A 72,089-nucleotide genomic window follows, 5' to 3' on the forward strand; every position below is an offset into this window, starting at 1 on the left:
CCCTACCGCAGATCCCCTAATCCCAACATGAAAGGGGTTTAGCTACTCATGTCGCTAATTAAACTAACAGCAGATAAAATTCCAGCAGTAAACATAATGAAATAACAATTAAAAAGCATAAAAGAGAAATTAGGGCAAGGAATTAAATGTAACGAAACAAAGAATTAAAGCAAACGAGAGATTAATTATTAATAAGAAAAGAGAAGAGGATTACAATCTTGCGAATCCGGCGTAAAGAACAATCGAATCCGAGCAAAATAACCCAAGAAATAAAGTCACGGTGAAGAGAAGAGTAACGCAGCAAGTTTTACAGTAGTAAACTTTGATAATGAAAGATCCTAATGACTTAGTAAAGCGTGCTTAAATAGCAAAGTAATTAAGTTTAGCGAAATAAACACTAACACGGGCTATTCTAAAGCCCATAATAGAAAAACCACTCGATCGAGTAGATTAAAACCACTCGATCGAGCAAACCTTCAGCATAATCTACTCTATCGAGTAGAAAGTTACTCGATCGAGTAACTCGTCTTTCTGCAACTTAAGGATCGAGTAGATTTCTACTCGATCGACCAACCAAGGACGTAAAAACCACTTGATCGAGTGGTAAAACTGCTCGATCGAGTTCTTTGACTTCAAATCAGCTCAAGTCCGCCAACGACTGCCTCGTAATCCGTGCCATGACGCTTCCAAACACAGTATCTCACTCTGGAAAATCCCGTCTCCTCTAAATGCATGCAAAAAGGACGAAAAAGAGTACGATTCCACTACTTTCGCGTTCATTTCTACAAAATGGGCAAAACGAACCAAAGTAACCAATTCGGGGCAAAATACCATAAAAACAGTATAAAAATGCATAGAAATACGTGCTGAAATAGGCTAAAAAGACTATATATTATGCACGTATCAGTTACCAATTCATTCTTATTGTCTAGAGGGAGGTGAGGATTCATGAGGGGATTAACTCTGCCTTGACTAACAGGCGGTTGTGGGAGCAGCTGGAGGCCACTAGTCTGTATGAGGGGTGTTAGTACACTGACAATGCGCCCACTTACTACTCTACTCCCGGGGATGAGAGTCAGGGGTTTTTTATCTTTATGGTCTTTCTCCAGTAGAGTTTGGCCAGTTTAGCCGTGACTATGGTGCTCTTGGTCGTCCTTTCTACACTCATATTCGGTCTGATATGCATGTTGTTGGCTTTGGGAATCATTTTGGGGCGTCTACTTCTAAGGGAGGCTAGTTTGGTGCTGGGACCTCGGGGTATGGTGGTCAGTTTGGTGCTTCTACTTTTGGGACAACTGGTGGATTTTGAGGTGGCCGCATTAAAGGTCGTGGTTGACATGGTGGTCGACATGGAGGTCGTGCTGGCCGTGTTGATGATCCAGGAGTTGAGGCTTTGCTGGGAGAGGTTGATGAGTATTTTGAGACTATCCATGGTGATGGAAATGATGATGATGATGGAGATGAGCAGTAGTGACAGCTGGTCACTACATCCCCCACTTTGCAGCTGGTTTAGGGAGCTTCTACTTTATCACCGGTACTATCTTTCTTTGTATTTTCTTTTGTTGTATTATCTTTAGGTTATTAGCTATCTCCTTATTCCCTTTGTTAGTGGTGTCCTTTAGGTTGATACTGTTGTTGGTATATTGTGATTGTTGTGTTGTTAGGGTCACAATGAGGACACTGTGACATTTAGGTTTGGGGGAGTATTTATTTATGTTGTGTGATTTATTTCTGTTGTGTGCCTTTACTTATTTTTGTGTTCATTTAAAAAGAAAAAATCCAAAAAAAAAATTGAAAATTTCAAAATCCAAAAACATGTTTTTCTTTATTTTAAGCCGAGTCTTGGTGAATTGAGTGGCAATGATGATAATTTGTATTGTTTTTGCATTTTGATCCCAATACAGTTATCCATGTACATTGTTTTAACCTGTTACTTATGAATAAAAAGCTCAAACTCAAGTCTTGATCGTAATAATATGCCTTATGCTAAGTAGATTTGACAAAATAATGTTGGTAAACCACTTAAATTTTTGAGGTCTATAGAACTTTATATGCCAGAAACATCAATAAACTGGTTTCATTGTCAATTAGGCTTGAGTGTGGTTCTCCTTGTGGAATATGTAATATCAAACTGCATAAGTGTGACATTAGTTTCTTAATTTTTATGCATTCATATGAGTAAGTACATGAGGAAAGGCGGTTCTCACCGTTCAAATAACCCTTACATTACCTTTTGTTTAGCCCGTTTGAACCCTTGTAGCCATTTTATATTCCATATAATAGCTACAATCCAAGAATTTGCCTACCTTATCAGGACAGTCGCAGTTGCTTGTGTTTCATGTCTATTTTTGCTACTTTGTTTGGGAATTGGACTTTTTGTAACACCCCCATACTCCAAGTGCCTTACCAGGACCACTTAAGGCATGGAAGTGCTACCATCTCGGTCTCCCGAGGCAATGATAATCATAAGACAATAACGAAACATACTTAAAAGTAAATAATGTTTAAAGTGATTACAAACCAACTACAAAACTGATAAAAGAAATACAAGATTCTCGACGGTCTCTCGCTAAAACTATCAAAGCTATAAAACATCGTCTGACTCAGAGGAAGACTTCTAACTGCCACGTGATGACTCATCCCAGCTATCCCATACGCGTCATATCATACCTGCTCAATAACTGCTCACCACCCCAAATGGATCACCACAGTTTTTAAAACATTTAAACGGGGTCAGTACTAATCACACAATTTATATAATCCAACAACACAACAAACAACACAGCTCAAACGGTCACATACACACAATCACACCACTCCCATCAATCTCCGTCACCGATCGTCCACCGGACCAGCCACATCGTGGGGGACCGCATCGTTCCCACCTAAGCCCCGCTCATCATACCGAGCTATAACCCTGTCCCATTAATGTGCACATCCCCTCCCGTGGCGGGTTCCACGGAGGGCGAAACTAGGGCGTGAAGCCACTCCCGCAAGTGACTCCACTCAGCCGAGAACGCATCTCGAGAACCAGAGACAAACAATCAGCAATCACAATACAACATCAACAACCGTCTGAATTAATCAACAATATACAATCACAACCGTCTGAATCAATCAACAATCACTAACTACAACACAATCACCACATATTATGTAATTAATACTGAGTAGGGAAACCCTACCTGGAATGCAACACAAACATCAGACGATCTAGCAGCTGTCTCAAAACCTTTCCTCTACGAATCCTTCTCCTATACACATAATCATACAATTATCACCTAATCAACATAACCCTCCCAAAACCCCCAAATCTACCCAATTAGGGTTTTAAACAAACTCAAAGAAACAGTATAAAATTGGTATGTAGATCTTACCCTTGACGCAAGGAACACTATGATGCAAAGAACAAGATGATCCGACACTCCTAGCCTTGGGGATTTGCCAACAACGCGACGAGAGAGAACTACGTAACTCCTTTTTCTTTTGAAGGGTTTAGAAAGGTTAAAAGTGATTAAAGAAACTGACGGAAACCTTTTATATTAAACTCGCGTTATTAGCAAAACCGGATAAAACAACTCCGTAAAACACACTTACTCGATCGAGTAGCTTAGGTACTCGATCGAGTGCCCCCTTAATCGATCGAGTATCTACGTTACTCGATCGAGTACCCAACAGGTCAGAAACTATTTTAAAACGCAACACACCCTTACTCGACAGAGTAAGGCCTACTCGATAGAGTACCCAGAGACTCATAAAACCGTAGTATTACACTTTTATTGTCATTGTGGGTGTAGTAGCTTAAATTTTGTAGCAATTGTGTTATATCTCATATGATGAAAAAGAAAAAAAAAATTGAAGCAAAGAAAAAAAAAATGTGTATCCGTGAAAAGGAAGAAAAAAGAGAAGTGAAAAGAAAAACAATTGAAAAAACGTTTGCTTCATATGGTTTTGTTAAGAGATTATAAGGAGGTTTGCTAAAGTCTAATGCATTTTTGGAGAGTGATTCATAGTCTCTCATGCGTTGTCATAGTTGAGATAATTTATCTAGCTAGTTGGGTTAGTTTATGCTTATTATCATAGATTTGGTTTTGGTTTTAGCGTTGCGACTACCGTCTTAGCGTCACATATCCATACGTGCTTTGACACAAACCACTTCTATAACATTTACCCATCTGCCATCTTATTGTCCTTGATACATGTACTTTTGTCTTTATTGTGGATGCGTAATAGTTGGAGAAATTTTTATCACATTAAAATGCATGCATGTTTCATAAGTTGAGTAAGTGTCTTAATTCTTTCTATCTTACATATACCTCACCCTTTATGAGCGCATGAGTGAATCCGCGAGAATCCGACTAATCTGTCTTGCAAGATTCGGAGGTATTTGGCTGAATTGTGGTATTATGTTACATCTTGAGATGAATTGCGTTTTCTATTACCCCTACCTTTGAATTTGTTTTATTGGCACAATTGGGTCGCTACTTTGTTATAGATATGGATAGCTTTTGATTTGTATGTGCATCAACATTAGCTCTGAGTTATTCATTTATCATTTGTATGATTGCCTTTTTGCATTGTGTGGTTGCTTTGCTTAGGGACAAGCAAAGAGTTGTTTTGGGGGAGTTTGATGAATCATATTTATATATACTTTTATGACTCCCTTTAAGTTGTTTTTAATGCGATTTTCGTGCTAATTACGTTATTTATATGCCTTTTACATTAGAATGTCGATACTGTTGCTACTTGGTGTTTAAATGCAGGAATGACGCATTTATGAAGTAAATGGGTAAAGTGAAGTACCGCGGAATTAGCATGACGGAATACACGAAACATGACACGGAAATCTAAAAGAGTGAAAGATAAGAAGTGAAGATTGCACGAAAGAAAGCTGAGAAGTGTGCATACTCGATCGAGTTGACCTGTACTCGATCGAGTATACTCTACTCGGCCGAGTAACCGAATTCGTTGAAGGCTTTTCCGATATTTCCTAAAAGTCGTCTAATTTAATATATATATATATATATATATATATATATATATATATATATATATATAGAAGGGTTCTTATAAGGCCTTCATACCTTATAAGGCCCTAAGTCTTTATAAGAGCCCTTGGATGAAGGGATTGAAGGGATGAGATGAGGAGAGAGGGCGTGTTTTTCAGACCAAAAAAAAAAGGAAAATGCTGATTGTGTGAGAGAGGGACCACTTTCACTGTTAATGTACTGCCTCCATATCAAATCCCGCGGACAATAGCAATAAACAAAGCGTCCTATATCATTTTGCATGCTTCCCTCCTCTTTTCACCATTCAAAACCTCTCAACAAGCAAAAAACCATAAAAATCCCCAAAAAAACGATCCTAAATCCTGTAAAATACAATATAAATCATCAAAAAAATAAGAGAAATCTCAGCGCTAATGGAAAACTACTTCAGTGATCATCAGATAAAAAAATTGTTATGAGATAAAGTACGTTATTGTTCATCCGTTAAAAAAATTGTCATTCTTCATCAGAGAAACAAGCAGGAAATGACAGTCAGTGTTTGTGAAGTGGATCATATGCAGATTGAAGTTGCCGTCGAAGGTGAGTTGTTTACTTTCTTATTTGTGTCTAGGTTATTATTCTTAATACTGTTGTACTATCATGGTGTTCATCAGATTTGTTCTTTCATTTTGGTAGCTTGTTGTTGATGGCAAAAAATGATGGAAATTTAAAAGCTTGATCAAGTAGGAATTATAACTCCAGTGGGTTTTTGTAAAACTCTGACCCAAATACAGTGTACACATGCAGTTCTTATTTTCATCGTGTTATAACTCCAGAGGTTTTTTGTAAAACTCTTTGACAATTTCCTGCAGCTTCAGGTAATAGGGTAATTCAAATCCTAAATTGTGCGTAAAAATCTTACTAAAGAACCAATTTTGATATAGTTATTCATGTTATAGCTGAAGTTATACATTCATTAAGTGAAGTTATAGGATGTGGAGGGTTGTACATGATATGCCTGGAGTTATACATGCTGTGTCTAGAGTTATACATTGTATGATTAGAGTTATTCAGACTGTGTATAGAGTTATACATTATATGCTAAGAGTTATACATTGTGTAGCTAGAGTTATACATCGTATGACTAGAGTTATACAGACTGTGCCTAGAGTTATACATTAAATGCATAGAGTTATACATGCTGTGTCTAGAGTTATACATTGTATGATTAGAGTTATTCAGACTGTGTATAGAGTTATACATTATATGCTAAGAGTTATACATTGTGTAGCTAGAGTTATACATCGTATGACTAGAGTTATACAGACTGTGCCTAGAGTTATACATTAAATGCATAGAGTTATACATGTTGTCTCTAGAGTTGTACATTGTATGATTAGAGTTATTCAGACTGTGTATAGAGTTATACATTATATGCTAAGAGTTATACATTGTGTAGCTAGAGTTATACATTGTATGACTAGAGTTATACGGACTGTAGCTAGAGTTGTACATCGTATGACTAGAGTTATACAGACTGTGCCTAGAGTTATACATTAAATGAATAGAGTTATACATGTTGTGTCTAGAGTTATACATTGTATGATTAGAGTTATACGGACTGTGTATAGAGTTATACATTGTATGATTACAGTTATACACATTTTGTAGAGGAGTTATACAACATATCACTGCAGTTATGAAACAAGGCAAATTTTATTAGACAGCTATGAGTTATACAAAAAATATCAAGAGTTATACAAATTGTGTACGACAGTTACACAACACATGACTGCCTAGAGTTATACATTAAATGCATAGAGTTATACATGATGTGTCTAGAGTTATACATTGTATGATTAGAGTTATACGGACTGTGTTTGGAGTTATACATTATATGCCTAGAGTTATACATTATATGCCTAGAGTTATACATTATATGCTAAAAGTTATACAGACTGTGTCTAGGCTTATACATTAAATGTCTGCAGTTATACATTCTGTGCCCAGAGTTATACATGGTATTTGCATGTGTTCTTCTCCGTCATTGTTTTTTCTGTAATTATTATGCGCTTAGTTTTTCTGCGTTTGTTAGTAAAACAGATTAAATAAAATAAAACAAAGAAGAAGATGGAGAGGATAGTAAAACAAATCCACATTTAACATACATGAACTTAATTAATAGATATAGATACATAAACTTAATGCATTGCTAAAAAACAATTCTTAGATGTTCATATAGGGATGCATTCTCTTCTATGATATTCATCCTCTCCTCCTTTGCTATTTGGAGGTTTCGTTCCGCAGATGCAATATCTTCTAATAGCTGCATTATCTGCGACTCTAATAAGCCATTTTTTTGGCGTCCTTGAGTGCGATCCGAGCATCGTCAAGGAAGAGCATGTACTTCCTCTCGATTTCCTGCAAGCGGCATATGAAACTTTTGTTGTACTCGGTCATAATGCATGTTAAACGAATGGTATCATTCATTATTGAAGGAAGTTTGGAGTTTATTAGGTTTTAAAGATTTAGGGTTTGGAGTTTAGGGTGGAGATAGGAATATAATGGACTGGTTATTGAGATAGTGGAATGAATTTATAATTAGTAATGTGTCCTTTGAGTTGTTTTTTAATTAATATGTTTGGGGTTTGATGCTTAAATTAATACGAATTTTGTTTAGGAAGTTGTGCCATATCCCTGCTTCAAATCTTATAACCCTTTGCATTCCATATATTGTGCCGTTTCATTAAATGTATAACTCTTAGAATATAAAGTATGACTAGAGTTATACATTATATGCTAAGAGTTATACATCGTGTAGAATGAGTTATACATCTTACAGTCTCTGCCTAGAGTTATACATTGTGTACCTAGAGTTATACATCGTATAACTAGAGTTATACAGACTGTGCCTATAGTTATACATGATATGGTTAGAGTTATACAGTGTCTACCTAGAGTTATACAGAGTGTGACTATAGGAATGCATTAAATAACTAGAGTTATTTAGATGACTAGAGTTATAAAGTGCGACTAGAGTTATACATCAAATGCCTAGATTTATACATTTTATGCCTACAGTTATACATTCTTTGCCCAGAGTTATACAGTGTGACTAGAGTTATACATTAAATGACTAGAGTTATACATTGAATGAGTAGAGTTATACAGAGTTTGACTAGAGTTATACATTAAATGACTAGAGTTATACATTAAATGACTAGAGTTATACAGAGTTTGACTAGAGTTATACATTGTATGACTAGAGTTATAAAAACAGTGACTAGACTTATACATTAAATGACTAGAGTTATACATTGATTGACTAGAGTTATACAGAGTTTAACTAGAGTTATACATTGATTGACTAGAGTTATACAGAGTTTAACTAGAGTTATACATTGTATGACTAGAGTTATACAAACTGTGACTAGAGTTATACAGAGTGTGAATATAGTTATACAGTGTCTACCTAGAGTTATACAGAGTGTGACTATAGTTATACATGATATGGTTAGAGTTATACATTATATACCCAAAGTTATACAGTCTGTGCATAGAGTTATACAGTATATGCGTAGAGTTATGTATTTCTTAATCATTTCATGGATGTTTGATTCTCTCGATGGTCGTAAGGCAAATGGAAACGAGTATTGTAAGCATTTGGCAAATGTGAGTTTACACCTTGTGTAGGGCAACAATTTTTTGAAATCGACGAGGCAGTGACATTCTATAAAGTTTATGCATTGGCGTCCGGGTTTGATGTTCGGAAGTACTCGACGAAAAAATGGCGCGACGGTGAAATCAAGACAAAGTTGCTGGTTTGCAACAGAGAGGGATTCACATATGTCCCAAAAGGAGAGGCAGTTATTAAAAAAAATGAGACCGGGGTTAGGGAAGAAGAAATGCAATGGGGAAAAAGAACTGCGAACCAGAGGAAATATACAGTCAAGAGGGTAGGGTGTAAAGCACATGTCAGGCTATTTATGAAGAATGGAGTACTAGTAATTGACCGATTCCACATGGGACATAATTACGAGCTTGTATCGAGTGAGGATCATCAGTTTCAAAAGATGTCGCGGAACATAGAAGATTTTCACAAGTACTTGATAATGTACAACTCAAGGGTTAGTTTACTATTAAACAAACATCCACTAATTGAATGGCAAACTTCTAAAGTTATTCACCGAGATGATAGAGTTATGTAAACCTAAGAGTTAAAAATAATAAGTAGTTGCACAATCAATCAATGGAGTTATGCATATGTTTCAAGAAGTTATAAGAATAGCTGAAAGACTTATAGTTGAGGAATTCTTGGTTATTAATCAGCACTGATAAGGATTTGTTGTCCACTGCAGTTGAGGATAGGAGCAACTAGGACGTACAACATGTGTATTGAGTTCGTAAACGGGTTCGAGAACATTGGTGCATCCTTAACTGATTTTAAGAACTTCCACAGAGATGTGAAGTGCTTCATTCATAAATGGGACGGTCAATTGTTCATTGACCGGTTCAAGAATATGGCACAAAATAGGCAGGGGTTTTATTTTGATTATGAAGTTGACAAGGATAACAGCCTTCGATGCGCAATATGGGCTGACAGAACCGCTAGAAAGAACTACTCCGTATTTGGAGATGCAGTGTCGTACGACCCAACATACTCAACAAACAAGTACGATATGATTTTCACGCCATTCACTGGCATAGATCACCATAAGCGATCAGTGACATTCTGTGGGGCGTTGATTGCCCATGAAGACCATGAATCCTTCCAGTGGGTTTTCAACAGGTTTTTGAATGCTATGGGAGGAAAGGAACCCAAGTACATTATCACAGATCAGGATGCGGGCATTATTAAGGCCGTACCCCATGCCTTCAAGACTGCACGCCACCGATTTTGCATGTGGCATATAATGAACAAGGTGCCATCAAAGGTCGGGGTGACAAGGGAGGATTATAAGGAGTTCGTTCAGAAATTGAACAACATTATATGGGACGAAAACATAGAAGCAGACGACTTTGACGCTAGGTGGGCAGAAATAATGGACGCGCATGGTCTTGTGAACGAAGAGTGGTTTACAGAGGCGTACGATAAAAGGAGCCAATGGGTGATGGCACATTGCAGGGACTTGAACATGGGTGGTGTAATGAGAACAACCCAGAGATCAGAGAGCAGTAATAGTTTTTTTAAGAAATTCGAGCAGAAGTCAGGTACGTTAGTGGAGTTTTGGATGCGTTTTGAAAGCGCTATGGTGTTGGGAAATGTGTCCTCAACAAATAGTGCGATCACATGATTTAAATATCATTATTAAATCTCATTTTAAAGAATACAATTGGGAAGTAATATTGTTACTGTCAACTGGTCAACATATATCGGTAATGATTGGCTGACTAGAGTTTGACATTACTGTCGTGTGACGGTGGTGATCAGTTGACCCCCTAGGTCATACCTATAGGGCGATGCTCTTAATTGATCATTTAATTAATCGTATAATGTTATGAGTTAATTAAATTACTTGAAAAATTGACGGACGATTTTGGAAGAAAAATTTACGTATCAAATTGAAATGTGATTAAATGAGATATGGTCTGAGTGATCGAATTGTATCATTACTCGGATGAAATTATTGTTTAAAGAAACAATTGGATTTGAATGAATTATTATAAATGCGATTTATAAACGGTAAAATTTTTGGTACAAGTAATTATGAATTACTAAGTCGATTTTTGTATGTGACGTATTTTTGATGATACGTTGATTTTTAATATGTTAAAAATTACATGACAAATTTATGTGACATGTGACATGTGACATATTGACAATTGACAAAAATAATATGGAATCCATATTACTCTATGTGCCGAAAAATGGAGGAGCATTAGACTTAATATTGTGTTTATAATTAGTGGTAAACATAATGATTAAAAAGGAAGAGTAGCCATGCAACCCTATAAACCTTGTGAAGGCAAACTATTGCATGCATTGGCTCTATTTTTTCTTCCCTCCTCTTCCTTGGCCGGTTTTACACAAAAGGAAAAACAAAAAGTTTTTCCTTATATTCTTCTAATACACTACATTGATTTGGTGTATGATTATTATTCATTCATCTAAAATAAGAGTTTTAGTAAGAGAAAATCCTCCATAATCTCCCTTCTCCTACCCGGTTTTAGGAGTGAAAACCAAACAATTTTTGGTTCAATTTTTCTACAAAATTAATATTATACTAGATCTTGTAATATTGATTTAATTAAGAGAAGCCTTGGGTATAAAGCTTAGGGAGAGATCTTATACTTAGATCTTGTTCATCCATAAGGAAAAGCTCAGGAACAAAAGAGAAAGGTGATCTCTTTTGTGCCCTTAAATCCGAAATCTACAATGTAAGGACTTGATTTCTCCTCTATTTATATTATTGTTTGCATGCATAAGATCCGTTTTAATTTTATGACAAATTAATTTAGACATATAAGAGTATGTTAGAATGTATATAGATCTACATTTCCTTCAATCGGTATCAAGAGCCACGGTTGTTTGCATGCAAATTGGTTAAAAGTTTTTCCGAGTTATAAGAATAACAAATAAAACTTGTAAAATTTGTGTTATTATGATATATCACGAAATAAATACATGCATGTTAATATTTCTGGTCCTAAAGTGTTTTAGGATATTTTGGTTAATTTTTCGGATTTTTATTGTTCATATTTTACAATAATGGCATTTAAATGTGATTTTATGAGTAAAAATGTCATTTTTGGTCGAAAATTAGCTATACTTCGAATTTTAAGTTGATTTTTGGATATGTTATCACATATATTATTTTGAGATAACCTGTAAATTTTCATAATTTTTGCACTTGTTATGCTCGAAAAATGAATTTTTCATTATTAAATTCGGATTTAAGAGAAAAATAGGTTAATATGAGTTAAATTTCGAATCTGCTCATAGAAAATTTATATGTTGTCACATGCAATTTTACAAGATGTGTGTAAAATAATTGGCTATAAAGAAGTCTTTTAGCATGATTTATGAATTTTTGAAGAAAAATGGCATAAATAGTGACATTATTAGTGAAAATTAATAAAATATAATCTATGACTTAGGAAAAACGTCTAATGTTGCATTTTATTATATTTTTCAGATCTAAAGTTGAAAAGTTAATGAAAATAATTTTTCCATGTTCTTATGATTATTTTATTAAATATCGATAAACCGCAACATTGTTTTTCCGGAAAAAATTTCGAAATTTTTTTTTAACCTAAGATTTTGAACATTATGAGTGTCATGGATTTTTCCAGAATGTTCATGAATTTAAATTTCAAATTTTGAATTTATTTGAAATTTTTGGATTTATTTGAAGTTTAAATAGCTTATTTTTGTAATTTTTGGTCCATTTATGAACAATTTTGTAAATAAAAGTTAATTATGGTCAAATTATTAGTGAAGACTATATTTTGAGTCCTAAGAGGTTAGGGTAATTAACTTATGCATAAATATGAGTTTATGTATTTTTGTGATTATAAAATGTTGAAATCACGCAAATCCGTAAAAACCGAGTAATATATGATATTGGCTATTTAAAGGCGATTTAGCATAAAAATTGAGCATGTTCTTACATATTATAATGCTACATTTTTCTTTATGATTGTCATAATTTTAATTTATGTAATTTTGAATTATGTAATTTTACTTAGTATGGCCTTAGATTTTAATTGGTATTTCCCGAAATGTATGGGAATATCGATTCGGTTGTAATTTATATTGTGATCTCGTATCACCGTTTTGTAATTTAATAGATTTATTTTATTTTAGTTACAAATGTATAATAGGAAATTATGTAATTTATTATGTAATTTTATTCATTCCGGAGTTCCCAAAGACGGATTTCTTCAAGAATGACGATACATAAAGACGGTGTTACCTCGAGATGCGTGCCACAACCGAAGTTCTAGGGACCAATGGAGTTGGTTTCCGAATTTGTAATAGTTAAAGAGTTTTTCTATTTTAGGATAGGCCATACTAGGATTTATTTATTTATTTTATGCTTGCATTTTATTTTTATGTCACATGCATCGCTAAATCGCCATAACTAAACATGCATTGTCTTATTTTATCGAGTTTATCGACCGTGTCAATTAAAATTATCGTAGTTCACCGCTTTAGTTCACTTAAAACGTGATAGATAATAAATTGACATGACCTCTCGCTAAAACAAACAATTGAGACTTAGCCTTACCAAAAATTAGAAACCCATGAAGTACCAGTTTCGCAAGGGAGTTGAGCCGGCTTTACCGTAAGACAAACCTTGTTACGTTGGTGAAGTGGGGTGATAAATGTCTATCCACCGAATTTATGTTAATGAAGGGTATTTCGGCACACCGTGCCCTAAGTTGATATGAGTTTGGATCATGGACACATTTATTCGAAATTTGGGTTGAACTCAACGAAAGTATTCACGACGTATTTCCGGATGTGTTTCGGGCTAAAGATAAATATTAATGTAATTTTATCGACCAAGAGTTCTAAAAGTAGAATCGATTAAAGAGTTAATCCACCGAGTTATATTCATGAGGGTATTTGACTGCACACCGTGCCCCAAGTTAATATGAATTTGGATCTTGGAATCATTTATCATAGTTGGGTAGAGGTCACTATGTAAATGCTATACTTGTTTACAAGTATTAATAAAACGATAAATGTTAAGTTTTCCATTATTCCGTTATCACATTGTTCTATTTCTTTACCACAATTCATATACGATATCATTTCGATTTTTGACTCAAATCTCCATTAATCCATCGTAACTAAAGACAAATATGAATTTGCTTCTAAAACCTCAAATGAACCATTGCTAAGGATCTCTTGTAAAGAGTATAGATTAAAGTTATTCATTATCAAACAGGTTTTTGATTCTTGACTAACACATCTACTTACAATGGATTGTTATTCATATACTTAATTGAATTAAGTACCTTGAAGCGATAAATTGTTTTGGTAATTAGTTTTGTCAGAATTCGTAATTGACCAAAATACCGCAACCACTTCAATGAAAGTTTTAAGACTAAAACGATTGAATTAAAGAGTAATCTTTATAAGATTCACCTTTGCTTCTCTAAGTAAAGACTCATTGAAATGAGTGGGAGCATTCTCTTAAACCGTTAAGATGAGGACGAGGTTAAAGAAGTAAAATTAGAATGGAATTGATACAAGGTAATGTTAAAGGTAAAGTTGTTGAGAATGACGATGCTAAACCTATCAATCCCAACCGATAAAGTTTCCATTGTCTTAAATGTTGGACACGAGAAAGGAAACTACCCCAAATTATTGAAGAATCAACAAGTTAGTTGTGGGACATCTAATGGGACCTTCTTCTTTAATTGTTTATTTGATTAAACATAAAATTTTGCTAATACTACTTCGTCAATATTAGAAACCGGTGGTGGTTTTCATCATTATGTTTGATACATAGGATGATTAGAATATGACGACTAGCAACAATGAAATCAAGAGATAGAGTCATTGTGTACTAAATCTAGTTTTCGGGCTTGGAGTCGTACTTAATTGTGACTATTAAGTACATAAACTCTAAATAAGAATACAATTTGTTAAAGATACAAAAGAGGTTTCACTTTTGTGACCCTATACACCATGATTTGATGAATGGCTAGCCCATCATCAAGGTGATTATATTCTAAACCAAACTAGAATGATATATCATGAAGATGATGCAAGACTCAAATTGGTAACCCAAGATTAAACCTTAAATTTTGGAATAATGAACGCAAAGAGTTATCGAGTACTCTTGAAACCATTAGATTGTTAATGGTATATGCGTATCTTGTATTCAAAGCAAGATGTCTCGTGCCTTTTGGTTGAAAAGGAGATCGAGGTTGTATATCATCGATCCAAAATAGGTTAATCATTTTCTTTTACCAACGATTTAAGATGACGCTAATATGTTCACTTAATAAGGTAAAAGGAGAAATCTTTGAAGAACTTCAAAGAGCTCAAGGAATCACGATTTAAGTCGTGATGGGATTATCAAAGTGAAGACTTTGATATAAGCCAAAGGAAATGTGATATAGTATCACAAGTTAATCTCTCTTAGCATGCATTATGGAATAATGTGTGATTAGATAAGAAATCAAACGCTATTCGATATGGTTTGGATTTCAATCAAGTTACTTTGAGTTACTTGATCCTTTTGGGGATTTTATCATTTTTGTCTAAATTATTTTTCCACTAAATAGAATCATATGAGATATGAAATGGTAAGGGTACCATGTTTGTAAGTTTTCACAAGAAACAAATGCTCATTTTTCTTATTATAATCATGAGTACACCGGGTTTGTGGCTCGTGAAGCTGTCTTTCTGAAATACAAGTTTATTTCTAGAAGACAGAGTGGGAGAAAATTATACAAGAGCCACAAAGAATGTTATGTCGCAAGAAACTGGTCTTTCTTGGCTACATGAGACATTTTGATTTGTCACTTGTTAAAGATGATGAATTCATGCTACTTTTAAGAAAGTAAAGAGCTTATAACTTACAAAAGAAATTGTTTGATTCAAGTTGATTACTTCTGGAAAGTAATCGACAAAGGACTTACATAAGAGTGTTTAAGTCACAACTCAATACAAGGCTTAGAGCCATGAAAATCCGAAATAAAAGGCTTGATTAGTGACAAAGGGTTTTGCACTAATAAAGAGATATTTCATAGCAAGATTAGTTGCAAAGGGTTTTGCACTAATTGAAATGCTTAAGTCTACTTGGATCTTCTTAGGGATTGTGTTTCATTATAAGGTTATGAAATACACAGCAAGTGAATCTAAAACTCACTTCTTCAATAGAAGCAATGTATTCAATACATGTCAAAAGTTTTATAGATTCTTGCAATCCTAAGATAATGTGAAACTTAAGAGAGGATCTTAAGTAGGACATCAATGAGTTGGAATCAACGTTTTGATCATGTTATAAAACTTTTCTCGATAAGTCGAGAAGTTGTGTTTATACATGAAGTTTAGTGGGAGTTACGGAAATTTTAATTAGTCCGATATGTGGATAACATATTGATCATTGAGAATGATTTAAGACTTTTGGAGTATTATAATACATCATGAATATCCGGATTTATGAAAATAAATCCACATGATAGCAAATCGAAGAAGAAGTCTTATGTTGATAAGATTCATGACTAGTTCAATTAAATTGAACATATTTGATTGATTCCATTTGCTTCCGCTGCCGGATCAATTAAATGAATAATGATGTGTAACACTTCATATACTTTGAGTATGATGAATTGTTTTCAAAATCTAATTTAAGTAATCTTTGCCAAGTACGCCATAAAGATTGTCCTTAAGTGCTTGCAGAAGCATTAAGGCTATAATGCAAAGTGTTTATGATGCAATTTTGTGTAAGGGTGTTAGACAAGTGACAATTGACAATTGAGGTTGCGCATGGTTTCCGACAAAACCATAATCAAAACACATTAGGATGGTTAAGATACCATTGTGGTTATGATGGTTAAGATACCATTGTGGTTATGATAATTAAGAAGTAGATTTTCTAGAATCGTTCTAGGCAATAAAGAACAATGAGAGATATTTATAACGGAAATTGAGTACACTTGCAATCATGGGATGTGCAAGAAGGAAGAGTCCCGCACACTTTGTGAAAACAAAGTGGGAGCTATTCTTAGGCTAGAGGGCCTATGTCTTGATTGGATCTCGACACGTACTCCGAAAGTTTTGTGATGCAAATGTATACATTACAAAGGAAAACGAGTATGTAGTAAGGTTGAGTAAGGTACAAGAAATTGATAAAACCTACTAACCAAAGCCTTCTCAAAGGCTAAACATGATGAGTCATGTCATTTCAATTGAATTGAAATGAACAACTACGTACAACATCAAATTAGATTATAGAACATGAAATAGTAATCAGGCATTGACTATTCATGTGTGATAATCGCATTTGTCGTTCGAGTTTTATTTTAAAACTCTTTCATTATACTTTGTTACATCCAAACGGGTTGTGGAGACAATTGAACCCCGTTAAAGTAAACACGGATTAACATTGTATTTGCCCATAGTTACTTGTATGAGGTGACGTCTCGAAGTAACTAGAGTGTGATGCGATTGATGGCAAGTTCAAGTGCCATAAAGTCATGTGAGATGACTAGTCGATCATATAGGCAGACTGTTAGGAACATTTTGTCGGGCCTTATGACCGCTTATAGAGTTCTGGCAAATTTATATAGCCTGGTCGTGGCGAGAGCTGCTATAGTATTCAAATGAGTCGATTCTTTTGACTAAAAGACTATTCACCTAAGATGGCACAGATTTTGATTAACTTTGATTTTTGTTACTACGACCTTCGTAAATGGGGTCAAATGGGCATATTTTGGGTTATGATGGCTGTGGCTAGTCGAAGGGAATGAGTGCGATAGGAATTGTCCATCCCCTTGTCAGGGTTAAAACAATATCTCAGGGCCACTCGAGGAGCAATGAACTGGAAATGCGTGGCCACGCTCGGAAAGTATCTATGATAGATAAGTCCGGTCAATCAGTTATTCTCCAGATCGAGGAAACCACTCTCGATATGATCACTTGCAAGTACGACCTGAAAGACACCTTGCATTGAGTGGGAGATAGTAATAGGACAAGAGAATTGGTGACGCACACTTGTCGAGGACAAGTGGGAGATTGTTGGGAAATGTGTCCTCAACAAATAGTGCGATCACATGATTTAAATATCATTATTAAATCTCATTTTAAAGAATACAATTGGGAAGTAATATTGTTATCACAACCGGTCAACATATATCGGTAATGATTGGCTGACTAGAGTTTGACATTACTGTCGTGTGACGGTGGTGATCAGTTGACCCCCTAGGTCATACCTATAGGGCGATGCTCTTAATTGATCATTTAATTAATCGTATAATGTTATGAGTTAATTAAATTACTTGAAAAATTGACGGACGATTTTGGAAGAAAAATTTACGTATCAAATTGAAATGTGATTAAATGAGATACGGTCTGAGTGATCGAATTGTATCATTACTCGGATGAAATTATTGTTTAAAGAAACAATTGGATTTGAATGAATTATTATAAATGCGATTTATAAACGGTAAAATTTTTGGTACAAGTAATTATGAATTACTAAGTCGATTTTTGTATGTGACGTATTTTTGATGATACGTTGATTTTTAATATGTTAAAAATTACATGACAAATTTATGTGACATGTGACATGTGACATATTGACAATTGACAAAAATAATATGGAATCCATATTACTCTATGTGCCGAAAAATGGAGGAGCATTAGACTTAATATTGTGTTTATAATTAGTGGTAAACATAATGATTAAAAAGGAAGAGTAGCCATGCAACCCTATAAACCTTGTGAAGGCAAACTATTGCATGCATTGGCTCTATTTTTTCTTCCCTCCTCTTCCTTGGCCGGTTTTACACAAAAGGAAAAACAAAAAGTTTTTCCTTATATTCTTCTAATACACTACATTGATTTGGTGTATGATTATTATTCATTCATCTAAAATAAGAGTTTTAGTAAGAGAAAATCCTCCATAATCTCCCTTCTCCTACCCGGTTTTAGGAGTGAAAACCAAACAATTTTTGGTTCAATTTTTCTACAAAATTAATATTATACTAGATCTTGTAATATTGATTTAATTAAGAGAAGCCTTGGGTATAAAGCTTAGGGAGAGATCTTATACTTAGATCTTGTTCATCCATAAGGAAAAGCTCAAGAACAAAAGAGAAAGGTGATCTCTTTTGTGCCCTTAAATCCGAAATCTACAATGTAAGGACTTGATTTCTCCTCTATTTATATTATTGTTTGCATGCATAAGATCCGTTTTAATTTTATGACAAATTAATTTAGACATATAAGAGTATGTTAGAATGTATATAGATCTACATTTCCTTCATATGGACCATCAGCGGCATACGCAGAAGAGACTTGACCATGAAAACCGACACTCAACACCGGCAACGGGGACGCATTTACCCATAGAGGAATATGCGTCAAATGTTTATACCCGTGAGATTTTCAAGGAATTCCAACTAGAGGTCATTTGCTCAATCGATACATGTAAGACCGGGGGCTATGCTGAAGTAGATGGGGTTGAAGTGACTGCCGTAAAGGATTCAATCAGACAGAAAAGTTTAAACGTAGAGTACAACCCAGGTAACAACATTTTGGCATCAACTTTATGTGGTAGTTGACTGAAGTTGGTAGATATAGTGACAAAGTTACATTGTCTGAACATAGAAGTTATACAATTGTTCAGTGAACTGCAGTTATCTGCTGTATAAATCTGACAACATTTTGAATAACTAAAGTTTTCTGAATGTATAACTTTTCTTATTATATGCATAACTCTACTTGCAGAATGTATAACTCTTGTTGCCATATGTATAACTCTACTTCCAGAATAACATTAGAAATTCAATTTTTAACTGAACTGCAGCTATTTGTAGTATAACTCTGATTAGAGTTTGAATAACTGTAGCTTTCAGAATGTATAACTCTTGTTGCCATATGTATAACTCTACGTGATAATGTTTAACTGTTATTATATGTATAAGACTACTAACGGCATAATTTAATTGGATTACAGGGACACAGACTACACAGTGCAGCTGTATGATGTTTGAAAGAATGGGATTTCTGTGCCGACATATAGTATGGATTTTGTCGGCTAACGGCATGAAGACAATTCCGGTTGATTACATTTATACAAGATGGAGAAAGGATGCATTGCAATTCAGATTATCAGAATGTGATGGTGAACAAATGGAAACAAATAGTAGCGCTGATGCAAAAGAAGTTGCGATGGTGAAGTTGTGGTCAGAAGTTCATGCAACCATTGGTTTACTTCGTGGCACGAGTGGGACTGAAGTTGTGAACTTAAGCTCGTTAATTAGAGAGTTCAAGGAGAAACTTTTACCGTACAAGAAGGATTTAACAAAGCAGCAGGAATTTGAGCGAATCCTTGGTTGCCCCGCCAGTGACGAGGTAACAATACTTCCACCAAAACAATCGAAAAACAAAGGCAGCGGTAAAAGAATGGTGTCAGCTAAGGCTAAAGCCATTGCCTTGGCTTCTAAGCCAAAGCGCATGTGTAATAATCGTAAACAAATGGCACACCACGATAAACCGAATCGCCCTAACCCATCCTCTGAGCATCCACCGTCTTCACCAAAGATCCGAAGGAGTAGAAGAAGAAGAAGAAGAAGAAGAAGAAGAAGAAGAAGAAGAAGAAGAAGAAGAAGAAGAAGAAGAAGAAGAAGAAGAAGAAGAAGAAGAAGAAGAAGAAGAAGAAGAAGACGAAGACGACGAAGAAGAAGAATAGAGAAACTTAACATCTTTGTAGTAGTAGGCGGTAGAAAAATACCCCGTCTCAACAAATTATTTACAATCTTTTTTTCTTTAAAAGGTAAAAAATCTGGTGAGACAGAAGGGGTATTTAATAGCTAGCTTTTGTCTATTTTGAAGGGGGATTGCACCTTCCAGTTGTATAACTTGATGTATGGTCCAGTGAAATTTCAAGCTAATGTTGTATAACTCTTTTACATTATTTTGATGACTTCTATTCATGGCAACATATCCAATATTGAAAAGTGGCTTTAAGAATGAATTATAATTTCAGTGGCTTTAAGTAAAACTCTTACCCATATATGGATAAATGTACTTCACAGAGTGTATAACTCTTGTTCACAGTTTGTATAACTCTTGTTATTTTTTGTAAAACTCATAACTGTCTAATAACAATTGCCTTTTACATAACTGCAGTCATATGTTGTATAACTCTTGTACACAGTTTGTATAACTCTTGATGTTTTTTCTATAACTCTTAGCTGTCTAATAAAGTTTGCCTTTTTTTTCATATCTGCAGTCATGTGTTGTATAACTCCTGTACATAATTTGTATAACTTTACTTCACAGAGTGTATAACTCTAATACTTATCTGTAAAACTTGGATTTTAATTATGACTTACCAAGATGATATAGTAACAATCTATTCCAAAAAGTTGTCTAAGTTGTCAAGGAGTTTCATGACAACATACTAGAGTTGCAAAAAAAGAGGATACAGAATCAAAAGGAAATACATTCTATTTTTTAGCAGGTTTTTTATCTCCTCTCCGCGCTGCTTTCCGTCTGGCTTCTACTTGCTTGAGGATCTGTAATTTATCGCCAATGAAACCATTGACCTTGTCCAGAACTCCTTCCCTGATGATGTTCATGTCAGCTAGGAGAAGCGTCGCTGCCAACTGGATAACCAAATATCGACGGTTCACCTTCCTCTCGAGATCAACGTGACCAAAACTATCTCCCTCGTACATTAACATGTGCATCATGGCGAACAAGCCAGACTCGGTGTCGTTTATAGTTTGCTGATGCCAGGCAAACTGGATCTGACGGAACTGGAACGCCGGTATGTCTTTCCCTCTGTTCTTCTCGTTGTCCCTCGACTCCACGTAGTCGCTCATGAGGCTCGCCTGGCAGAGACAAGAACGTCAAAAAGTGAGATTGTAAAAGCGGTGACAACACTTTTTAGTTGTTGAACATAATTACAATTTAATTCCACTTACAATAACGTGACCAGCTTTGCATATCTCCGATTGTCGCGGACTTGAATAGTACTTATTGTCCAGAAGATCAATCGTCCTAGAATTAAAGTTGATACACACACATGCATAATGGGCTTCAATCTTAATGGGTACGAAGATTAAATCACCTTCAAGTGAAATCATCCCCACATCGGTTCGGAAGACGTCCCACATATTGTACAACCCGTTGTCGGTGTCCTGGTGTTTGTTGGACAGGGTTTCGTACAAGGTTCAAGATTATTTCTTGTTCAAGTAGCAGTATATGTGTGAGGATACCAGTGGAGTTATAGGGGTTGTGCATTGGAGTTGCACAGTAACTCTTATAGCATAATGAAGAATGCCTAAGTTCATACTGGTTGTTAATAACTCCTCAAAACAAAATGTTTAACTCCAGGGCAGGAATGTATAACTTTAGACTTAATTTCCACTGTGAAAGTTTTAAAGAGGGTATGTGCAACTCTTATAACATATTAAAGGATTGATTAGGACCATACCATATGACGGATACCGAAGAAAGACGAACGAAAAATCCCGCAATCCTCTGCCTCCAATCGATTAAGCAACAAGGACCAACACTCAATCACTTTTTCATCCATTGGCGTCTCAGGGAGCATAGACAACATTTGCAACCTATTAATTTTTACGTGCCGTCCATAACTCACCAGTGGTTCACTGTAGTTCGGGGACAAGAGTTAATCGAGCTATAACGTATACTAAATGGGAAGGTAATCGCTATTAAAATGACCGCATAACTTCACCGGGTGAAACGTATAACTCAGGTTTAGGAATGTGTAACTCCATTAACGATATATATAACTTCAGTGATGAAACATATAACTCCATGTATTACTCTAGGTATAACTCCAGGCCTCTAATGTATAACTCCAAAGCATATATTGTACAACTCTGAGCATATACTGTAAAACTCTACGCAAAATACGGTAGAATTCCAGTATGGAAATGTGTCTATATTGATAAAACTTAATATGATAAAAAAAATTAGGATTTTAGACAGCTTACTCATTTGGAAATTTGTAGTCATCGAGGAAAACGTAGTCAGCCACTTGTTTGCGATACACCGGGATATCCCTAGTTAATGCCTTGTTCATCTTCATCATCTTGGCGACCACGGTAAGGTCGGCGTCTGGTTCCCCGACATATTTGGTGCAACCAAGGCCATCGCCCTTACCCCGGGAGCGGCTATTAACAGCTGAGAGGGCCCGACTAGACGGCGTCCGGCCCAGGGCTACTTTGGAAGGTGGAGTCTCATAGGTTGGACTGACTTTGGAGCAAGGTCGTTTAGCAGAACTGTTCTCTCCGGCGATTCCAACACCTCTCTTCCTTCCACTTGTGTTGTCGGCTATCCTCTGTTTATCACGCACCTCCTCTATTTCACGGTCTTTAAGCTCCTTAAAAGCTGTTACCCTGGATAGCACCTCTTCCCTGTCCAAGTTAATGTCACTGAGGACAAGGGTTGCAGCAATTTCCGCTCGCATGAGGTCATTGCTTTCCTTAGTCCCTAGGGTACAGTCGAATGGCTCTCCACGGTACAGCAACATATGAACCATGACGTAAAGACCACAGTCATTGGAAGTATGTCCTGATCCCTGCCAGTTGAATTTAATGTTGACAAGAGGAAACCCTTCAACTTTCTTGCCTTTGTCGAGCCCTTTGTAAGCCATATACTTTCCCATTGCATCAGCCTGGCGGAAGTTAGGCAAGGCGTTTAAAAGGGGAAGACCAATTAACAAAACAAATGGAGCTGATAATTAATCTAGTCACCAGTTTGATAAGACTTACAGTAATACGCGCAATCCCTCCGTATGGTAATTTCAGAAGATCGTCCTCGTAAGAACGATTATCAAGATACTCGATCTGCTCAGAGAGGAAATTTATGCAAATGCAAGAGTAATGATCTTCATCGCCGTGCTGCTTAATGACGAAAACCTACAAACATGCACCAAAAATCTAAGAGTTATAAAACATAATTAGCAGATTAGAGGCATACATATTGTGCGTAGTTGGAATTATACTTTCTATTGCTAGAGTTATACATTATATGTGTAGAGTTGTACATTCAATTTCTAGAGTTATACAGTATATTCTTGCAGTTGTACATTATGTGCAGTAAGCATTTGCCTGGAGTTATACATTATACTGTATATGCTTACAGTTGTACTTTATGTGCATAGAGTTATACATTAGATGGTAAAAGTTATACATTATATGTCCAGAGTTATGGAGTGAGGTTAGCCACTCATCAAAACTCTAAGCATATACTGTATAACTCTAGACAAATAATGTATAACTTCAGTCCTAGAACGTATAACTCTAGTCATTCTGAAAGCTAGAGTTATATAATGTATAACTCTTGCCATAGGATGTATAACTCTAGCCATAAAATCTATAACTGTAAGCATATACAGTGTAGTGTATAATTCCAGGTATTACTCTAGGTATAACTCCAGGCCTAACTCCAAAGCATATATTGTACAACTCTAAGCATTTACTGTTAAACTCTAGGAAAATAATGTATAGTTCCAGTATGTAAATGTCTCTATATTGATATCTGAGCTTACCATATCGGAGTCCAGTTGGAATGGGCTAGAACACGACTCTTGCCACATGTCCCACGAGGCACAAAAGCCTTCAGAATTATCAACAACCAAGTTTTTCTTCCTGCCTTGCCAAATTGCAATTGCTAGGTCCTATAAAAATAATAGACGGGGGTTGGCAGCTTGTATCACAAGTTACGTACAGTTTGTCACAAATAACTGGCGGAGTTCGAGCACACTTACAGCGTGACCTAGGCCAAAGAAACAACGCGAACTTGAAACAGCTGCGGTGTTCGCGTGCGTAATCTGGTTGAGTAGAACAGACCAGCAGTCGATGACATTGGCCATAATCTGAGCCCCGGGCATCAACGACTGGAGATCAATACGCGTTATGCAGTTTGGACAGGGATATGTGACCAATTGTTCCCTACAAAGGATTAGCAAAATTGAGACACACATCAAGGGAAAAGATTCATGGCCTGTTTGACTGTCGTATTGAAATATAGGTAAAACTTATCTTCTACTTACACTTTCTTATGGTCGTGGAATTGATCAAAGACATAATCCATTACATCCTTCCTCACCCTGAACACCGTCCTGAAACGTTCCTTGTTAAATCGCAACCACTGTGAGCATACGAGCTGGTCAGGTTCGGGTGCCCCGCAATCCCGAGAACAACCTAGGTTCTCATGTACAATGTCCATACACGGAAGGGGGCGTTGAATGCGATAAGAAAAAGGATGGTGGATCATGTCACATCGCGGCACATAAATAGGGGGTGGGAGTGGTGCAACCGGCTCAACCCTAGCACCAGCGATTTCAACTACCAAACCTTCTTTGGCAGCACCAATCGTTCGCTCCTCAACCCCGGCAAATGCCTCATTCACATCTGCCGTGCTCATGAAAGTCAGAGGGATTTGATTTCCACTCCATTCCGTTGAAGGATTCCCCGGGGTGGTCTCCGCACCGTCGACAACATCTACGTTTACACCCCCATTGTCAGAATGTTGTTCAACATTCACAATTACATCCTTTTTAACAGTGGCCTGAATGAAAAATAATAAAATTAAACACCATGCTTTTGTATCAAAAAAATTACAGGTAAAACTCTAAAAGTGAGACAATTGGGTCACAGAGTTACAGACCCAATTCATTACAGTTATACATAGAAAGGCAAGAGCTGTACACGTGTGAAGTGTATAACTGTAAGCATAGAATGTATAACTCTGGCCATAAAATGTATAACTGTAAGCATAGAATGTATAACTCTGGCCATAAAATGTATAACTGTGGCCATTAAATGTATAACTGTAAGCATAGAATGTATAACTCTGGCCATAAAATGTATAAAGCATATACACTATAATGTATAACTCCAGGAATATAACTCCACGTATAACTCTAGATATCCCTTCAGCTATCTAGTGTATAACTCCAAAGCATATATTATATAACTGTAGTCATATACTGGTTAAGAGTTGTACCAACCGGCCGTTGCAGTCGCACTACAGTTACAAGGCCACAACATAAGTTTCAACAAAGTTATACTTTATCAACTTACAGTTATACACGACCAATAAAAAAAATGATTGTATAAAAAGTATTTAGCGCAAATTAACAAACTTACCTCGCCACCAGGACCACTACCGTACGCTGGAAGTCCACATAAAGCTTCCTTGAATTCAGCAGTGGAAAACATACAGTCCATCAATTCTTGTGTCTCCATTGGCAATTCTGGGACCTTATCTTTTTCCCTCTCCTTATCTGACGATTGATTGTCTGAAAATATTTCAACATTTTCTTTCAATCCCTCCCCATGAACTTGCTCATGCACCTCATCACCTACCACGGGCCGAGATTCAGCATCCTCTGACCGTCCGTCAGCTTGGCCTACAATGTTTGCTGCTCTTTCATGGTCAATGTCTGACAATATTCCAACATTTTCAACATTTTCTTTCAATCCCTCCCCATGAACGTGCTCATGCACCTCATCACCTGACCGGGGGCGAACCTCATCGTCCTTTGACCGTCCGTAAGTTTCGTCAATTTCCTCCTCGGTGTAACTCGCCTCCAACAACAGTTCTCTGTCAGTTGGGACATGGGTGCACACGATTTGATCCTCTAACCCTGGGCTAGCATCTGACAACGGATTAGAAACTACTGTATCACCTCCCACTTCCTCCATAATCTTTGACCATGAAACTGCCACTGATTTCGTTGGCGCGTCGGCCTTGTCCGACTCTCCACGCGGCTCGACATGAGGGTTACCACCCTCCCACCCCCATCATTGGCGAGACTAGAAAGAACTTCACTTATTTGACGCGTAGATGCATCAATTCCGTCACATTTTTGGGCGACTCACTAACTACCTCTCCAAATGCGGGAGCGTTACCAACGAAACCTTCACCTTTCTCGCAACTGTTCGCTTCAAACGACGTACTTTTGAATCTTTTCACCCTCAAAGAATTCTTGAGAGGGCTGACTAGAATTTAGGCCCGTCGGATCACTTGTTACAGCTTTGATCCTTGCGGTTGCATCTGTGTACCATGAATAGAACACAATAGCGTTCCTTTGCATTTGTAGATAAAGCTCGTGAGTAGACTGCATTCAAGAAGTACAGTAAGTTAGTTATATTCAAGAAGTACAGTAAGTTCAGCTGAAACAGAATCCATCTGCAGAAATATATAATAGTTTGAACTTACATCGACAGCCCTAGCTTTCAATTCCTGGTCATCCTCGACACCTGCTGGTAGTTCTATCTGAATGAACTTCTTCTCAGAAGTTGAGTAGGAGAGAGGGGGTGGGGGGGCTGATAGCAACAGTAGTTTGGGTTCACGCGGGTCGCTGAGGCTGCTACTGTCCAAACTCCTTCTATAAGAGGGGTCTTGAAGGCACCTCGGATACCTGGTCTTAGACAAGGTTAAAGTACCCAATCCCCCTTGACCCACCTCAAATTTTACCCTCTCTACAAGCGAAGTTTCATCCCAATGCTTAATCAAAGGTAGATCGTGGAGGCACGGCTTACCCTTGTAAGCATATCGCTGAAAGTAGCTTATCATGAGGAAGGGGATACAACCACCCAACATCGTTACCCCCTTTTTACAGTCTGTCCCCGCTTTCACCATCATTTCCAAAATATAAGAGCACCAGTCAAAATGCGGGATGGCTTTAGGATCTTCTACAGCCCTTAACAGCTTCCAATCTATCCCGTTGTTTGGGGTGGGTGCGAGGAATAAAGACATACAGAACAAAACAAAAAGCCGGCAAAAATGATCGTCCGCCTCCTCGTACTCCATAAGTTGCTTGTAAACTTTCCCTAAACTTATTGCACTATTCCCTGTGCCCACCTCGTACGCTTGCCGCCATTTGTCCTTCAGCTCCTTATTTTCGGGATCGTTGGACCCCTTCTGCGAGCTCACAGGCACCAAAGGGAGAGGGTTGGGTCCAAAAGGTAACAAGAAACAGTCGTGCACATCATGCTTACTGATCATAAACTCCTTCTTCCGAGAAGCCCTGAACACATATGACCCATCCGAGAAGGACTCCAAGAATAGGCGAACGTGTGCAAGTGGGAAGCTGCTAATCTTAAGCTCCAAAACGCCACCAAACCCAATTTTCTTAACAACGGACACCTGATCCTCATTAAGCTTTTCAATGACAGAGACAAGCCTTTGAGGTCGACACGAAACCGTGATTTCATGCACCCTCTTCACCGTTGGCTTGGCCTCGACCATCTGGGGAAAAACAAGGACAACACACAAAATTAGACATACTGTAGTTGCAATTAGAGATATTTGCAACAAAGAAATAGACATACTGTGAAATAAAGTTATACAATAGATAGTCAGAGTTATACAAAATATAAGTAAAGTTGTGGACAAGGCCCTCGGGAACTGCGTCCGCGGGATCCACACTAGGCATAATCGACTCGAGGTTCTTTCGAATCGAATTAAGACATATTAGAGTCGCCACCAAGTTTTTTGGGAACTTGGAACCGTTCAAGTCAACTTTACACCTTTCATCGAAAAGCATAAAGCCAATCGACTACGAGTGATTAAAGATAAAGACTTGTACCCTATATCACTCGATTTGAATGACTCTCGTAATCCAATGGTATTTAGACGGATCCACAAACCATAGATCTTGAGTAAGGGGTGAGGGTACAAGTTGGGAAGCCCATAAGGACACCCAACCCCGCCCGTCAATAACGGCCTCTACTAAGTCAAGTGTCGGATTTCAAACAAGGTCATAGCTACTACGATGTATGATATGCAAACGTTGTTTTAACCCTATCATGTGACAACAATTTCTATGTCGTTTTAGATGCAACTAAACTAACTTTGTCAAAGTTGTAATTTAGCATGTGGGTTGATTAGTCTAACAACATACAAAGCAAACAAGGCTTAAAGGGGGAATGGGGGAGCCGTTGGGATCTACCTATTACAACTCGGGCATTTCATGCCGACACAACGAGAAATTAGAAATACAACTCGATCTAAATACAATTGCTACATACAAAACCGTACACGATAACACACACGGCCGTTTGGCCTAGAAAACCGTGCACATGAGGGGTGGCCCACGGCTCACATGACCCATGGCCTTGGGTCACTCCTCGTAATGCGTGCTTTCACTTAATCTCATCGAATTAGACATAGGGTCATGCACCAAAGCATGCATTAGCATAAACCGGGCCATGTTGCTTTAGACAACATGCGGTTTACTACGCTCCTACAAGCATTGGGGAACAACCGTCTAACCAAACAAGACAAAGGTTTTTTGAAAAGGTTTTGACTCAATAAAAGAAAACCAAATCGAAAATTACAACTCGATAAACAAACGATAAATTACAAACAATGAAACAACGAGAAAACAAACGGTATAAAAACAAAACGAGAAAGGTAAATAAAACGGCCACCTCACGGCCCAAACCAACGGCCAAGACAAGGTCAACCTAGTTCCTAAGTTAGGTTCATTAGTTAGATCGAATGATTGCGAAACGGATTAGAAAACGATTTAGAAAACAAGTTAATCGATTGAGAAGAAACGCGCGGGTGTGTTATTCTACACGGCCTAAAGGGTCCAATTAGGTTACGATATCATAAGATTAATGCTTACTCGTCGAGTGTTAATAGGAAGGTGCTAATCACGCACTCCTATGCTAGCGAGAGATCAAGTGATAAGAAAGATGCGTTCAATTATTTACAGAGTTGCTAGTTGATTTTTAAAGCTATGTCGATGTACCCTAATGTGTCTAATTAGGTTATTAAATTAATTTAATGTCATCTAAATACGTCATAGGTTAACAATCAGAGGTTAAACTAACATACAACGGGTCCTAGGGTATGTCGAATTGGCCGAAATAACAAAGGGGTCAAAAGCGAAGAGCGAAGTTAGAAACTTGTTTTATTTATGCCCTACCTTGAACACGAGGATATGTAAATGAGACGGGGGTGTACGACCGACAGAAGGAGCGGTTTCTTTTCCCATCTCAAGTCAACGCGGGTGTTCATGGTGGTACTTTAACTCATACTCGGACTAACTAGTTTCATAGTTAAATTAAAACAATCGATAAACAAAACGAAAACAAACAAAAAAACAAACTATAAAAAGAGCATAAGAAAACGAAATAAAAAGAGGAAAGAGAAGGGGATTTGATGCACCCTCAACCTACATGTATCGTTGACACCGTCTTGGGTCGTAATCGATGGTAGATTTTATCTCGAGAGGCCGTCGTCGACGAAGAATAAAGCAAACACGCGTTTTGGAAACTTTCTGGACAGCGATTTTCAAAAGGTGATATCTCCCTCATTTCACGACGAAAATTCGATTTAAAAGATGTTTTGGAAACTAGAAAGAAAGGAGAACAGGAATATTAAAGCAAACCCTGCTCGTTTTGGGTTATTGGGCACGAAAAACGAGCACAAACAGAACTGGACAGACAAGAATAAACCGCGAAAACAGAGTGTTATTTCACTCTGTTTTTCGAGGGATTTCGTGTACTCTCAAGGGCAATTTGGCTCGTAAATCTTTGTCTAATGTGTAGATGGATGTTATGTGGTTAATTAGGAACAAGAAACTCGAGTTTTGATGGAGGTTTGATGGAGGAACGAATGGGTTTTCGAAGAGGACACACAAACAGTTTCAGTTTGTGTGTCGGTTTTGTTTAGGGTTTTTGGGAGGCAATTAGGGTTTGTTTCTGAGGTTTAAAGCTTGTGAGTGATGGTTGGATGTATGGAGAACTTAGAGGAATGAATGTATGGTGAAGGGGTGGTATTTATAAGGAGTTAAAATAGGGTAAAAGGGAGGGAGAGGCAATCGGGCCTGTTGAGCATAGCTGCTGTCCAGCAGCTTTTGGGGGGCTTTCTAGGGTTCGTATGGGGGGTTTTCTTGGTGATTAAGGTAAGGTAATATGAGTAGGATATTAGGGTATGGGTTAGGGTTAATGGGCACGGGTTTTGGTAGTGTTTGGAGCGGGTTTTGGACTCGGGTTTCATCACGCAAAACAGGGGGTAGGCTGTTTGTATGCGGGCTGTTGGGGCCTGTTTTGGACGAGAATTTGGGCCGTGGATAGGGGATTCGAACAAGGGTGGATGGGTATTGGCTTAGGTTGGTTAGTGTACTCGAGATTCGTGCCAATTCGTAAAGGAAACGGGCTCAAAAACCGAGCTAAAATCGAGCTCAAAAACATATGGTTGAAACGAGTTTTCTTCGCTTTTAAAATCGATTTTTCAAATCAATTAATCCATTAAAATAAATGACTTTTCAAATCAAATATATTCATAAAATGATTTTTCAAATCAAATATTTATTTTATTTTCAATAAAATAAACTTGGAAAAATAAAATTCAAAATAAAATAAATTAAATTGAAATCACTTTAAAAAAGCTTTAATTTAAATATCATTTAAATTAATAAAATGAACTCACTAAAAAACATTAATTTAAATATCATTTAAATTAATAAAATACTTCATCGACGACGCCCATTCTACCTCGTAAAACGAGCTCCAAATAATGACAATGACAACTAAAGAATACATGTGTCCTATCATCATCGGGTGTTTGTCGGGTTCTCTATAAATTCCAATATCGACGGATACGGGTATCTCTGAGCCCCCACTTTGACCGAGGCTTGGACAAGGCGAAAGTCAAAGTATACCCCAGGTCCCTCTCGACCTGAGGATTCTTCGGGTCGTTTATAGTCCATTAGACTTGCGTATGTAAGCTCGCCAGCCATAAGAAGAGATCATACCTGAAACTTCGTTGGGGATTGACTCTTGCTTCTGTTGTGTCAAAATACCATCGTTGGTCATCGACCCATAAGTTGCATATATGGTGGATTGAGCCTTATCCTTAGGCGCCTACGTATCCGTTTCTGACGGAATCAAACCCGCGTCGTAGTTCGACAACTGCTGACACATGCCCAAAGTTTATCATCTGCTGGCGTATGTCCAAAATTCATCATCTGCTGACATTGGCCCAAAATTTATCATCTGCTGGCAGGTGTCAAAATGGGACGGGACTTTCCGAGGAGGTTGCCGCCACTTTCATCATTTGCTTTCAGCTATGGAATTCTTCCATTTCATACTCTTGTATTGAATTGAATTCTTGGTGGATGTCATCCTTTACATCTGAATAATGGTCTCTGAAGCCAACGGCTTCAGAGCCCCCAGTTTGTGATGGCTCTAAAGTCGAAGACTTTAGAGCCCCCAGTTGAAGCATATCCTGCTATATTTGAAACATAGAAAATGTACTAGCAATAATCATCACATAAGCACATTTGGATCATCGATCTTGAAATTAGATCATTTGAAAGATTGGGTCATCGACCCGAAAATTGAATTTGAAAATTTTGAATAATTGGGTCATCGACCCGAAAATTGAATTTGAAAATTTTGAATGATTGGGTCATCGACCCGAAAATTGAATTTGAAAATGTTGAATGATTGGGTCATCGACCCGAATTTCGAATTTGTCATCATTTAGAATATTGGGCCATCGGCCCTTCAAAAATTGAATTTTGAATTTTTGAATTTCGAAGGATTGGATCATCGACCCACAAGGATTCCACTACTTGGATCATCTATCCATAATTCGCAAAAAGTTTTTTTTTGGAATTTTGAAATTTTTTGAAATCGAACTTTGATGGGTAAGCATGAAATACGACTCAGACACTCCGTATGACCCGTAAACAACGTGGGCGTAGCCCGCTACCGTAAAACAAAAAAGGAAAATAAAACCGTAAGTGTGCACGGGTTTTAATTCAAATATTGACTTGTTGGGGGGTAGAAATGTAAATTGGCCATTCCGGAACCAAAAGACGACAAATGGGAATCACAAGGTCGTCGAACTTGGGACGGAGATATCGTATGGCATGGGCGTGCTCCCAAGGGCACATGGGAATCAAGATCACTTGGCATTGACAAGGTGGATTAAACTCACGGAGCAACGACGTTAGCTTCGCCCAGACACTAAACACAGGTTGATTTTATGAAAGCACTTAGACATCACACATCACTCTTGTTGGGAACATTCTGTCACTCTTCTCCTCGCCTCCTTTCTTTTCAGCGAGTTTCATCATTTCTTGCCACCGCCTTCTTTCTTTTCAGCGGGCTTTTACTATTTTTCCTTCCACGCCTTCTTTCTTTTCAGCGGGTTTTTCATATTTTCTGTTCCCAACACAAACCCACATCTATGTGACTCAGCATCTTTGCCTAAACCATTAGATAAAGCTCATTCTGAGACTTGATACTATTCATCTGAACCTATATCCTTATCCTAGCCTACATCGAGTGCTAAGACCGACTCAAACAAAGGTGGCTTCATTTGGACTTGGTTAAGACCCGTAAGAAACCGGCAAGATGACAACTTGGTTGATGAGTGGATTGAATCCCTTATTCTGAAGGACTGCCTACGTATTCGCGTGGAGCGAAATCAAATCCGACGTAGTTCGATCATGGTGCATAAACATGGCATTTTGATTGTGTGTACACACTCGAAGGTTTCACCTAAGGTATCATGTCATATCCCATTCTAGCCTGTAAAGTACCGTTAAATCCCGTGTCTAGGGTTGGTACAAAAGGTTGTGGTTCTTTGGGATGTGGAGCTTGGTAACAAAAGGCTTGAATAGTGGACCGTCATTCTGAAGGTTTGTTTTGTGGTGTTAAGGCCAAGGGTTATGGCTTATAACGTGGTTGGAATGGGTGTCTCGGGTTTGATGAACCACGAGTGCAAATGGGTTGGAAAATGTTGTGGGTTCAAATTTCCATGTCTGGACCCTAAAAGCTAGGTATAACAACACAAGCGGAATGATTCTCAAAATTCCCGACTATCCCCTTAACTGTCTCAGGAAGGACTTAGAGGGTAAAGAGGTTACTACTTACGCTTTTGGGCTTCGCCCATTGAACTTCAACTATGGGTACTTGACTTGAATTCTGGCTTCCGTAACTTCGACATCCAACCAAAAGCACTCTGCAATAACTTCAACATTTTTTTTTCTTTTTTTCTTTTTTTCTTTTTCTTTCATCACTTTTCTTTTTTTCATTTTTCTTTTCTTTCATCTTTTTTTTTTCATCTTTTCATTCTTTTTCATATTTTTTCTCTCTTTGAAAATGATCTTTTATTCATTCTCTTAGTCATAAATGGATACACCTTGAAAACTGGGCTTCGCCAACTAATTTGGGTCAGAATTAACAAATCCTTGTTACAACGGGTTGATATCTTCTCTCTTCGAGATGTGATGATTTTGTTGGGGAATGGGCTTACCTTCCGTCATCGATATGGGAAACAAGGAGCTAGTCCGGGTTCGTCATAGAATCATCTAAAAGCTTGTCATAAGCACTGGTTCTGATGGAGGTTTTCTACCGCCAGACATGGAATAGGTAAAGGAAACAGACACGGGATCCTAAAGTATCCTTACATTTTGAAACGGGACATATTTCTACCCCAGGGATGCCTTTGAGTGTGTTGTGCGTTTTATCGTGTTTCGGAATGATTGAGGATTGGAAACAAGACATATTTGGAAACGAAACTACAACTTTTATTGGGATGACAAATGCTTAAAAGACTCGAAGGAACGATTCCTAGGACACACCCTAGGTCATCGCGGAACAAACGACTCAACTTCAAGAAAAGAAAGTCCTAGACTCGACTCGACTAAGAAAAGAAAACAGATCCCGACTCATAATTTTCAAATCTGGTCTTGAGCTTTCTCTTGTTCAGCTGTCAGCTTAGATGCCCGGCTCTGGTCCTTGATCCCTTTGATGGTCTGCCTCCATCCTGAGGTATTCCTCTGAGGATCTACGCCAGTGATGAAGGTTGGTGAATCGAATTGTCCTTTATTAACTTCGTTAACGAGAGGAGTACATTCTAGAGCAGGACTCCCGACTTGAATTTCATTCTTCGGGTTTGGCAAGAATTCAAAGCAATCCACAAATATCTTCCCGATGAACACCCCTTTCAAGTGACATGGGCGTATAAGATGGGAATAATCGACATTGTCTTCGACAGAAACAAAGTTGGAGTGATCGCCAAATGGATTGGTGATGTTATTGGGTTTAACAGTTGGGATCGGGAGTGTTCCATTCTCAATCATATCTTGAATTTCGTGCTTTAGTCTAAAGCACCTTTCAGTATCGTGTCCCTTCCCTTGATGAAAGGCACAGTAGGCATTCGGTTTGTACCATTTGCCTTAATGGGCTTCAACTTTCCTTGGGCCATGAGCCTTTGGAGAGCGTAGGCGTAAGTGCACCCGATATCGGTGAATACCCTCGGTGTTGGGAAATATGTCCTCAACAATAGTGCGATCACATGATTTAAATATCATTATTAAATCTCATTTTAAAGAATACAATTGGGAAGTAATTTTGTTACTGTCAACTGGTCAACATATATCGGTAATGATTGGCTGACTAGAGTTTGACATTCTTGTCGTGTGACGGTGGTGATCGATTGACCCCTAGGTCATACCTATAGGGCAATACTCTTAATTGATCATTTAATTAATCGTATAATGTTACGAGTTAATTAAATTACTTGAAAAATTGACGGACGATTTTGGAAGTAAAATTTACGTATCAAATTGAAATGTGATTAAATGAGATACGGTCTGAGTAATCGAATTGTTTCATTACTCGGATGAAATTATTGTTTAAAGAAACAATCGGAATTGAATGAATTATTATAAATATGATTTATAAATTGGTAAAATATTTTGGTATAAGTAATTATGAATTACTAAGTCGATTTTTGTATATGACGTATTTTTATTAATACGTTGATTTTTAATATGATAAAAATACATTGCATTGTAACATGTCATGTAACATGTAACATGTGACAAAATTGACAAATGACAAAATATAAAATGGACTTTCCATTTTATAAGTACCGAAATATTAAGAGGGTTTTAGTGGAAAAATTGTGTTAATTATTTTAATAAGAGAAAACACAATGATGATCTACCTATATGTAGCCATGCAAGCCTACATTTCTTGGGTAGAAAAATTAGCCCATGCATTGGGCTCTCCTTCCCTCCCAATCGGTTCTACATAGAAAAGAACAAGAGTTCTTTTACTTAAAATAATGATCATTCACCATATGCATGGGTGGGTGATTATTATTATTCATTCAACCATGTAAAATTATTTTTAGAGAGATAAAAATAACACTCTTCCTCTACACATCTCCTACCCGGTTTTAGGAGCTTAAACCAAACAATTTTTGGTTCATTTTTCATGAGATTAATATTATACTAGCTCAAATAATATTAATTAGATTGAGAGTTAGCTTTGGGTATTATTCCTAAGGAGAGATCCTATACTTGGATCTTGTTCTTCCATTAAAGGAAAGCTCAAGAACAAAAGAAAAGGAGATTTCTTTTGTGCCCATTTGAACCGAAATCTACAATGTAAGGATGTGATTTCTCTTCTATTTATATTTTGTTTGCATGCATAAAATCCGTTTTAATTTTATGACAAATTAATTTGACATATATGAGTATGTTAATATGTATATGAATCTACATTTCCTTCAATCGGTATCTAGAGCCACGGTTGTTTGCATGCAAATTGGTTAAAAGTTTTTCCGAGTTATAAGAATAACAAATAAAACTTGTAAAATTTGTGTTATTATGATATATCACGAAATTAATCCATGCATGTTAATATTTCTGGTCCTAAAATGTTTTAGGATATTTTGGTTAAAATTTCGGATTTTTATTGTTCATAATTTACTATAATGACATTTAAATGTGATTTTATGAGTAAAAATGTCATTTTTGGTCTAAAATTAGCTATACTTCTAATTTTCACTTGGTTTTTGGATATGTTGTCACATATATTATTTTGAGATAACCTGTAAATTTTCATAATTTTTGGACTTGTTATGCTCGAAAAATGAATTTTTCATTGTTAAATTCGGATTTAGGTGAAAAATAGGTTAATATGAGTTAAATTTCGAATCTGGTCATAGAAAATTAATATGTTGTCACATGCAATTTTACAAGATGTGTGTAAAATAATTGGCTATAAAGAAGCCTTTTTGCATGATTTATGAATTTTTGAAGAAAAATAGCATAAATTGTGACATTATTAGTGAAAATTAATAAAACATAATCTATGACTTAGGAAAAACGTCTAATGTTGCATTTTATTATCATTTTCAGATACAAAATTGAAAAGTTAATGAATATAATTTTTCCCAGGTTTTTATGATTATTTTATTAAAAATCGATAAACCGCAACATTGTTTTTCCGGTAAATTTTTCGAAATTTTTAACCTAAGATTTTGAACATTATGAGTGTCATGGAAATTTTCCAGAATGTTCATGAATTTAAATTTCAAATTTTGAATTTATTTGAAATTTTTTGATTTATTTGAAGTTTAATAGCTTATTTTTGTAATTTTTGGTCCATTTATGAACAATTTTGTAAATAAAGGTTAATTATGGTCAAATTATTAGTGAAGACTAAATTTTGAGTCCTAAGAGGTTAGGGTAATTAACTTATGCATAAATATGAGTTTATGTATTTTTGTGATTATAAAATGTTGAAATCACGCAAATCCGTTAAAACGAGTAATATACGATATTGGCTAATTAAAGGCGATTTAGCATAAAATTGAGCATGTTCATACATATTATAATGCTGCATTTTATTTATGATTGTCATAATTTTAATTTATGTAATTTTGAATTATGTAATTTTACTTAGTATGGCCTTAGATTTTAATTGGTATTTCCCGAAATGTATGGGAATATCGATTCGGTTGTAATTTTTATTGTGATCTCGTATCACCGTTTTGTAATTTAATAGATTTATTTTATTTTAGTTACAAATGTATAATAGGAAATTATATAATTTATTATGTAATTTTATTCATTCCGGAGTTCCCAAAGACGGATTTCTTCAAGAATGGCGATACATAAAGACGGTGTTACCTTGAGATGCGTGCCACAACCGAAGTTCAAGGGACCAATGGAGTTGGTTTCCGAATATGTAATAGTTAAATAGTTTTTTCTATTTTAGGAAAGGCCATACTAGGATTTATTTATCTTTATGCTTGCATTTTATTTTATGTCACATGCATCGCTAAATCGCCATAACTAAAACATGCATCCTTATTTTATCGAGTTTATCGACCGTGTCAATTAAAATTATCGTAGTTCACCGCTTTAGTTCACTTAAAACGTGATAGATAATAAATTGACATGACCTCTCGCTAAAATAAACAATTGAGACATAGCCTTACCAAATAGTAGAAACCATGAAAACCTATTTCGTGAGGGAGTGCACTCGGCCCTACCGGGGTACAAACCTTGTTACGTAGGGGAAGTGGGTGATGAATGTTAATCCACCGAATTCATGTTGATGAGGGTTTCATCGGCCATACCGTGCCCAAGTTGATGTGGATTTGGATCATGGACACATTTATTCGAAATTTGGATTGAGCTCAACGGAAGTATTCGCGACCGTAGTTGCATGTGTTCCGGGCTATAGATATTTATTAAAGTAATTTTATCGACCAAGAGTTCTAAAAGTAGAATCGATTAAGGCGTTAATCCACCGAGTTATATTGATAAGGGTTTCATCGGCCATACCGTGCCTAAGTCGATATGAATTTGGGTCTTGGAATCATTTATCATAGTTGGGTAGAGGTCACTATGTAAATGCTTTACTTGTTATTTACAAGTATTATTATGACGATAAATGTTAAGTTTTCTACTATTCCGTTATCACATTGTTCTATTTCTTTACCACAATTCATATACGATATCATTTCGATTTTTGACTCAAATCTCCATTAATCCATCGTAACTAAAGACAAATATGAATTTGCTTCTAAAACCTCAAATGAACCATTGCTAAGGATCTCTTGTAAAGAGTATAGATTAAAGTTATTCATTATCAAACAGGTTTTTGATTCTTGACTAACACATCTACTTACAATGGATTGTTATTCATATACTTAATTGAATTAAGTACCTTGAAGCGATAAATTGTTTTGGTAATTAGTTTTGTCAGAATTCGTAATTGACCAAAATAACGCAACCACTTCAATGAAAGTTTTAAGACTAAAACGATTGAATTAAAGAGTAATCTTTATAAGATTCACCTTTGCTTCTCTAAGTAAAGACTCATTGAAATGAGTGGGAGCATTCTCTTAAACCGTTAAGATGAGGACGAGGTTAAAGAAGTAAAATTAGAATGGAATTGATACAAGGTAATGTTAAAGGTAAAGTTGTTGAGAATAACGATACTAAACCTATCAATCCCGACCGATAAAGTTTCCATTGTCTTAAATGTTAGACACGAGAAAGGAAACTACCTCAAATTATTGAAGAATCAACAAGTTAGTTGTGTGACATCTAATGGGACCTTCTTCGTTAAGTGTTTATTTGGTTAAACATAAGCTTTGCTAGTATTACTTCGTCAATATTAGAAACCGGTGGTGGTTTTCATCATTATGTTTGATACATAGGATGATTAGAATATGACGACTAGCAACAATGAAGTCAAGAGATAGAGTAATTGTGTACTCAATCTAGTTTTTGGATTTAAAGTTGTACTTAATTATGACTATTAAGTGCATTAACTCTAAATAAGAATATAAACTTGTTAAGATACAAAAGAGGTTTCACTTTTGTGACCCTATACACCACGATTTGATGTATGGCTGGCCCATTATCAAGGTGAATATATTCTAAACCAAACTAGAATGATATATCATGTAGATGATGTAAGACTCAAATTGGTAACCCAAGATTAAACCTTAAAATCTGGAATGATGAACGCAAAGAGTTATCGAGTACTCTTGAAGCCATTAGATTGTTAATGGTTTATGCGTATCTTGTATTCAAAACAAGATGTCTCGTGCCTTTTGGTTGAAAAGGAGATCGAGGTTGTAAATCAACGATCCAAAATAGGTTGATCATTATCTTTTACCAACGATTTAAGTTGACACTAATATGTTCACTTAATAAGGTAAATAGAGAAATCTTTGAAGAATTTCAAAGAGTTCAAGTAATCACGATTTAGTCGTGATGGGATTATCAAAGTAAAGACTTTGATATAAGCCAAATTAATTGTGATATAGTATCACAAATTAATCTCTCTTAACACGCATTATGGGATAATGAATGATTGGATAAGAATTCAATCGCTATTTGATAAAGTTTGGACTTCGATTAAGTTACTTTGAGTTACTTGATCCTTTTGGGGATTTTATCATTTTGTCTAGATTATTTTTCCACTAAATCGAATCATATGTGATATGAAATGATAAGGGTACCATGTTTGTAAGTTTTCACAAGAAACAAATGCTCATTTTTCCCTCTTAAATTATCACGAGTACGACGGGTTTGCGGCTCGTGAAGCTGTCTTTCTAAAATACAAGTTTATTTTTAGAAGACAGAGTGGGAGAAATTATTCAAGAGCCACAAAGAATGCCACAGAGAATGTTATGTCGCAAGAAACTGGTCTTTCTTGGCTACATGAGACGTTTTGTGTAAGACATCGTTTCTTTAAAACCTAGGAGGTTAAATTCGTCACTTGTTAAAAATGATGAATTCATGCTAATTTTAAGAAAGTAAAGAGCTTATAACTTACAAAAGAAATTGTTTGATTCAAGTTGATTACTTCTAGAAAGTAATGAACATATGACTTACATAAGAGTGTTTAAAGTCACAACTCAATACAAGGCTTAGAGCCATGAAAATCCGAAACAAAAAGGCTTGATTAGTGACAAAGAGTTTTGCACTAATAAAGAGTTATTTCAAAGCAAGATTGGTTGCAAAGGGTTTTGCACTAATTGAAATGCTTAAGTCTATTTGGATCTTCTTAAAGATTGTGTTTCATTATGAGGTTATGAAATACATAGCAAGTGAATCTAAAACCCACTTCTTCAATAGAAGGAATGTATTCAATACATGTCTTGAGTTTAGTAGATTCTTGCAATCCTAAGATAATGTGAAACTTAAGAGAGGGTCTTAAGTAGGACATCAATGAGTTAGAATCAACATTTTGATCATGTGATAAAACATTTCTCGATAAGTCGAGAAGTTGTGTTTATACATGGAGTTTAGTGGGAGTTACGGAAATTTTAATTAGTCCGATATGTGGATGACATATTGATCATTGCGAATGATTTAAGACTTTTGGAGTATTATAATACATCTTAAATATCCGGATTTATGAAGATAAATCCACATGATATTAGCGTCAATAAGAAGTCTTATGTTGATAAGATTCATGACTAGTTCAATTAAATTGAACATATTTGATTGATTTCATTTGCTTCTGCTGCAGGATCAATTAAATGAGTAATGATGTATAACACTTCATATACTTTGAGTATGATGAATTATTTTCAAAATCGAATTTAAGTAATCTTTACCAAGTAAGCTATAAAGATTACCCTTAAAGTGCTTGCAGAAGCATTAAGGCTATGATGCAAAGTGTTTATGATGCAATATTGTGTAAGGGTGTTACACAAGTGACAATTGACAATTGAGATTGCGCATGGTTTCCGACAAAACCATAATCAAAACACATTAGGATGGTTAAGATACCATTGTGGCAATGTTAATTAAGAAGTAGATTTTCTAGAATCGTTCTAGGCAATAAAGAACAATGAGAGATATTTATAACGGAAATTGAGTACACTTGCAATCATGAGATGTGCAAGAAGGATGAGTCCCGCACACTGTGAAAACAGTGGGAGCTATTCTTAGGCTAGAGGGCCCATGTCTTGATTGGATCTCGACACGTACTCAGAAAGTTTTGTAATGCAAATGTATACATTACAAAGGAAAACGAGTATGTAGTAAGGTTGAGTAAGGTACAAGAAATTGATAAAACCTACTAACCAAAGCCTTCTCAAAGGCTAAACATGATGAGTCATGTCATTTCAATTGAATTGAAATGAACAACTACGTACAAGATCAAATTAGATTATAGAACATGAAATAGTAATCAGGCATTGACTATTCATGTGTGATAATCGCATTTGTCGTTCGAGTTTTATTTTAAAACTCTTTTATTATACTTTGTTACATCCAAACGGGTTGTAGAGACAACGTTGAACCCCGTTAAAGTGAACACGGATTAGCATTGTATTCGCCCATAGTCACTTGTATGAGGTGACGTCTCGAAGTGACTAGAGTGTGATGCGATTGATGGCAAGTTCAAGTGTCATACAGTCATGTGAGATGACTAGTCGATCACATAGGCAGGATGTTAGGAACACCTTGTCGGGCCTTATGACCGCTTATAGAGTTACGCCAAATTTATATAGCCTGGTCGTGGCGAGAGCTGCTATAGTATTCTAATGAGTCGATTCTTTTGACTAAAGACTATTCACCTAAGATGGCACGATTTCAGATTAACTTTGATTTGTGTTACTACGACCTTCGTAAATGGGGTCAAATGGGCATATTTTGGGTTATGATGGCTGTGGCTAGTCGAAGGGAATGAGTGCGATAGGAATTGTCCATCCCCTTGTCAGGGTTAAAACAATATCTCAGGGCCACTCGAGGAGTAATGAACTGGAAATGCGTGGCCACGCTCGGAAGGTATCCAGAGTGGATAAATCCGGTCAATCAGTTATTCTCCAGATCGAGGAAACCACTCTCGATATGATCACTTGCAAGTACGACCCGAAAGACACCTTGCATTGAGTGGGAGATAGTAATAGGACAAGAGAATTGGTGACGCACACTTGTCGAGGACAAGTGGGAGATTGTTGGGAAATATGTCCTCAACAATAGTGCGATCACATGATTTAAATATCATTATTAAATCTCATTTTAAAGAATACAATTGGGAAGTAATTTTGTTACTGTCAACTGGTCAACATATATCGGTAATGATTGGCTGACTAGAGTTTGACATTACTGTCGTGTGACGGTGGTGATCAGTTGACCCCCTAGGTCATACCTATAGGGCAATACTCTTAATTGATCATTTAATTAATCGTATAATGTTATGAGTTAATTAAATTACTTGAAAAATTGACGGACGATTTTGGAAGTAAAATTTACGTATCAAATTGAAATGTGATTAAATGAGATACGGTCTGAGTAATCGAATTGTTTCATTACTCGGATGAAATTATTGTTTAAAGAAACAATCGGAATTGAATGAATTATTATAAATATGATTTATAAATTGGTAAAATATTTTGGTATAAGTAATTATGAATTACTAAGTCGATTTTTGTATATGACGTATTTTTATTAATACGTTGATTTTTAATATGATAAAAATACATTGCATTGTAACATGTCATGTAACATGTAACATGTGACAAAATTGACAAATGACAAAATATAAAATGGACTTTCCATTTTATAAGTACCGAAATATTAAGAGGGTTTTAGTGGAAAAATTGTGTTAATTATTTTAATAAGAGAAAACACAATGATGATCTACCTATATGTAGCCATGCAAGCCTACATTTCTTGGGTAGAAAAATTAGCCCATGCATTGGGCTCTCCTTCCCTCCCAATCGGTTCTACATAGAAAAGAACAAGAGTTCTTTTACTTAAAATAATGATCATTCACCATATGCATGGGTGGGTGATTATTATTATTCATTCAACCATGTAAAATTATTTTTAGAGAGATAAAAATAACACTCTTCCTCTACACATCTCCTACCCGGTTTTAGGAGCTTAAACCAAACAATTTTTGGTTCATTTTTCATGAGATTAATATTATACTAGCTCAAATAATATTAATTAGATTGAGAGTTAGCTTTGGGTATTATTCCTAAGGAGAGATCCTATACTTGGATCTTGTTCTTCCATTAAAGGAAAGCTCAAGAACAAAAGAAAAGGAGATTTCTTTTGTGCCCATTTGAACCGAAATCTACAATGTAAGGATGTGATTTCTCTTCTATTTATATTTTGTTTGCATGCATAAAATCCGTTTTAATTTTATGACAAATTAATTTGACATATATGAGTATGTTAATATGTATATGAATCTACATTTCCTTCACTCGGAGCTTGGCGCGGAGGCCTTTTTGACTGTCCATCTAAGAGATTGACAGTTTCAACAAAGTGGGCCGCTGGTGGTGCTTTTGCTTTAGATGACGAGGCCCCTTGGTATCCTTTTGGCTTCTCAGCTTCAGCCATTCGGACATCGTCCTCTACCTTTATCCCGATTCTTATCAATTCTTTGAAAGAACCAAAATTCTGGTATTTCAGAGCATTACGGTAAACAGGTCGTAAATTCTTCACGAACTTATCTACCATTTCAACTTCATCAGGCTTCTTAGCTAGTTTCACGCTTTCAGCGCGCCATCTTGCGAGGAATTCAGTAAAGCCCTCTTTTTCCTTTTGTGTCATAACCTCCAAAGTTCTTATGTTGGTTTGAATTTCAACATTGTCAGCATAGTGCTTACAGAACTCCACCGTAATATCTTCGAAAGTGGGGAAGTTCTTAAGGTCAAGATTATAGAACCACGCCTTCGGGTGTTCATCTAGAGATTGGGCAAAAATTTCGAGAGCATGTCAACAGTACTCCCTTCATGCTAAGTACCCTTTATAGGCCTTAACATGGTGGACTGGATCTTCGGTGCCCTTGAACTTTGGGATGTCAGTGAGTACTATGTTCGTGGGCAACTTATCCTGAACCGAGGCATAGGCCCTAGCATTCTCATAGTGGATGTTCTTCCCCTGGGAGAGTTTCAAACGGTCTTCGATGAACTTGAACCGTTTCTCCAGATCGGTCAGAGGTGGGGTAGATGGAGGGGAATCTTCATTCAGCTTAGACTCGATTGCATCCATTCGGGTCATCATGAGGTTCACGGCCTCAGTGAGCTTGTTAACAGCATCTTCCATTGCTTGACGTCGGGTTTTTGGCGGCCTTTCTACAAGAAAACCCCGTACTGAGTCAATATTTAAAGTAAGAGCCCCTGCACACTTAAGGACACGACCCCAACTTGACTCAAACGAAGACTCGACTTGAGACTGACTAACCAAAGGTTCGACTCACGGTTGGATTTAGACCTTGGTTCATTTTAGACTCGGCAAAACGACATGACTCAAACTGTCATAGCACGATTCTAAACCGGACTCGGTGTGACTAAACCCGTGATTGGACCAACATAGTCCTTAGGTTCGGGTGAAACGTCCTAAAGGGCCTAGCTTGGACGTTTTTTGTGGATTATCCTAGACCAAAAGGTCGACCAACATGACTCGAAGCCCAAGAGGTGAGCTTGGGTGACCCAACAAGGTCGTGTTCTAGACTCTTAGAACGAAACAAACCCGGCCTAACACGGCCATGACCCGGACACGACTCGACGCATTTCATGCTTGGTTGAGGTTCGAGAAACATTTTGGATTGATTTTGGAAAATGAAGGATCGATTTGAAAATGAGATTTGAAATGGGCAGCATGCCGGCTATAAAAGCTCATTTTGGGCCGAAAATTCTAGTCCTATTTGGGCAGCATTCCGCGTTTTTAAAACCATGCTATTTCGAAAATATGTTGTTCAAAAGTTCGGTTTTGAAAAGGACATGGGAATTTTCGAAAATAAAGACTCGGGAAAACATATTGCACATTGTCATTCTCATGTTATAAGGATGTATGCTCCTAGACATCTCTAAGTCTCGGCAAGTCTTCTACAAGAAGGTCTATGCCCTCCATCCTTTTGCGGTCTTATAGAGCAAGGTGTCTTAAGGTAAAGTACCTAGAAGATCGTCCCCACTCCCAAGAACCACGCGAGGCGAAGTGGAAGCGAGCAATGTGCGCTTCCCGACACGGTGGGACGTCGCCCCCACGCATCACGAAGAAACGCCGGGACGGCCCGGCAAGTCCTTAAGGGTTTATGCATGAATCGTAGCACTATGAGTAATGTTTTACTTTCCAACACTTTCTTTTCAAGTTTCACCTCGGAGGAAAAGACCCTAGAAACACAAAGTGTAACTAGTCCTCTTTTCCCAGTAGTCGCCAAATCGTGGACAAGGCCCTCGGGATCTGCGTCCGCGGGATCCACACTAGGCATAATCGACTCGAGGTTCTTTCGAATCGAATTAAGACATATTAGAGTCGCCACCAAGTTTTTTGGGAACTTGGAACCGTTCAAGTCAACTTTACACCTTTCATCGAAAAGCATAAAGCCAATCGACTACGAGTGATTAAAGATAAAGACTTGTACCCTATATCACTCGATTTGAATGACTCTCGTAATCCAATGGTATTTAGACGGATCCACAAACCATAGATCTTGAGTAAGGGGTGAGGGTACGTGTTGGGAAGCCCATAAGGACACCCAACCCCGCCCGTCAATAACGGCCTCTACTAAGTCAAGTGTCGGATTTCAAACAAGGTCATAGCTACTACGATGTATGATATGCAAATGTTGTTTTAACCCTATCATGTGACAACAATTTCTATGTCGTTTTAGATGCAACTAAACTAACTTTGTCAAAGTTGTAATTTAGCATGTGGGTTGATTAGTCTAACAACATACAAAGCAAACAAGGCTTAAAGGGGGAATGGGGGAGCCGTTGGGATCTACCTATTACAACCCGGGCATTTCATGCCGACACAACGAGAAATTAGAAATACAACTCGATCTAAATACAATTGCTACATACAAAACCGTACACGATAACACACACGGCCGTTTGGCCTAGAAAACCGTGCACATGAGGGGTGGCCCACGGCTCACATGACCCACGGCCTTGGGTCACTCCTCGTAATGCGTGCTTTCACTTAATCTCATCGAATTAGACATAGGGTCATGCACCAAAGCATGCATTAGCATAAACCGGGCCATGTTGCTTTAGACAACATGCGGTTTACTACGCTCCTACAAGCATTGGGGAACAACCGTCTAACCAAACAAGACAAAGGTTTTTTGAAAAGGTTTTGACTCAATAAAAGAAAACCAAATCGAAAATTACAACTCGATAAACAAACGATAAATTACAAACAATGAAACAACGAGAAAACAAACGGTATAAAAACAAAACGAGAAAGGTAAATAAAACGGCCACCTCACGGCCCAAACCAACGGCCAAGACAAGGTCAACCTAGTTCCTAAGTTAGGTTCATTAGTTAGATCGAATGATTGCGAAACGGATTAGAAAACGAGTTAGAAAACAAGTTAATCGATTGAGAAGAAACGCGCGGGTGTGTTATTCTACACGGCCTAAGGGGTCCAATTAGGTCAGATATCATAAGATTAATGCTTACTCGTCGAGTGTTAATAGGAAGGTGCTAATCACGCACTCCTATGCTAGCGAGAGATCAAGTGATAAGAAAGATGCGTTCAATTATTTACAGAGTTGCTAGTTGATTTTTAAAGCTATGTCGATGTACCCTAATGTGTCTAATTAGGTTATTAAATTAATTTAATGTCATCTAAATACGTCATAGGTTAACAATCATAGGTTAAACTAACATACAACGGGTCCTAGGGTATGTCGAATTGGCCGAAATAACAAAGGGGTCAAAAGCGAAGAGCGAAGTTAGAAACTTGTTTTATTTATGCCCTACCTTGAACACGAGGATATGTAAATGAGACGGGGGTGTACGACCGACAGAAGGAGCGGTTTCTTTTCCCATCTCAAGTCAACGTGGGTGTTCATGGTGGTACTTTAACTCATACTCGGACTAACTAGTTTCATAGTTAAATTAAAACAATCGATAAACAAAACGAAAACAAACAAAAAAACAAACTATAAAAAGAGCATAAGAAAACGAAATAAAAAGAGGAAAGAGAAGGGGATTTGATGCACCCTTAACCTACATGTATCATTGACACCGTCTTGGGTCGTAATCGATGGTAGATTTTATCTCGAGAGGCCGTCGTCGACGAAGAATAAAGCAAACACGCGTTTTGGAAACTTTCTGGACAGCGATTTTCAAACAGTGATATCTCCCTCGTTTCACGACGAAAATTCGATTTAAAAGATGTTTTGGAAACTAGAAAGAAAGGAGAACAGGAATCTTAAATCAACCCCTGCTCGTTTTGGGTTATTGGGCACGAAAAACGAGCACAAACAGAACTGGACAGACAAGAATAAACCGCGAAAACAGAGTGTTATTTCACTCTGTTTTTCGAGGGATTTCGTGTACTCTCAAGGGCAATTTGGCTCGTAAATCTTTGTCTAATGTGTAGATGGATGTTATGTGGTTAATTAGGAACAAGAAACTCGAGTTTTGATGGAGGTTTGATGGAGGAACGAATGGGTTTTCGAAGAGGACACACAAACAGTTTCAGTTTGTGTGTCGGTTTTGTTTAGGGTTTTTGGGAGGCAATTAGGGTTTGTTTCTGAGGTTTAAAGCTTGTGAGTGATGGTTGGATGTATGTAGAACTTAGAGGAATGAATGTATGGTGAAGGGGTGGTATTTATAAGGAGTTAAAATAGGGTAAAAGGGAGGGAGAGGCAATCGGGCCTGTTGAGCATAGCTGCTGTCCAGCAGCTTTGGGGGGCTTTCTAGGGTTCGTATGGGGGTTTTCTTGGTGATTAAGGTAAGGTAATATGGGTAGGATATTAGGGTATGGGTTAGGGTTAATGGGCACGGGTTTTGGTAGTGTTTGGAGCGGGTTTTGGACTCGGGTTTCATCACGCAAAACAGGGGGTAGGTTTTGTATGCGGGCTGTTGGGGCCTGTTTTGGACGAGAATTTGGGCCGTGGATAGGGGATTCGAACAAGGGTGGATGGGTATTGGCTTAGGTTGGTTAGTGTACTCGAGATTCGTGCCAATTCGTAAAGGAAACGGGCTCAAAAACCGAGCTAAAATCGAGCTCAAAAACACATGGTTGAAACGAGTTTTCTTCGCTTTTAAAATCGATTTTTCAAATCAATTAATCCATTAAAATAAATGACTTTTCAAATCAAATATATTCATAAAATGATTTTTCAAATCAAATATTTATTTTATTTTCAATAAAATAAACTTGGAAAAATAAAATTCAAAATAAAATAAATTAAATTGAAATCACTTTAAAAAAGTTTTAATTTAAATATCATTTAAATTAATAAAATGAACTCACTAAAAAACATTAATTTAAATATCATTTAAATTAATAAAATACTTCATCGACGACGCCCATTCTACCTCGTAAAACGAGCTCCAAATAATGACAATGACAACTAAAGAATACATGTGTCCTATCATCATCGGGTGTTTGTCGGGTTCTCTATAAATTCCAATATCGACGGATACGGGTATCTACAAAAGTTATGCATTCTGATAATAGAGTTAATCAGAAAATATCAAGAGTTGTACATTCTGACAGCAAAAGTTATTCAGAATGTAATCAGAGTTATACAACAAATGACAACAGTTATAAAAAGGTCAAACTTTGAACCTGGGAATCAGCGATTTCATATAATAACAAAAGTGGACAATCTGAAACTAAAATTATCTAATGTGTAACTCGAGCCATGAACGTATAACTCTACTATTAAAATGTATAACTTCAAGTATATACTGTATAACTCTAGGCATATACTGTATAACTCTAGGCATATATTGTATAACTCCAGGAATAAAATGTACAACTCTAGGCAAATATTGTATAACTCCAGTTATACATTATGACATCAGAAGTTATTCAATATGTAATCAGATTTATACAACAAATGACTGCAATAGAATGTATAACTCTAGCAATAGAAAGTATAACTCTGGCCATGTAATGTATAACTCTAGCCATATAATGTATAACTCTGGTCATATAATGTATAACTGTAAGCATATACATTATAATGTATAACTCCAGGAATAACTCTAGGTATAACTCCAGGCATCTAATGTATAACTCCAACGTATAAATTGTATAACTCTAGCTATATATTGTATAAATCCAGGTATAAATTGTATATTTGTAGGCATATATTGTATAACTCTATGCATGGAAACTAATTAGAAGTATAGTTATACATATAACAATTAGAGTTTCACATTATGAGAAAGGAGTTGGTCACAAAATCAGAAGAGCTATACATCTAGAACCCAGAGTTATACAACTAGAAACCAGAGTTATACATATTGCGTACTACAGTTATACATCTAGTAACCAGAGTTATACATATTGAGTACTAAAGTTATACATCTAGTAAGCAGAGTTAGGCAACTAGTAACGTATAAATCAAAATCAAAACTTTCAACCTGGGTATCAACTCCCGTGTCAATACTTTCTACAACATCCATCTATAGATGACAAACAATTGGGATTAGAGTTATACAGATATTTAATTGAAGTTACACATCATTCTATAAGAGTTATACCAACAACACGAGATTTTTGACCTTCGATTCAGATTCCTTGGAAGATTTCTTAGCATTTTTCTTGGCAAAAACCATTGTTAATTATCAAATGACCTCGAATTTGATCTGCACAACCATAATTAACAATTGAACAACTCAACATCAGCAAACCCATAATTGAAGATTGAAAAATCAAATGAACTCTTTTTATGATAGTTTAACAAAGGCAATAATTAACGAAAAACAAACTACAAATCACTAAATAAGGAATGGAAAAATACCTTATAAAAAAATGGAGACAGGCGAGTTTGCAGGCGAGTTGGAATTAATTTGTAGTGATGAGAATGGCGTTTCTTAGGATGGAGTCAATTGGTAGTGATAAAAATGGAGTTATCAGCAATGTGAAGAAAGAAAGGGAAGACGAAATGACAGGAAATAGAGGGAAAAATACCCGCAAGTTGTTTTGAATTGTCTAGAAAATGAGGAGGGAAATGATCATGGACTGATGGACAAACAGTGTAGCATGCATGGGTTAGTGGGTAAGAGGACAGAGGTAAATCAAAAATATTAGTTTAGTGGGGTTTAGTGGGGTTTGACTGCGAAATCTTGGTCATTGGTTTGATTGATCCAACCGCCCACATTAGAACTTATGGACTTAATATATCTAAGGACCTTAGTTAATCTCTTCTCTCTCTCTCTCTCTCTCTCTCTCTCTCTCTCTCTCTCTCTCTCTCTCTCTCTCTATCTCTCTATATATATATATATATATATATAGAGAGAGAGAGAGAGAGAAGGGTTCTCATAAGGCCCTTACATCTTATGAGTCCCTAAGTCCTTATAAGGACCTTAGGATGGAAGGAATGGAGGGATGAGATTACATCTCATTCAAGGGTCACAAATGAACCTCCCTAATCTCCCTCCCTAATTCTGTATAACTCCTCCTAATTTTGTATAACTCTTCCACCATTCTAATCTCCCAACTCAGTTCCTCATTATTCATTCTTTCATACTTCTCTCATACCCTCATTTTCTCTCATTCCTCTCATCAGTAAACCAAAAAAAACCCAGCCTCCCACCACTTCCGCCTCCCTCCATTCGATCTCCACTGCCTCCCACCACATACGATGTCTTAGGTCTATTCTGTACAAGATATTATTATGTTAGCTTGATTTCTCTCGTTAACAGTAGCTATTATCTAGAGGACAAGGGTCTCCATTTTAAGTGGTGTCAAATTTGTCGATGATCTCAAGTTGCTTTATTCTTTTGAATCTATTCATGTTTGTTGGGCTCTAAGTCTTGATGGCCCCTTTTTTATATTCTGATCTTGTAATGTGTCAGTATTGTTATTCTTGCCATAGTGAAAGGGGTTCTGGTCTTTTGGAGTCTCGCCATCTGTGAAACATTTTTTTTTTTTTTTTTTTTTTTTTGTTAGTTGGTGTTATTTTTATTAATTTCATATTTCAATTTGTTAATTTGTTGTGTCGTTAGTTTAATCGTTTCACATGTAGTATTGTTTAATTATTAATTGTTGGTTTTACGGTTTTTGTTAGATTTACGGGTTTTTTCTTAGATTTTCGGGTTTTTTTGTTAAATTTACGGGTTTTTTCTTAGATTTATGCATATAATTTGTTATTCTCATGAGTCATTCACCAACATTTTATTTTTGTATATAATTTGTTAATTTAATTGGTTTATACGACTAAAGTTATACAATTTATGACTAAAGTTATACAATTTACGACTAAAGTTATACCCTTAAAACATTAAAGTTATACTATTAACCTCTAAAGTTATAAATTGTATAAATTGGAGTTACACAAATTTTGGACTAAAGTTATACATATTGTCTATTAAAGTTATAAACTGCGTGCATTAAAGTTATACACACGATATATAAATTTTTCATTGTTAATTTTTTTTGATGAATCATGATTTTGTTATTTATTTTTTATTGTTATTATTATTTGGTTTTTTTTTTTATATTTGGTATTTTTGTTAGATTTACGAGTTTTTTTGTTAGATTAACGGGTTTTTGTTATTATGGATTTTTTTGGTTTTTGTTATTATGGGTCTTTTTTTGTTATTGTTATTTGGTTATTTTTTTTATTATTAGTTTTCAGATCTAGTTTTCTTCTTTTCAACTTTCATCACTTTTTTTATTTTGAATTTTCAAAACTATATGTAAATAAAACTAAAGTTATACTATCTGCTACTAAAGTTACACTATTTACGACTAAAGTTATACACTTCAAACATTAAAATTACAGACTATATGACTAAAGTAACTTTAATCTCATCTTCTTACTGTGTTGCTTTCAAATCTGAATTTATATTCCTAAAGTTATACAATTTTGAACTAAAGTTATACAAATTTGGACTAAAGTTATACAAAAAATGACTGAAGTTATACAATGCAACTTCACTAACAAATTTGTGTAACTTGTACAATTTTGGACTAAAATTATACAAATTTGTACTAAAGTTATACAAAAAATGACTGAAGTTATACTATTATGCACTAAAGTTATACAATTTTTGACTAAAGTTACACAAATTGACTAAAGTTATACAATTTTTGACTCAAGTTATACAAATTTGGACTAAAGTTATACAAAAAATGACTGAAGTTATACTATTATGGACTAAAGTTGCACAATTTTTTAGTAAAGTTACATAATTTTATACAAAAATGAACTAAAGTTATACAAATATGGAGTAAAGTTATACAAAACTGGATTAAAGTTATACAAAAATTGACTAAAGTTATACAAATATGGAGTAAACTTTAGTCCTTATTTGTATAACTTTAGGCCATTTTTGTATAGCTTTAGTCCATTTTTGTATAACTTTAGTCAATTTTTGTATAACTTTAGTCCATATTTGTATAACTTTAGTCCATATTTGTATAACTTTAGTCAATTTTTGTATAACTTTAGTCCTTATTTGTATAACTTTATTCAATTTTTGTATAACTTTAGTCCTTATTTGTATAACTTTAGTCCTTATTTGTATAACTTTAGGCCATTTTTGTATAACTTTACGCCATTTTTGTATAACTTTAGTCCATTTTTGTATAACTTTAGTCTAAATTTGTATAACTTTAGTCTATATTTGTATAACTTTAGTCAGTTTTTGTATAACTTTAGTCTTTATTTGTATAACTTTAGTCCATATTGGTATAACTTTAGTCAATTTTTGTATAACTTTAGTCCTTATTTGTATAACTTTAGTCAATTTTTGTATAGCTTTAGACCATTTTTGTATAACTTTAGTCTTTATTTGTATAACTTTAGTCAATTTATATCATTTTTATATAAAAATTTTAACAACAAATTTTATGAAAAATATTTTAGTAGATCTTAGATGAAAAAAAGTATATCACCAAAAAAAACGATATTTTAAACCTGATTTTTTTTAAAAAAAAAACGTATAACAAGAAGAGATTTGAAAAGAATAAATAACAACAAAAACTAACAAAAATTAACAAATAGAATAAACCGACCACAAACAACAAATTTAACACAAAATCTGAAAAAAAAAAAAAAGTGACGGAAAAAACCGAGACGCAAAATCTGGAAAAAAAAAAAAAAAAAAAAAAAAAAAACGGGTTTGTATAATTTACCAACGGCGGTTGTGGAGGTAGAGGTGGGCGGTGGGAGGTGTCGGGTGGGATAGTGGTGGGTGGTGGTGAATGAAGAAGAGAGAAATAAATGATTTATTTGGATTTTTTGGGTTTTTTTATTTATTTGGATTTTTTGGGTTTTTTTATTTATTTGGATTTTTTGGGTTTTTTTTTATTTATTTGGATTTTTTGGGTTTTTTTATTTATTTGGATTTTTTGGGTTTTTTTTTATTGAGGTTTTAAGAGAAGAGAAGAGTGAAATGTGTGAGATGAGAGAGAAATGGGTGGGTAGAAAACAAATATATAGTAAATTAGTGGTTAGTTAGGGTGGATTAGTAAAGTGTGTTAATTAGCTTCTATAATGACTTTGGGTGGGTTCATCTCATCCCTCCATCCAATGGCTCATAATAGAACTTATGGACTCAATATATATCATGGCCTTACATGATCTCTTCTCTCTCTCTCTCTCTCTCTCTCTTTCTCTCTCTCTCTCTCTCTCTCTCTCTCTCTCTCTCTCTCTCTCTCTCTCTCTCTCTCTCTCTCTCTCTCTCTCTATATATATATATATATATATATATATATATATATATATATATATATATATATATATATATATATATATCGGGTCAGTCGCGAACTAAAGTACGGTGCGAACCGTATGAACTACCCAAAATCAATAAAACACGCGCTTTACATTTCAATTGTAAACTATTCCCTCACTCTGCGCTCCCAGACATTCAATTATTCATATCCTCTTTCTCTCTCACACCGACACAGGCTACTATTCCACGATCTCTAATCGCCGACGCCGAACCACCAATAACAGCCGAAAAACATAGAAAACCCCACTGTGACCACCTAATCTACTAGCGATGCCGACCTTCAACATAGCCGAACCCGTTTATTTCGTTTGTCTCCTTCATGCTTCACATCATTGGTTCATCTCGCCGGAAGAACAAGACCTGCAAGCCGGAGAAATTAAATTTGTGACGGGAAATCGTCGGCAATAGTATGATCAAATGGAGCATGTGATGGCTTTGCGGATGACCGGTAAGGTTACTAATTTAAGAATTTCTGCGATGGCTAATGGTGTTGAATGAAACATTAACCATCGCTGCTCACAATTGTTTGATTTACACATGCTACGGGTATGTATCTAGTAACTCAAAATCGACTTGGTGTGTTTTCTTCTACTCCGTATAATTTAAACAAACAGCCATTGAGCGTGGTGAGGATTTGGGAATGCTAGGTTTTAAAATAGTCGGATTAATTGATTTATTTTTATGTTATTCGCAAACAAATACCTCTGTGCGCGAGCTTTTGAGACACTAGAGTACTGTTGTTGCTCTTTGGTGCAAATAAAATTGGAACCTAGATAAGCCATTAAGATGGATTAATTCTGTTGTGTGTTTCTTGCAAATGAGGTCTGTTGGTATATGTTTATGAGGGTGGGGAAGGGAATTTGCTTTATAGATGTGCAATTTTAGTTATCTTCTGGGTTGAACAAAATGCTCACTTTTATTAGGAATGCAGTCACTCCTTGGTTTATGCTTCGGTAGACTTGTATTTTTAGCTTTGTGCCAAAGCAGTGAGTTTCTTTTAAGTGGGTATATTTCACATTCCCCTCAAGGGTTGGAATCATATGTTGCTTCTTGATTGATAAATACGTGTGTCGAAACTTAGATTATTGGAGGGTGGCTTATTTTTGTTGTACACAAAATTGTTATATCAGGCCATCATTCGGCTTGCTTAATGTGTGTTAAACTCGTGCATTATGCGGTGATTTTTAAGGTAGCTTCGGTGTTCATCATTTGTCTTCGATAGTTGAAGTCATAAAGTTCAAGTTAGTGTATGAGCCTTATGAATTCTCTGCGCATTGATCAAGCTCAACCAGATTAGTTAGACACCCATACAATCACCAGGCAAATTCAAATGGCCGCACCTGCAATACTCTTAAGCTCCTGGGTTGAGTCGGATCCAACACCCGCCTCCTCTTCAGACAAGCCTGGTGGCTATCCCCGACCCTAGATTTTGGACTTAATTCAGGGTCATGTTTATTGACTTTGTTTATTACTTTATTTAGTGTTCTTTTCCCCGCCTATTAGTGATGTCCCAAGGTCTTTTAGCACTTATCCTCGGTTTATGACTTTTAAGAGGGAGGAAGTAAGCCAATATTGAATCTCAGTCGTTATTTGCTAAGACTTGCTATTACTCGAGTAACGTTTATGTTTGACTTTAACCGACTGAAACTATGATGCTCCTCGATTATCAATCAATCAAACATTTGCAAATCCGATTTCAGATTATTATCATTATATTCGATTCACTAATGCGCCGAAAAATCTAGGTTTTTTCGATTCTAGGGTTTGATTCTTCGCTGCACCAGCTCAGGTTTTTTCCGTGATTCAATTTCCATTGGTTTTCATTGTAATGTAGTTGTTTATTTAGTTAGAGTGATTTTGTTTGAAATTATGAATTGGTATTTGAGTTGTGTTTTTGGATGGATTGATTGTAGTATGTTAAGAAGGAGGAAGTGAAAGAAGTGTATAAGACTCGGATTAATGAGGAGATTGAGGCAGAAGTCGTTCGGCTGTTTACTGATGAAGGTAGCTAAAAACTTGATCTTTGGCTTCAATACTCTCCATCATGTTGCTCTTGTTCACAACTGCCTGGGGTTTGTTACTACTTTGTTATATAGCATCTGTTGGCTTATTATACTCAGTAATTATTTAGCGATGCTTTCTCTCTTTTAATTTTGTTTGTTCCGACTTGCTTCTTAACCTTTTATCATCACATTCTTATTGAAATGACTAACGTTTATCTACAGATGTACTGTATTTTAAGCTTATTATTGAAACAAATGCATTGTCAACCGGCGTAGTTATAGAAAAGAGATGAAATAGAGTAAATCCCCATTTATGAGAGCTTAACAGTTGACGAGGAAGATGCTCATGGTACGAATTATGAACATTTTAGCAACAGTTGGATGTTCTCTCAGGAAGTAATACTAAGAATTTTTCTATGGTTCCATTAGAGCAGCATTGGATGTTCTCTCAGGAAGAAGCTCATGGCCCTGTAACTTCCTTTTTCTCCTTTTTTTTCCAGACTGTTTATGAATTGGGTTTATTGAATTTTCAGCAAAGATTTAATCTTTTGTGTGTAATTGATGATGTGATTTGGTTGTTGTTTAAGTTAGGGTTTGTGAATTTTGGGTTTAATTGTGTTTGTGATTGAGTAAAATGTACAGCAAGATTGTATTTTGATGAATTGGGTTAGGTTTTAGGTTGTTTGATTGTGTTTATAGATTTAATTTGATGCTTAATTTGCGGAAAATGTGGATTTTTTCTTGTTGTTCTGGCTTAATTTGGTTGTCATTGTGCTGGGTTTACAATTGTGGAGTTTGTGGAATTTATCTGCTTGATTAATTCACGTTTGAAAATTTGGGTCATTATATACCCCTCATTTCAACTTTGCTTGACATATATTAAAGGCTATTAGCTCAAATGGGAGAGCGATGTACAAATTTCGTACAAAAGTATGGGTTCGAGTCCCATATAGCCTAGTTAACTAAAGAATTGGTGACTAATACATGTCAAAACACAAGCAATGTAGTAGTAGTATAAAGGATGAGCCAAGTCTTGTCGACGGTGCACAACTAAGGATGCAAAGTCCATAATCAGCTTTAAGCAATGACGTGCATGAGCCAATATCATGCATTGTATGTAGTGTGCAAAGGTTCTTACGTTTATGTTATTACCTTGAGAGATACACTCATTTACCTTGCTATATACACTCTTTTACCTTGTTAGATACACATCTCCGCTTAGTCAGATATACTTCTTTAGATTGCTAGATACATGTTTTTACCTTGTTGGATACACTCTTTTACCTTGTTAGATACACATCTCCGCCAAGTCAGGTACACTTCTCTAGATTGCTAGATACACGTCTTTACCTTGCTAGATACACTCTTTTACCTTGTTAGATACACATCTCCGCCAAGTAAGATGTTGGGGTTGGTGTCCTTAACAGTTACTGCAAGGACTTATAAACCTCTAAAAGGATCAAAGGGTATACTTTTGGTATTATTATCAGTTGATCCACGTTTATCAATAACGGTTGGCTTGCTAGATAAGTTTGACGTTATTGTCATACAGATGGCGGTGATCAACTGGTCCCTAAAAGTCACACCTATAGGATACGTTTGAGAGACGTGACAAGATGAAAATACGTCATGTAGATGCCAATTTTGACTAACCAGTTAGTCCGAGTTATTTGACTAGTAATTAGTCAAATATGTGATGTTGAGATATTATATTTAATACGGATTAAATATTATTAGCTAAGGCGAATTAACCAGTTAATTCGTAAAATTAAATATAAGCGTTTTATATTTAATTAAATGTATATTGAATATTAATTATACAATACTGTCTTTGTCGGACATGTATTAATACTTCAACTAATCCGTGTTATTAGTCGATGTATTAATAACCGATAACCGATGACAGTTTATAATACAAACCCGTCATATACATTTTAGCATTTTGGCGAACTGGACCTCGAGCTAAAAGTAAGAGGAAGTGGAAGCCCACTTCCCCATTAGGGCTCTCGGTTTTGGCCGATTAAGGAGAACAAAAAGGAGAGCCTTTCTCCTTGATGTTGACCTAATCCTCATTAGTGAAACAAAATTAGGGTTTTGGAGATTAAGTTTTCTCTGAAACTGAGATCTCACATCTCGAGAAAACTCACAATCAGTTCTCCCAATATTGCAAGGCAATCGGAGAACACGTTCTAGCACAAGGGCATATCTCGGACAAGGTCTTGCGCGACACTGCTGGGATGAACACACCAAGAAAGAGAGGAGAGGTAGCAACAATTAGGAGGGAATATCATTTGATTTCTGTTCTTTACGCCGTGCATCAAAGGACCCGAGGTTGATTTCTATCTTTATCGTTTCTCTATTGTATTTATGTTTTATGACGATATTCGCATGTTAAATTTACGTTATAGTCCTAAATTTAAAGGGTATTATACGGATATTAACCCACAAGTGGTATCAGAGCGAGGCCACGTAAATTTTTCTATGTGTTTTTCATAAAACGATTATGAAACGATGATTTTGTGCATTGAAAACCGTGCGGCTCTTTACACGGCTGATTTTGTTTTCAATTCGTTTTTGCATCTTGTTATTTTATACAGATATTATAGCAATATGTTAAAGTTTTGTCAATTATAAATTGATTTTATGCGTTTTTGATCAAAATTGTTTTGGTTTTGTATCATAAAACTTGTTTCACGAGGGTTTGGAGTTTTTCAGAAAGTTTTGTACTCGATCGAACAAGTTTTTAATCGATCGAGTGTTTTTTCTGTCATGTTTTTATTCGATCGAGTCCTTGCTGCACTCGATCGACCCCTTTTAAAACCCTGACTGCTCGATCGAGATGTCCTCGTACTCGATCGAGCAGCTTTGCTGATAAAAGTACTCGATCGACCACCAGTTTAGTCGATCGAACACCTTCTCATTAGCACACCTCTCGATCGACTTGCAGTTCAGTCGATCGAGCCCTTTTGTTCCTCGATCGAGCACCTGTGTCCCTGGATCGAGGGATTTCTGTTTTGACAGCTTTGAAAATTTATTCCTTTTGCTTTAAATTTTCTTTTGGCTTCAATATGTACTTTATACGGATATTGTACACTCGCTATGATTGTGAAACGGTTCACACACGTACCATTAAGTTATTTTAAAGCGTATTTAAAGTAACAGATTGTAATGGGTTAAAATTAAATTATAGAAGCGGTTTTATCACATGAATTTTAATCATTAAAAGGTGGTTTGGATAAATTTAACATAATTACAGAATTATGTCACGAATGAATTTGTTTTTAGTTGATGCATTTTATTATCGTTTTGTTGAATGCCTTGAATGCCTTTTATTACGTATTTATTTATTTTTGCAAACGGTTGTAACTTAGTGTGGCCTTAGTAGAACGTGTTACCGTAATGATGGAACACGGTCTTGGTTATATTTTGAGATCTCGTATCTCCGTTTTGGGATTTTTCACTTGTAATTACAGTTTTCAATTAGAATGTAAATAGGTTTATATTTGTAATTTTAAATTGTAATTTTTGAGAAGACCAAAGATGGAGACCGGATGCTCACTCCCGCTACTTGGATCAAGATGGAACATCAAGACAAGCTTCTCGGGTCCAACGGTGGATTCCAAAGTTGTTTTATGTTTTGTTTTACTAGGATAGGCCACACTAGGAATTTTTATTTACGTATTGCATTCTTTTATTTATTTTTCGTAAACGATAATATGCATCATATTCCGCCTAAAAACCAAACCACCTAATTATTGCATGAAAACTGACACATATAGAGGTCACGAGTTAGTTTTCATTGACATTCTCATGTCACACGTTTTTTAAGCCATCACTCAAATTGATTCATTCACGCAGACGCTAGTTATTCGTTCACTTAAAATGAATTATAATTAAGTTGATGGGATCTTCCTCGTATAAACAAAAATTGAGAACGGTCTTTATAGGTCAAACTCCAATGAGTCCCTTCTTCGTCGGTAGGCATAATATGACCCCTTCTACGTCGGGTAAGTTGGAACCGATTGACCTATTTTATCTCAACACTATGGTCACTCGTACGATCCTGTGACTATGGTGGACTATAGATAGGATTTACGGAAATCTATCGACCAAGAGTTCTTCCGGAAGAATTAGCTAAACAGTTGGCTTATCAATTTACAGAAATTGAGTCTTGGGATCACTTGTATCATTCTTGAGGGAGATCAATTATGCAAGTGCGAGAGTCTACATGTTTAAAATGAATTTTAAATAGACTTAAATCACCTCGATGAGTTGCTTATTTCGTTTTGTTTTTCTTTCTTTTTCAGTGTAGATCACGAACTTTTAAACTGCAAATAAACAAATGGCTGGTTCTACTGATAACCCAATGCCAAGTGCCACATTGGACCGTGAGTCCTGGCTTCGGATCTTCATGAATCGGATGAATCGTCTACTCGATCAAGAATGATGGATCAAACTTCGCGGACCGGGAGGCGGCATTACGGAATGCTTGCGCGCTGCTGACGGAAGCTCAAATATCTATTAGAGCCCCTCCCGGCAAACCCGGTCCCACGGCTAGAGCTTCTTTGAAATCACCAAGTTTAATGATTTCTGTATGGAAGCGGGTGCGATTAAAAACGTACTCATTTTTGCAATGGAACCCAATTTGCAGAAACGCTTCATAACCCATGGTGCAAACAAGATTTTCACCACGCTCACTAAGGAATTCTCGAAAGCACCGAGAATCGTGACCTATGAGCATACCACTCGCTTCTTTGATGCGAGACTCCAGAAGGGCCAACCGGTTAGCCCACACATTCTCAGCATGATTGAGAATGTCGAGAAACTGGAGACCTTTAACTGTAACATCAGCGAGAATATTTGTGAACCCCCGCAATAACGCGGAAAATATAACTAATAAAATGCGGAATTTTAGGGAATTTTTGAAACTTTTAAAAATTTAAAGCGCGGGTTCACCGAAATCTAAAACATAAATAAAGTGTGCGGAAATAAAGATTTTAAATTATACAAACGTGATAGTCGAGGTGAGGGAAAATATATCCCTCGAATGACAATACAATAAAAGGTGAGTCTGAGGAATCCTAATAAACCGACTATAAGGCCAAAGTGCTCGCTAGCTCACACATGTCTTCACCCCATGAATGCACCACTAATACCTGTCATTCATGTAAACATGAACGCCACAGTCAGTGGGGAGTAACTCAAGGTTCTCCCAGCCACAAAATGTCGAAACGAACATAACAAAGAACTAAAACAGGTAAGTCATGTAAGACTCTTACAAAAGAATATGGATATCAAGTTTATGTTTAAACATGGTAATTAAATGAGATGGAACGAGATAGATCAACATTAGCATGATAACGGTTAAACTATTCATGTGAGACAATTAAATAATATGAGAGACAAGAATACGGTCACTTATACAGAAGCACGCATTTCCCGGAAATACAACATAGATATGAGATTAGAATCCGAATCATGTGAAGCAGTTAAGTAGGGATCAATCAATGCAAATTACAAAAATAGAAACTGTAGCCATTATTTGGAAAACCACTTAGCAAACAATTCACGGGACGTGGCTACTAATGTCACATTCATACTTATGGCTTGCATCTCACCATAAGAACGGATGGGAACATCAATCCCGACGATCATATCGCAACTAGAGGGCTTATAGCTCACCCCTAGTGTCCGATAGGACCAAAACAAACAACAGACAAATACAAATATCTACAACCAAGCAAGACCTTTACTACTCATATATCAAAATATAATTCCCCTGGTAGGACGACAATGGTACTCCCAAGACTCAGTCCTAGTCTAAATCGCGGACTCTCGGGACAAAGACACGTTCCCGATTCGACATGCGGCAGGACAGTCCGCATCCAAGACCCGAACCCTAAATCGGAAATCGAGAACCCACAATCGGCAGGACAGTCCGAAAGAGGCGGAAGATATGAGCTAAACCCACAATCGGCAGGACAGTCCGAAAGAGGCGTAAAGATAAGTCAAGCATTACGGTAGCATAAAGGCTTTATCAAACGAACACGACTCAACCAAGCGATACGAATCAACTTGGAAAGAGACTACTAATGAAATGAGCCGATGATAATCTAAATAGGACATTTCATGCCAAATTATATTCATGAACATGAATGAGTAACCCAATTCTTCAATATTTGTCACTTGAATAAAATTGTAAACAAACGGAAATGAACCATTTATAATGAGCAAAGCAAGGATTTAATTATAAATTACTCAAATGTAAGATAGACCATTCACTACTTACAAAGCATATATGATTGAATTAGATGCGTATTATAATGAAAGCATGTCATTATATATATGAATGGGATGATCAAATAAGGAATTCCATAATTATAATTCATGTGAGAAAAATACATAGATAAACTATATTTAACGGATTACGTTATATAAAACATGTGACGGAATTTAAACATTTCAATCAAAACCCGAAATTGGCACCAAAAGTACCCACAATACAGAGAGGTGACCCAACTAGCCCAAAATATGTGTGCAAGCCCAATTTGAAGCATAACTAAATCCAATGGGGTAAACATAATAAGCCCAAATAACTTAAGCTTATCAACATCAAAAGGAAACAAAAGGGAAATGGGAACATGGTGGGTGTGTCCATGCCTCCCTCCCGAGACCACCTCAAGGCAGCCAAGCCATGGCCGCACCAACAGCCTACGGCCAGCCACAACTCGCCAACAGCAGCCCGCCTGACCACCCCTCCACGGCTGCCCCAAGCTGACCACCTAGCAAGCTACCCAAAACCCGTATCACAACTCGGATTTACGGTCCAAGCTAGGCCGAAACATACCCCCATAAACCGCTCAAGCAACCTCGAGGGCTACATCGTTCCAACTCGAAAATTCAGATCACAACACCCTAACGCGGCCACGAACAGCCGACACCCGACTACCATTTACACCATCCGACTACCCATGGCCACCCCTCACACCACTTCTTAATCCGACCCAAAAATCAGACCAAAGCAGAATCAAAAGACGCATAAAAGCCGAACCCGACCCAGTCCTAAGGCGCATAACATAGACCACCCCAAAACTGAACTCAAGCAACCACAATCACGAATCCGTATGAGCCATAAACCGGGCTCAAACACACAGGGCTCATGACGGAAACTCGGGCTCAAAACAGTCCCATATCAAACATCATTCCAGACGAGAAACCTCATACAAATGCCAAACAATATAAAGGTTTAAACTTTAATAAACAAGAACATTTAAAAGGACACAAAAGATAGAAATTTCGACGATTGTCGAGTAACCTATCACCGTTACCTTTAACTTTCGAATTCTCGAGTGAAAAACGTCCCAAGTCCGAGCTTTCCTTCAGGGTTCTCAAAGTCTTCACCTAGAAACCGTAATAACAAAGAGATTAGTTTAAAAACGTTACCTTCATGAGACGGGTCGAGATGAAAACTCCACAAGACTATGTCTTTCTTACCTTAAAAGATGAAGGAAGAGATAAGGAGAAGAATGGTACAAAAATCAGGAGGAATGGTGAAAGGATGAAGTCGAAATCTGGGTTTTAAGGACGGCGGAAATGAGTTTGTGAGTTCTGATGGTGTATTTTTGGTTGCTGCAGTTGCTTTTGTTTTCAAAGGGAGAAGAAGACGAAAAGAAAGATAGGAATGCAGGGGGTGGGGGCGGCATTATGACAACATTAATAATATTATATAATAATAATAATAATAATAATAATAATAATATATTGTAAGTTAGAGATAAAGAGAGTGTGATTATGTGTAGAAGGAATCGGATTGGTCCGAAAAGAAACAGCTTTATAAAAGAAATGCAACGATCTAGCTAGACGGAAATACACTTATAATTTAAGACGGAAAATTACTATTATTATCCCTATTAATACTATCCGACAAAATATTTATTTTTATATAAATTAAGTCTTAAAATTATAGCTTTAATAAAAAGTATGTTTTAAAATGACTTAAATAATTTAAAAATATAAAATAAACCAATTAAACGGTCAAATACATTTTAATTGTCAAAATGAGAAATTCGCGGGTGTTACAATCACCCCATCTTTTAAAAAGTTTCGTCCTCGAAACTTGAAAGTAGAAATAAAAGGTTATAAAAATAAAACCGGAATTTCGAAATCGCTAATCAAAACATTAAAAGGTTACTTATCGTAAGAATTAAAATTCGTTCAAAAGCTTCAAATAAAACTTTCCGACATACCCAGATCGAAATGTAAATCATTCTATAAATCAAAAGTCAAAATTTTCAAAAACATTAACGGAGAGTCTTCAAAAGTATAAGTCTCATTCATGGAACGAAATTGTTCTTGTCGTGCACACAAGAACGCTAACTTTCCAAGTCAAAGACACGTTTTAAACAAAAATCATTCATCGATAAGCGCAGGACAAGTTATTAGACGCCTTTAATAACGAGTCCTAACATTCCATCAACGTTATAACCAATCGAAAAAGGGTAATCAACTCAAATTTTCTTTTGCAAAAGCCAAAATGAAAATAAAAGTTTCATTTTTGAACTCAAAAAGGAGTCAAGTCCTTGAAATTATAATATTAACTTTGACAAGGGATCATAAATAAATCAAAGTTAGTTAGAAATTGAGCAAAATTTAAAGTAACTCGGGCTTAGCAATTAGAATCATGATAAATAATTTTACACTCAAAGAACAAATAGAGTACTAAATTAAATTTTCATTTTCGAACCTTTAAATAGGTAAAGTTTTGTAAAAGTAGCATAAAATATTTAACAACGAACCAAAATGGTAGTTTGAAATGTTTAGAAATGGTACGAAATGAAAAGAATTCAGATATCCTAAGATCAAGGAACGCTAAGAGGATTCAATCCTAACTAGTCAAAAGAGCTATGATGAACCCCCCCCTAGGGGTAAGATTCGAAGTCAAATTTACGAGGATGTATAAGATAGGGCTTTAAGTTACCAACATCAAAATTACGGAAGGAGTATGATGAAGCAAGGAAAAGAGGTATGAACGGTAACGCTTATGATCAAGGAAAAAAAAAAAAAAAAAAAAAAGGGAAATTAGACAACAAGGAAACGCCAGACACTCAAATCTCAAATAACAACATCATCCAAATGGTTCTGAAAACTTCCTATCAACAAAACTTATAACCACAACACTCCCAAGAGTTTCCTCGAAACACTTACGCTACTTCATCCTAAGCCATTCCATGAAACAAGGTACTCCACTATAGGTGTGATTTCACCACTCCAAATTCTCAAACAACTCCCACGAGATCAAGGTCAAAGCTTCTAACAAACCTATACTCAGATTCAACTAGGGTCAACCATGGGTTCCTCAAAATAGTAAACCATCAATCAAAATCCAAATTCAAAAGTTCTTTTGCTCATTCTATTATCCCAAGGAGATCGTTTTATACTATCGAAACCTAAGGCATAAATGGTGACATTCTCCAAACCACGAGACAACCACCCAAAACATCTAACTCATCTCAGCTCAATATCTATCGATCCCAACTTATAATTACATCTCAAGAACTCTGACTACTAATCCTGATTACCGCGAAGTGGATGCCCAAATGAGATTCCAAAACTAGCAATAACTCTCAAGTCTCACCTAACATGGTTCATATGTAATCATCAGAACACTCACAAAAGTATACCGACTATGCTAACCTCGAGCTCAACTCAAACTTCCAAGTATAAACAACAAGGCTAAGTTCCATAACTTTAGTAACATAGGCAACTCACTCTTAACACACATAATCCACCAATCAATTATACTCACTTTACCACAGAACTAGGTATAAGAATCACTAATTATGTCTCACCACACTACCTAAGTCCTTCCAACATCACAACTTCTCAAAACCAAGGGTTATGGGTCAACCACAAACAAACTCCACAAAGCCAAATTATCCAACTAAAATAAACATCTCACAAAAGAAAGAGAACTATCAAAAAGGCGTTAAGGGAGGATAAGCAAGGAACAAAGGACAAGTTGGGAGATTACAAGAGTAACTTCCAAGGAAAAGAAAAGAGAGTATAGAAGAAGGATGAATATCGTGGGATAAAAGTAAGATAAGGTTGATCAAGGATAGAAAACACACCCGAAGCGGTGTCGGGAGGAAAGACGGCTCCGACTTGATCCTCAACACGAATGGATCCTCTTGGCCTGGCTTCCGGAACATGAGGAGGAGGAGCAATCTTCTTCTTCTCGGGGCAATCCTTGATGAGATGACCGGGCTTCTTACAATGGTAACACCTCAAGGGCATATCACAGCATCCAATCCCGGGGTGATAAGCTTGCCCACACTTGAAGCACTTGCGGGTCTCTTCAGGGTTGTCTTCCGACGAGCGAGCTTGTCCACCTTGCACTTGTCCACTTGGCACTTGTCCTCTTGGAAAAGGCTTCTTCTTCTTCTTCTTAGCAGATGATGAAGATGAGGGCACAAAGGATCTCTTGCCACGGAAGTTAGGACGATGATTGACTTGGGCATTCGCATCTTGTTGATTCCGGAGGATTTGAGTAAGAGCTTCCATGATAGTATTCTCCACCTTGGTTGGTCGCACCATCTTCTCAAGACACCAAATAAATCAATCAAGTTAGCACCTAACAAATAACATACACAAGGAGACTACCAACTTAGGTCCTTAGTTCTACCCATCTCTCATTCATTATTTAAGGTCAAGTTCAAATTTAAATTTGGGGTACACGTGTGTGCGTCGGGAGCAACATAGGCTCTGATACCAACTGTGAACCCCCGCAATAACGCGGAAAATATAATAATAAAATGCGGAATTTTAGGGAATTTTTGAAACTTTTAAAAATTTAAAGCGCGGGTTCACCGAAATCTAAAACATAAATAAAGTGTGCGGAAATAAAGATTTTAAATTATACAAACGTGATAGTCGAGGTGAGGGAAAATATATCCCTCGAATGACAATACAATAAAAGGTGAGTCTGAGGAATCCTAATAAACCGACTATAAGGCCAAAGTGCTCGCTAGCTCACACATGTCTTCACCCCATGAATGCACCACTAATACCTGCCATTCATGTAAACATGAACGCCACAGTCAGTGGGGAGTAACTCAAGGTTCTCCCAGCCACAAAATGTCGAAACGAACATAACAAAGAACTAAAACAGGTAAGTCATGTAAGACTCTTACAAAAGAATATGGATATCAAGTTTATGTTTAAACATGGTAATTAAATGAGATGGAACGAGATAGATCAACATTAGCATGATAACGGTTAAACTATGCATGTGAGACAATTAAATAATATGAGAGACAAGAATACGGTCACTTATACAGAAGCACGCATTTCCCGGAAATACAACATAGATATGAGATTAGAATCCGAATCATGTGAAGCAGTTAAGTAGGGATCAATCAATGCAAATTACAAAAATAGAAACTGTAGCCATTATTTGGAAAACCACTTAGCAAACAATTCACGGGACGTGGCTACTAATGTCACATTCATACTTATGGCTTGCATCTCACCATAAGAACGGATGGGAACATCAATCCCGACGATCATATCGCAACTAGAGGGCTTATAGCTCACCCCTAGTGTCCGATAGGACCAAAACAAACAACAGACAAATACCAATATCTACAACCAAGCAAGACCTTTACTACTCATATATCAAAATATAATTCCCCTGGTAGGACGACAATGGTACTCCCAAGACTCAGTCCTAGTCTAAATCTGGCCAGACTCTCGGGACAAAGACACGCTTCCGATTCGACATGCGGCAGGACAGTCCGCATCCAAGACCCGAACCCTAAATCGGAAATCGAGAACCCACAATCGGCAGGACAGTCCGAAAGAGGCGGAAGATATGAGCTAAACCCACAATCGGCAGGACAGTCCGAAAGAGGCGTAAAGATAAGTCAAGCATTACGGTAGCATAAAGGCTTTATCAAACGAACACGACTCAACCAAGCGATACGAATCAACTTGGAAAGAGACTACTAATGAAATGAGCCGATGATAATCTAAATAGGACATTTCATGCCAAATTATATTCATGAACATGAATGAGTAACCCAATTCTTCAATATTTGTCACTTGAATAAAAATGTAAACAAACGGAAATGAACCATTTATAATGAGCAAAGCAAGGATTTAATTATAAATTACTCAAATGTAAGATAGACCATTCACTACTTACAAAGCATATATGATTGAATTAGATGCGTATTATAATGAAAGCATGTCATTATATATATGAATGGGATGATCAAATAAGGAATTCCATAATTATAATTCATGTGAGAAAAATACATAGATAAACTATATTTAACGGATTACGTTATATAAAACATGTGACGGAATTTAAACATTTCAATCAAAACCCGAAATTGGCACCAAAAGTACCCACAATACAGAGACGTGACCCAACTAGCCCAAAATATGTGTGCAAGCCCAATTTGAAGCATAACTAAATCCAATGGGGTAAACATAATAAGCCCAAATAACTTAAGCTTATCAACATCAAAAGGAAACAAAAGGGAAATGGGAACATGGTGGGTGTGTCCATGCCTCCCTCCCGAGACCACCTCAAGGCAGCCAAGCCATGGCCGCACCAACAGCCTACGGCCAGCCATAACTCGCCAACAGCAGCCCGCCTGACCACCCCTCCACGGCTGCCCCAAGCTGACCACCTAGCAAGCTACCCAAAACCCGTATCACAACTCGGATTTACGGTCCAAGCTAGGCCGAAACATACCCCCCATAAACCGCTCAAGCAACCTGAGGGCTACATCGTTCCAACTCGAAAATTCAGCATCACAACAGCCTAACGCGGCCACGAACAGCCGACACCCGACTACCATTTACACCATCCGACTACCCATGGCCACCCCTCACACCACTTCTTAATCCGACCCAAAAATCAGACCAAAGCAGAACCAAAAGACGCATAAAAGCCGAACCCGACCCAGTCCTAAGGCGCATAACAGAGACCACCCCAAAACTGAACTCAAGCAACCACAATCACGAATCCGTATGAGCCATAAACCGGGCTCAAACACACAGGGCTCATGACGGAAACTCGGGCTCAAAACAGTCCCATATCAAACACCATTCCAGACGAGAAACCTCATACAAATGCCAAACAATATAAAGGTTTAAACTTTAATAAACAAGAACATTTAAAAGGACACAAAAGATAGAAATTTCGACGATTGTCGAGTAACCTATCACCGTTACCTTTAACTTTCGAATTCTCGAGTGAAAAACGTCCCAAGTCCGAGCTTTCCTTCAGGGTTCTCAAAGTCTTCACCTAGAAACCGTAATAACAGCCGAGATTAGTTTAAAAACGTTACCTTCATGAGACGGGTCGAGATGAAAACTCCACAAGACTATGTCTTTCTTACCTTAAAAGATGAAGGAAGAGATAAGGAGAAGAATGGTACAAAAATCAGGAGGAATGGTGAAAGGATGAAGTCGAAATCTGGGTTTTAAGGACGGCGGAAATGAGTTTGTGAGTTCTGATGGTGTATTTTTGGTTGCTGCAGTTGCTTTTGTTTTCAAAGGGAGAAGAAGACGAAAAGAAAGATAGGAATGCAGGGGGTGGGGGCGGCATTATGACAACATTAATAATATTATATAATAATAATAATAATAATAATAATAATAATATATTGTAAGTTAGAGATAAAGAGAGTGTGATTATGTGTAGAAGGAATCTGATTGGTCCGAAAAGAAACAGCTTTATAAAAGAAATGCAACGATCTAGCTAGACGGAAATACACTTATAATTTAAGACGGAAAATTACTATTATTATCCCTATTAATACTATCCGACAAAATATTTATTTTTATATAAATTAAGTCTTAAAATTATAGCTTTAATAAAAAGTATGTTTTAAAATGACTTAAATAATTTAAAAATATAAAATAAACCAATTAAACGGTCAAATACATTTTAATTGTCAAAATGAGAAATTCGCGGGTGTTACAATATTGTTATCGACCGCATTCTTCACTCACTCCACGATGGTTATTCGCAATTTAGAGCGAATTACTATATGAATGATTTGAAGAAAACTCCGCATGAACTGCACTCCCTCCTCGTACAGACCGAGAAGGACATGAAGTTCAGTGGGAGCATGAAACAGGATGTTCTCGTTGTGTCAAATAAAGGGAAGGGTAAGGGCAAAGCTCAGGCAAACCTAGCAGTAGGTAAGGCGAAGTTCAAGAAGTCAGTTTCAGGTAAGAATGGGCCTGGTGAGTCGAGCACCTCATCAGGCACAACAAAGAGCAAGGATGATAACATGGAATGCCACCACTGCCACAAGACTGGGCATTGGAGGCGTACATGTCCTGTTTATCATGAGGACTTAAAGGCAGGTCGTGTTAAACCTGTTGGTATGTCTTCTTCTTCTTCTACTTTTATTCATATGATTGAGATTAACCACGCAAGTTACGGAACTTGGGTACTTGATACTGGTTGTGGTTCTCATCTGTGTAATCATGTGCAGGGGCTCCGAAACATCGAACCCCTCGTAAAGGGTGAGGTGGACCTGCGTGTTGGGAATGGAGCAAGAGTGGCTGCCATCTCAAAGGGGACATATGTGATCCAGCTTCCTAGCGGATTTGAGTTGTCATTATATGACTGCTATTATGTACCTAGTCTTTCTAAGAACATTATTTCAGTTTCTGCACTTGATAAACTTGGTTTTTCATTTGTAATAGAGAATAATACTTGCATTTTCTCATTACACGATATGATTTACGACAAGGCAGTCTCCATGAACGGAATTTATGTTTTAGATCAGACCACTGAAATATTACACGTAATGAATAAAAAGTTAAAGGTTGGTGACAAAGATCAAACGTATCTATGGCACTGCCGTATGGGACACATTAATGAGAAACGCGTAAAACAGCTCATCAAATATGGAGCTATCTCGGCCTTTGATTTTCAATCATTTGGCACGTGTGAATCATGTCTCATCGGTAAGATGACTCGTATTTCCTTCAAAGGTGTTGGAATGCGCGGCTGGCGACCTATTAGGACTCATACACACGGATGTATGTGGCCCTATGTCAATCACCGCACGAGAAGGCTATAGGTATTTCATCACTTTCACGGACGATTTAAGTAGATATGGCTATGTCTACTTAATGAAGCACAAAAGTGAATCCTTTGAGAAATTCAAAGAATACCATAATAGGGTACAGAACCTATTGGGTAGAAAGATTAAAACACTGCGTTCAGATCGTGGTGGCGAGTATCTTTCTCACGAGTTTGATCAACACCTCAAAGACTGTGGGATTGCCTTACAGTTAACTCCACCTGGAACACCTCAATTGAATGGTGTGTCCGAACGGAGAAATCGAACACTACTTGATATGGTTCGATCCATGATGAGTCACACGGTTCTACCTGATTCGTTATGGGGTTATGCTCTTTTGTCAGCCGCTCTAATACTTAACCGAAGTCCGTCTAAAGCTGTTGACAAGACTCCATATGAACTATGGAAGGGAACGGTCCCTAACTTGTCCTTTATACGGGTTTGGGGCTGCGAGGCTTATGTCAAGTGGAGACACGAGGATAAGCTCGGCCCACGATCGGTCAAGACATACTTTATAGGTTATCCTAAAGGAACGCTTGGTCATTACTTTTATTCGCCAACCGAACAACGTGTTTTTGTTACGGCTAGTGCGACATTCTTAGAGAAGGAATTTCTCCAGAATGCAAAGAGTGATAGAACCTTCGAACTGTCGGAGATTCCAGAACCAAACACCGAGCAACCATTGGAGGAACCTGTTCCTTCAATCCCGGCTGCGGTGAATATTCCTGAGGAACCTAGGAAGTCGGGAAGAGTCTCTATTCCTCCGGACAGATACATTGGTATGGTCGAGGAACATGACATAGATGACGTTCTACTCTTAACGAGTAGTGAACC

This window comes from Silene latifolia, chromosome 11, assembly GCF_048544455.1.
Source record: "Silene latifolia isolate original U9 population chromosome 11, ASM4854445v1, whole genome shotgun sequence".
Taxonomy (NCBI): Eukaryota; Viridiplantae; Streptophyta; class Magnoliopsida; order Caryophyllales; family Caryophyllaceae; genus Silene; species Silene latifolia.